We start from the raw sequence: 72,089 nt of genomic DNA, 5'->3' as shown, positions 1-72,089 counted from the left end.
TGTTCCTCAAGATATTCCTAATATTGTATCTCCATATATACATATGGAGATCCATAACATACACTTGCTGCTTCCTTCCTTTCAATACCGTTCCTTTGCTCTGGAGCTCTATTTCTTTTTTGTCTATTCCCCTGAATACATTCTGCTCTCATGAACTTTTCTAGGTATTAAAATGGATGCCACTGAAAGCTGTGGAATGATGGAAGACAAAATCACGCCCCTGCCAAGCTGGGGCACAGTTCAGAATTATACAGCCAGTTTTGCTGCTGCTTGTTCTCACATCAGATTCAAGCCCCCTATATGACTGTTCCATTTGGGATATTATTTCCCCCCAGCTGTACATTTCCAAGATGCAAGAGCTGAACCCATGTGGTATCTGCAGCATTAACACTGGGAGAAAGCCCTCTCTGAACTTGCTCATGTGCTTTCCACTCTTCCCTTTCATACCTTGCACTGTTTTGCAGCTCTTCTCTGCCGCTGACTTGAAGACATGCTACTTCGTTTCATCCATGGCAAGAAAGGGGAACAGAAGTGATTAGATCAGGGAGCTGAAGTTTCATTACTCTTAAGAACAGAGGGAAAAACACTGCTTTGTGTGAAAGGGTAGTGCTTAAGATTTGCCTCTCAGTAGGCTGGAGGGATTCAGCTGACCAAATAATGCGCTTGTCTAATCTTCTCTTAATGGCCAAGAGAGAAAAACAGGATGTTCTTCTAGCCCTAAAGCAAATATCTGAAAGAGGTAATGAAGAGCCCTGAGTATAACCAGTGCTGATATACGGAGCTAGGTGAGATAATCTCATCTCGCTGTCCTTATCAGTCTTACAGAGGGGTTGCGCCTTATAGGAAAGTGTTTTTAGGTGTAACTTCAGCAGCATTTCACCAGATCTAAATTCATTCTCTGTGTTGTCCGTCATCTAGAAGAGGTTTTTTCTTCTCCTTTCTGTGCATAAGGCTCATTTCCTTTGCCCTCACCGTGAACTTTGTCCATACCAAATCAAAGTGCTGTCTGCTTCAGACTAAACATCCACGGTTCCTCTGGGAGTGGTCAAAGTTTGCTCAAAACGTAACACTTCTGAAATTCTTATGGAAATCTCCAAACTTGTATGGGGCTCTTGCCTCTGGGATAAAACCTAAAAGCCCGTGTTATATCAGAGTCTTTCAGACAGATGCTTCCATGTAGCAATGCTTGTTGAGTAGGACATGAGAGAAGGGGAGGAGCTGAACCACAGTTTCCCCTGGTGGACAAAGAAGTGCCATTGATTTTATATGATTTCAGTGGGGCTTAACTGAATGCTGCATGCAGTAGTGTGTTCCCCAAGTGGATAAGTTAAGTCAGGTTCAACTCTCCCTTTAGATGAAGACAGTGTAGGAATAAACTGTTACTGATAGGAGGGAAAAGAAAGCACATGCAAACACTGGTTATACTTTTGCCCCAGAAGATGAAGCAAGGCACTCTGCATTTGTCCTTTCTATTTCTCAGAGTTCCCTGTAATTAATTTGCTGTCAGAAAAAATCAGTTTTTTTTTGTTGCTAGGCACAAAGAGCATCTATAGGGAGCCACTAAAGTAGCACCTGTGTTCCTGACAAAGACTGGAGCCAGCAAGAAATACATTTTGCAGCTTGTCTGCTGACTTTTTGGGCACCCGTAGGGAAATGGAGCTGAAGAGAGGTTAAGAGGGATAAAAAATCTTTGCAAAGAATTTGAGAGCTGTGTAAATGCTAATTGTTTGAAGGCTGCTGCATGACATGTGCCTTTGGCTACCTCCTGCTCTCAGCCTGGCACTGCACTGTGGATGAGTGTCTTAGTTTCAGATGGGATGGAATTGTTTTCTTCAGAGTGTCTGATTTGATGTTTTGGTTCTGGGAGAAAAGCAACTGATAACACACTGATGTTTATAGGTGCTGCTAAGAAGTGCTGCACAGAGCCAAGGGCATTCTCAGCGAAGGGACTAAGGAGCTGGGAGGGAACAGAATTAGCATAGCTGACTTAGACTGGCCAAAGGGATATTCCTTACCATTTGGCTTCATGCAGTTGGAGTTTTGAAGGGAGTGGGAGTTCATCTCTCTCTTCCACTTGCTGCGGGCCAGCTGGACACCACTTGCTATATACATTCCTATATATTTATAAATATTGCCATAACTATTATGCTTTCCTCTGCCTTAGTAAATAGTTTTAGCTCACAGAGTCCTACTTTTTATTCCTCTGATTCTCTGCACCATCCCACTGGCAAGCAGGGAGTGAGAGTGAGCAAACGACTGTGTGGTGCTGAGCCACCTTCCAGGTCAAACCACAACAGTGTTTGTGGTTGAACTAGAGACATTTGTGATATTTTTTTCTTTTGCAATCTCTCATCATGAACTCACAGTTAACAGCATGCTTCTGAGTTGCCTTTTCACTTCTGAGCACTAAAATTCTGTCCTCCTTGTATTTTTCAGGCAGGAATTTGGAGTTGTATATTTGCCCAGACTGCCACATATGTGGTTGGTCCAGACACATTCTCCTACAAACACAGGATGGCTGCACTTGTGCAAGGGAAGCAAAGGCAGCACTAAAGAGGACATCAAACATATCCACCAGGCATAAGGTGAGAGGCTGCTGGGTCTGAAGGCCCTGCCTCCTGAGGCATAGGTTCGCTGTGTATCCACAGATATCAGAGAGTAGCAGAGACACTGTGAACAGACCACTGCTGACACTGCAGATGTCATCCTCAGCTACATTACTTGAGCTGTTGTCCTCAGAAAAGGATGCACTGAAGCACCCATTCTCACCTGTAATTTGAGCATTCTTATCTCTAGAAACTACTGGATGGCAGTTAGTATTATTAACAATACTGTGCATGATCTGGAACATAGGGACACTTGCAAGGCTCACCTGTCTTGTATGGATAAGTATTTCAGTTGATGGAAATACTGTAATTCATATTTACTGTATACAGTCTTGCAAACTTTTCCTTTACAGAAAATGGTTGAAGATCTCACCGCTCCTCTCCTCCTCTCCCCTCCCTCAAACTGATAAAAGTTATAATTTCAGATTTTGGAAAATCCGAGCACTTTTAAACTTGCTTTAATTCAGAATCAAATAATAATAATAATAATAATAAAATCACTGATAAGCTTCCCACAGAATGCAAAATTTGATTCAGAACCATTTAATCGTTTCATTCTGATAACATCCAGATATTATAATAGAAAATACACAATAGTAACATAATGGAATGGTAGCTTGCATGTATTATATAGCTAAGCAAAGTGAGCCAATGCAAAGCAAACTTGATTTTAATCATATTTGAAACAATATTCTTTAACATCAAAAAGTAATGGAAAATTGAAAGGATTCAAATTAATTTATGCTTTTCCCCATCAGATTATTTTAATTGACACATTCCTTCCCCCCATTGATTCCATCCTAGTTAAATTGCCTTATTAATGTAAATTTTGACTAGTACCCTGTGGCAACAAGCTCCTTATTGACTTGCAGAATGAATTGCTGGGAAAGTCACATGACAAACATTCAGTCTCTTTCTTTGTAATCTTTTGTCATACGCTTGTATGTAAAGGCCAGTTTAAGTCATCCCTCTAGACTTATTCCTGTATACTAAGATTTATTTTCAGGGATTTTCTGAACAGAAATAATATGTATATCCAAACTTGATGATGACTCGTAATAAACAAAGATTAATGTGCATGGATATACTTATGAAACAACGCATGTCCAGCATGTCTATCCTTGCAGCAAAGCTGTACTATACCCAACTTATGTACAATCAATATAATATTTTCTGAAAATGTTGGCAGAGCCACACAGGGCTATATAGCATGCACACATCTATTTTCTATGATAAATTCTGATTTTATCATACCTTGCATGGGCTGTAGCCATCTCCAGTATTTCCAACTTGAGGCACTCATCACATCAGACATCCAGAAAGCAGAGCAGATGCCTTCACACAGGTTTTTAGGACCATTTCACATGGTCCAGCATGTATGAAACATTCATAGGGTCTGGCAGATCTTGCATAAGATACATAGGAGATTCTGTCCATCCAAGAAAACAGCTGGAGGACATATGGAATACTTCAAGATGCCTTAAATATCAAGAGACACCTACAAGTGGTGACAGAAAACATTTCCATCAAGAACACAGGTGTTTATATATATATATATGTAAACATACATGCATATATAAGTACACAAATCTGTGTATGTATTTACATCTCTATCTGTGTATTCCTATACATAGTTATAGCTGTGTATATATATATATGTATATATTATATATATATTTAAGTACCTAAGGGATTTGAATTTACTTTGTCAGAATTTCTGTGGAAAAAAATGGATAATATCTGTGGAAATGAAAACATACTGTTCTAAAGGATACGGTCTTAAATATTCTGGAAATTATGTGAGTTGTTCTTTCTATATTTTTCCCTTAGGTGACAAAATCTCAGCAGGAATAGCAGCCATCCTAGTTTCCAAAGATGTAAGATGGCAGAATTCCACTCCAGGAAATTTCCAGAGACCTGTCTACTTTTCACTGAGAAGCTCCCAAACAGTCAGACATTTTAGCACTGTATAAATACAGCTTGGCCAGGGCTTCAAATTGGACTTCAAACTAACAAAGATCCAGATACAAAAACCAAATCCTTGTACTTCATGCCATCTCTTTTAGCGATCGTGGGTATAGCATAGCAAACTAAGCTCAGGGCTAAAATGTTATATTGCTTGTTGTCTGCATACAATGAATTATTTAAAGTCCTTAATGTATTATGGAGCCTCTAAATTTGCATTGCATAAATTATTGTTTCTAACCAATGGTAGAATGTTGGATGGCTGTTGCAATAGAATACCTAGGTAGTTACCCAAATCCACTACTGATATATGTCTGAGCATTGTAATGGCTTACCTCAAAAGACAATAAATTCTCACAGCCATTTGTTGCTGGAAAAGTTAATTACTGAATCAAAACAGTAACAGATTATGTTTATAGTATGTGGGCAACTGAGAAAAGTCTGGCAGGATGTTGCATTTTATTCAGTGTTGAGGTTCTGTGTTCACACCAGCATTTTGAGTTAATGTCTTCATTGTCTAGTGAAATCCAGTGGTACAAAGGTGCTATCACACACTGTCATAAAATACCCCTGTACACTGTTATGCATTTGACTCACTCTTTGAACATCTTTAGCAGTGAATAAAATAAATAAATAAATAAAAAGGTAGCTGAAGATTTGATAGCGTTTGGCTGCTAGAAGGAACGCTGTAGAAATCCAAAATTCAGAAAGATTTCTCTAAAAATGGCTGAAAGAGAATGTTTTAAAGCATCATTACCTGCTAAACTGGTGCTTTGCCATAAGAAATGGTGACATCTTTTCAGTTGCCAAAGCAGCTTCAAGAAGTTGGAGTCTTATTGTTCATGGTGCACAGCAGTATATTGGCAGAGGTAACTTGAGACCTGTAGCAGTTATTGCTGAGAACTGCTGGAGGTTGAGGAAGGTCTCGAAAGCTCACTGACAGCACCTCTATCTTCAGAAAACATAACAACAGGACAGCTGGTTTAATCTCGTGCTTGGGGATAAGCACTAATCAGAATGTGATCTTTTTTCAAAGGCCTTGAGGAAGGTCTTTGACATAGTTATATCTTGTTCTCATAATAGTCTTATAAAGAAACTAGGAAAATCAGAATTAGCTGAAACTACTGTAAAGTTCTTCAATGGCTTGATACGTTTCATACTTCTATTAAGGTCTTAATGAAAGAAAAGCATAGAAACAAAACAAGAATGGAAGAAAAAGAGTATACTTTGCAGGTATAGCAATCATGGTGAAGTATAGAATTAAAAGTAAAAATTATCTTAACAAATTAGGGAAAGGACCCCAAAAACATATGGTGAAACTGAATGTAAAAATTACAGTTCTTCTATGACTTAAAAAAATTACCCCATATTCTGGTAGGAAAATTCATTTGAATAAATGCAACATGGAGGAACACTTTGAACTGAATAAAGTTTAGATGGGGAACACTAGTGTAGAAAATGACCAATGAAAGCAGTGACTTACACAGTGAAAGCAAGTCGTCAAAGCTTTTCAGCTATGAACAAGATTAGATAAGTATAAAAAAAGAGTACAGTCCGAGATGCAGAAGCCAGTTCTTTCTACCCAGAGGTGATCCTTAACTTAGTAACCAATACCAAATCTCAGCACTCTGCTTCAGGTAAGGCTCCTGCTTGGAGATGACTTTACTAGCTGATCTCCAGAGGTCCCTTCCAACCCCTACAAATGCAATGGCTGAAATACTTTGAACACAGAATATTCAGAGAATAGTGAAGGAATCCAGATTATTCATAAAAAGGAGAAAAATCATGAATACGACTTAAAAGCATGTGAAAAGTATTATCTAAAAATGAGGGGAATAAACTCTCAACAGCACACAGTTAAATGACAGAGTTGTGCAGAATATACATGGAAAGTCCTTTCAGCTGTAGACATGTGCTGGAATACGTTGCTGTGAAATCTCCGTCACTCGAGTTTCTCAAAAAGATATTGGACATATGTCTGAATGACAGATTTGTGATCTTGATTTTTGGAGTAGTTTTGGACCAGACTGGATGATACCTTGAGGTATTGTCATGCCCTGTATTTCTTCTGACTCCCATGAATTCCAGTTGATACCAAGTGAGGTTATTGAGGGTACACTGTGTAAATGAGCAACATAAGTGTAAATCCTTCAGGGGAAGTGTTTCTCCTTAAAGGAAAGATAAAAATGAAGGCCAATACTCAGATGATTAAAAACGTTCAGCTTGAGATGCTAGAATCTGAAGCAGAAACATTTTGTACATTATCTTCAGGCAGCAGAGCAGATTTTTTATGTGTAACATATAGACTATCTTCTCTGTCTGTTGATCTTATGGTCAAAGCTTCCAAATGATCACAGCTGTGAGAAGTCGCAGATCAGATTTTTTTTTTGCCCTGATTTGGGCAGTACTGTTAGCTGAAGGCTGGAGAACTTAGCCTGGAATCTTTGCTGGAGATGCTGAATGGTGCTCAGCTGCAGAGTTATTAGGTAAGGGAGAAATCCTCCCTTTGGGACAGGGTTTAGGACAGGTGTGATGTAGTATCTGGGTTTTTTGTAGTTGTCAGAGTGTGGGAGACCCCAGATATACCAAATATGCATGAGATTTTGATGAAATTTTCCTCATTTTGTATTGGAATGCAAAATATCACAAATAATTCTTCCTTCTTTGGTCCTGAACTGAACAGGTTGCCTAGAGAGGCTCAAGAGTCTCCTTCTCTAGAGATAATCAGGACTCACTTTAGAGATAATCAGGACTTTCCTGTGCAACCTATTGCAGGGAGACTTCTTTAGAAAAGGTTTGGAACAGATGATCTCCAAAGGTTCCTTCTAAGCCCTCTGATTCTGTGAATCTTGCAGTAAAGTGCCTGTGCAGGAGAATAAAGCCTCACTTGTACAGAGGGTTAACTCAGTGCAGTGAACATTATATTAAACAACAAATGTGTTTGTGGCCTCATCAGTGTAACCTGCCCACATGCAGTGCAGCTTTCAAGAATGTTACATCCAAGCTTTTGATGCTGCAGACTTGGAACAAGTTGGGCAGCATGCTTTGAGGGAAATACAAAACATGCACATGAAACAGCAGCAAATGTTTGAAGACAAAAGACACAATTTATTCTGGATGATACCCTGTTGGCTTCAAGGCTCATTCTGACATGTTCTGATATAGAGGAGGGAGTAGGCATGGACAGATTACAGGATGCTTTGCTGAGATAGGGACCCTCTGCTGATTGTTTACTCTTTCCTTGTGGAGTCCCTCTGAGAACACCAGCAGGTTTTTCATAGTAATAAAATGATTAAATTTTCTCTCTTTTGGTTCTCTAGTATGTTGTAACAATTTACTTGTGACAGGATGTTCAAAAGCAAGTCTTCTGTTACTGAAGCACGGGAGTCTGGGATATCATAGAATCATAGAATTCTTAGAGTTGGAAGAACCATTTGAAAGCCATCTAGTCCAGTGCTCCTGCAATGAACAGGGACATGTATAGCTAGATTAGGTTGCCCAGGGCCTGATCCAGTCTCATCTTGAAAGTCACCAGGGATGGGGCACCCACCACATCTCTGGGCAATCTGTTCCAATGTCTTACCCCACCCTCACTATAAAAAACTTTTTTTCTTGTATCTAACCAAAATCCATCCTCTTTAAACATGAAGCCATTTCCCCTTGCTCTATCAGCACAGGCCCTGCTAAAGGGTCTGTCTCCTCTTTCCTGTAGCTCCCCTTCAGATATTGAAAGGCTGCTTTTAGGTAACTTTGGAGCCTTCTCTTTTCCAGCCTGAACAGCCCCAGCTCTTTCAGGGGAGGTGTTCCATCCCTTGGATCATTTTTGTGGCCCCCCTCTGTATCTGCTCCAACAGATCCACGTCTCCCCACATCTTGACACAGTACTCCAGCTGAGGTCTCAGCAGCACAGAGTAGAGGAGCAGGATCACCTCCCTCGACCTGCTGGCCACACTTCTTTGGATGCAGCCCAGGATATGGTTGGCTTTCTGGTCTGTGAGGGCACATTGCTGGCTCATGTCAAGCTTTCCATCCACCAGTACATCCAGGTCCTTTTTGGTGGGGCTGTACTCAATTCTTTCATTCCCTAGATTGTATTGGTAGTGGATGCTGCCTCAAGCCAGATAAAAGACCATGCACTTGGCTCATGAGGTGCTCCCAGGCCCACTGCTTGAACCTGTATAGGTTCCTCTGGATGGCATCCCATCCCTCTTGGTGTCATTGGAAACTTGCTGTGGGTGTGCTCAATCCCACTGTCAATGTCATTGATGAAGATATTAAGAGTATAGGTCCCAGCAGTGACCCCTGGTGAACACCACTCATCACTAATCTCCATGTTGACACTGAGCCATTGACCACTGTTGGCATTCAGTCGAGTAAGAAACTCTCACAGTTTCTTGAATCATCAGAATAGTTCTCCTTTATTGTGTTCAACATATATATATATGTATATATTACATACCATTCACTTCAAACAAGAAATCCTTGTTCCTCTAGCAGTTCCTCTAATCAGTTAATTGGCCCCAGCTTCTCCCAAACAACAGTGATAAAGGATGAAAGGTTTCTTAAGAGTGACAAAATTAACAATGCATATAAAAAGAACCTCCTGTCTACCCTTAGACACTAGCAGACACCACTTGCTCTTTGTCTCACACTCTGGTTTCCTGGGGTTTCACAGTGATAAAGTCTATCAAAGAGTCTTATAAGCTCTTTGGTGACATCTTCCCCCACAGACCACCACTCTCTAGACGATCCCACAGCCAGTTCTTCATCCACTGAACAGTCCACCCTTCAAATCCATGTCTTTCCAATTTGGAGAGAAGAATGTTCAGGGGTACGGTGTCTAAGGCCTTACTGAAGTCTAGATAGATGACATTGGTGTCTCTTCCATTGTCCATTGATGCAGTGACAGCATCACGAAAGGCCACTGGATTGGTCAAGCAGGATTTGTCCTTAGTGAAACCGTGCTGTTTCTCCCATATCACCTCCCCCTCTTCTATGTGCCCTAGCACAGCTTCCAGGAGGATCTGCTCCATGATCTTTTCCAGCACAGAGGTGAGACTGAGACGTTAGTATACCCGGGGTCATCCTTTTTACCCTTCTTAAAAATAAGTGTGACTTTGCCTTTTTCCTGCCACCAGGGACTTCACCTGATTGCCATGATTTTTCCAATTTTATTGGGAGTGCCTCGGTGACTACATCAGCTAATTCCCTCAGGACTCTTGGATGCATCTTACTGGGACCCATAGACGTGGATATTCAGTTTCCTCAGGTTGTCACAAACCTCATCTTCATTTTCAGTGGGAGGGACACTGCTTCCCAGTCTGCTCCTACCAAACCAAACATTTGAGGACTGCGTGCTGAGCAGAGAAGAAGACAGAGGCAAAAAAGTTGTCAAGTACCTCAGCCTTCTATTTGTATGTTGTCTGTCAGCTTGCCTGTGTCATTCACTGAGGAGGTACACCCTCCTGGGTTATTATCAGAAATGTTATATTATGTTTACCTTTCCTTTTTTCTTTTAATGACTTACACATACTTCTACATTTTGTCGTTTTATTCAGAAGCACTTTGCACCTCATATAAATATGTGAAATGTTTTAGATTAGTTATGCATAAATATATAAATAATTCAAACTGTTACGCAAAATCACTGGAAAGGAGGGAAAAATATTTGTAAACCACTAATGAAAAACAAGAAAAAAAAAAAACCAAACAAGCAAAAAAACAAAAAAACCAACCTGTGCTAACTTCCCAGTGCTCTTTGATTCATATAGGCTCTAGGATCACTAGGCAAAAGAAATGGCAAAGTAAACACAAGTGCACTGTGTTAAGCTACCTCTGCTCTACCAGTGTCGCTAAGATGTCAGGTATTTCACTCAGAGTGAAGCAGAGAATTATACATTTTATGTATATGGTAGGTTCTTTGCAAGAGACTTTATGTCTCTTCTGTGTATTTTGCAATTCAATGAAGCAAACGTAGAGTCTGAAGTCTATATGAACTCAAAGAACTCACGGAATATATATATATCTAAAGAATACACAAGTGGCTGAATGCCCATAGAGATTTTCTGCCATATTAACTGTAAAGATTTCCCTTTCCATTTAATCATAACTGTCTTCCAGCAATTTCCATCTGTTGCTTGCTAGTGTCTGTATCTCACTATTCATTTCTGTTGTTAGATCTTTTCTTCTAACTGATCCTTCTGACATGAAAGTGCAATCAAGACATTTTCACTGTCTATGTGCATACCATGGACAAATTTATTGCTCTTTCTCAGCAAGAAATTATTTCCTACAGGGAGTTTGGATGCTTTAGGCTGTGTATAACTGTATACATTGCAGATCTTGTTACTTAGTCAAAAAGCATTTCTGAATATTACAATAAATATTTTATGTCTTTAAACCAGTGTCATTCATACTATAGAAGACAGTGATGAATTTTGGATGCAGTACTGTCAAAATTTTTTGCTTCAAGAGCTGAACTTGAGTCCACTGGAAAATGCAACACAAATATTTCTAGATTTGTAAAAAAAGAAATGTTATATTTTTTGCTGAGTTGTTGGGTTTTCAACTCTACTCAGCATCTCTGCCAAGACACATATACTAAAAGTAAAATATAATTCCCAAAGGAAACATGATTTCCCGAGGTCATCACAAATATTTATATCTATAAAGAGGAATGTGCAAAGACCAAAGTTTTCCACAGTGAGAATTAAATCCATAAATTTCAAACAATTTTGTGATTGTATGACATGCTCTTTCACATTAGGAGAAAGACTGTTTATTTTGGAAAACTGCCTCTGAGGACTTTGTTTCTGCGAGAGCAATGACATTACTTGGGTTGACTCAGCGTCCCATACTGGTTGAAGTGTAGAAGTAGTATCAAGTGAGTCATTTAAGATGAACTGCCATGATTTTAGATAGGAACTCTCATTACTGTTAAGAAACTATGCTTGCATCTATCATGCTTTGAAAGTAATGGCTTACTTTACATAACTATTAATGTTAATTACATTTCTGGAGTTAACATGACAAGCTATTTGTTATCCCTGCAGGTATGAAGAGGAAAGTTCAGTACATTCAGTGGTAGCACTTGTGGATGTACGTGACAAAGGCACCAATTCTTGATTTATCTTCACATTTCTGCAGATGACTTAGGTAGCATTTTGCTTCTTAGTATTTTGGCATGACCTTTGATGGTTGAAGCTTGTTCAAGTGTCAGGTAATGAACAATGAATAGAGTATCTTCATAAAAAGTCTGTAGTATGTAACTGCCTTATTCTCCCTTATTAGGTTTGATTTTCAATAAAATTTGAGTTGTTTTATTCTCACATTCAAAGACACAGTAGCTTCTGAAACTGAAAGCAAAATTCCATTAAATGATAAGGTAGATTCCACATTTTTCTCATTTTCAGCAAAGTTTTATACAGAAAAGTGCTTAGACTTTGAAGTTTTATCGTGGCTGACCTATTAGCCATGAATTTATTCCATTTTATGGAATGAAACAATGGTTCCTTTTTCTCCTCTCTCTTCTTCTTGCTAAGTGTATGTACAAATATCTGCGTGTATTGTTTAAAGACAGTCACGGTATATCTTAGAAGGACTGATGTGGAGATTGGAGATTTAGAACATATGGAAATCTTTACTGCCCTGAACTCCAGAGGCCGAATGCTCTGCACGTTAACTTTGTTTACAGTGAACAGATGGTGCTTCAGGATGCAAGGTTCTCATACGAATGTGCCAGATATAGGAAAGGGATTTGAGAGCACAATATATTACTAATGCCAGAGTGTGAGTAATATCTATGACTCTACAAAGTAATGCAGGAAATTAATCTGTTTGTAAAAAAGCTAAGGTAGTCCATAATAGTGAATGTAGTCCTAGTCAACCAACTTCTCCAGTTTTCTAAATATCAGGGTGATTCAAATTCTTCTTAAGGAGATTAATGATCTTGTGGGAAATAAAAATGGCTCTAAAGCCTGGATGCATTTCTTCATGTCAACTACTGAGATTACTGATAGAAAAGTTTCAAAGCTCTCCGATAACAGTGTTATAGGACTGCACACCTAGATCATATGAAACACATCTGATGGCAAAAAGAGTATATGACCAAAGAAAAAATTTCCAGCATCTGCAGAAGTATATTTACTTTCTCTATTCACTCAGTGGAATGTGTGTATATTTATGCATATTTATATATTAAAAAAACCCTCACATCTGAAACTTCTTTACTAAAATATCTTGGAATGAATAATGCAGTTGTGACCTCTTAATTTTAAACAATCAACCTAGGGTGGTTCAGCTGGAAAAACACACATAGCTCGTTTGATCTAAAACATAGTGAGACACCAATCACAGACTGCTTGCTGCAGTGTATGTCATCACAGTTCGTTCACTCCTGTTCTTGTAAAAAGGCTTTTTTTTTAATATTTATTTTTTATTTTTTTAACCAGAAAAGTGTCTTGCTGTGAAAATGGTTATTGGTTTTAGTGAAAACATGAAGCCTTTTCACTGAAAGTCATTTAGGAGCTGACCTGCCAAATCTGGTGGCCATTGAAAGGTCAGTACCAAAATTGGTGGCCTACTGCTGTTGCCTACCACATGTGGTGAACTGGGAAAATGCTCAGTAAGAGCTTCACACTGTATATGTCCAATTAAAAAGTAAAACCTCAAGAAGCCATGTATTCGTGGAGCAAAGCTATGTGATTTGCACTGTTTTTGAGCACTGCGAAGGGAGCTGAGTCAATGTGCAGTGTCTATTAACAGTGAAAAAGGAACATATTCCAACAAGAGTGCTATGAGAGCTACTGAAGAAAGGATCTTGCATACAGCAGCTACTGCTTTTAAAGTTTTAATTTTAATATTATTTCATGTAATGACATACGCTATTAAGTTATTTTAGAATATAGGTTGTGACTGCAACTGGCACTGTATGTCATATCACATCAGGTGGCAACATAAGGTAAATGCTTGGTTTGAGCTTTTGTTTTTCTTTTTAGCCATCAGGGATATTCAGGTAAATGGAGTGAAAAGGGTAAGAAATGAATAAACCACAAAGTGCCTATCAAAAACGTAGCAAACTCAACAGCCATTGAGGGTTAGATGCCTCCCCAGGGCCTCCTGGCAATGTCTCAGTGCTTTCACCACATTCCCTTGGAGCTCTTGGCTTTGTTCCAGTTGGGTATAATTCTAACTCTCTCCCAAAATCAAACCAATTTTTCTTTCTTCTAGGAAGCTTTTCTGGAAGCTTGGAAGCCTTGTGCTTTGGAGAAGAAAAGTCAGGTTGTGCTTTGACTGTTAAGGCCTGACCTATAGCCCTTTCTTCTCCCCCTTTCTTCTTGTGGCCCTCTGCATCCACTCCAACAACTCCATGTCCTTCTTGTGAGGGGAATGCCAGAGATGACCTAGTAACAAATACAGGTACAAAGTGGGAAGTAGATTTGGGACTCCGCTTTTGCATCTTCACAGGTCAGGTTCCCTCTTGCCTGAATACGTTGTTGCTCCTGACTTTTGCATTCCTGTCTGCACAGTTGCCTACTTCCAGTGACCGTGTGAGCAGCTACTTATCTTTTTTTGCTCTCCTTCCTGAGCCGGCACTGACAGCCTGGCTACAAAGGTACTTTTCTGGAATAATTGCTTAGGCTCAAACCATGCTTGACATAGCTTAAATTTAAAAAATAAAAATATCATTCCCTTTGTGGCCAAATGCTCTGGGCTCCATCTGGTCTTGCAGGAGTGACAAAAAACCCCACCTTCTTTATAAAAAACAGCAGCAAAGCTATTAAGCTGGTTTAATCTTTAAGAGACACAGAAACTTTTCTTCTCTCATTGGGTTTCTATACGCTTTATGAAGTGGGTCAGACTATCACTTGAGTGGCCTGAGTTATCTTCTGTAGGTCCCTACAGGCACCCAAAGCTCTTTGTCACCTTTAAAGGAAGCTAAGTATTTTTCCCCCTATACATTTTTATTTATTAAATAATCCTCTGACTGTTCTAAATGCCTAATTTGAATTCAGTAGATATATATGAGAATGTTTTGAGTGGATAGGTAGTGAAACAGTGGCAGGAAGTGAAGTATCTCTCTTTTTCCAGGTCATCAGCTGAGTAAGAAAAATCCTTGTTTCTGACTGCCTTCTCATTTTCCTGACTTGCCTTCTCTGCAGCACTTGGTGACTTGTATTAGTCAGAACATGCCATTCTTGCCTGTCTATTAGGTAACCCATGTATATTTCAGTCAACCATATAGAAGAAATGATATTCAGATAAAATGAGTGACAATTAGACTACTAATCCACCAGTCCTAGTTGAGAGACGAAACTGGAACCTCTGCAGTCCCTCAGTTTCTGCAGCCTCCTGCATTTTTGCAGTTCTGTAGTCATTATGTGCCAGACCCATCTGAAATGAGAATTGCCACACTGTTGTCCAGGCAGATGAATTTCTGATAATGCAAAATTGCTGAAGGAGAAACAGCCTCTGAGGAAGTGATCAGATCTATTAAATCTCTGAGAAAACATGCTCTGGACTTCAGCTGCAGTTAAATGTTTCTACCAAGACTCCTCAGCTCATGCACTCTTCAGTTTATGTCTCTATGCAGGTCTTTGGAGATCAGGCACAAGGTATGTCACTGACATTACCATCGATGCCATATGTGAAATGTTTTGCTTGCAGATGATGACGTGGATATGCCAATGTCTCCCCAGATAGAAGGGAAAGATCTTTTGTTTCCAAGCTGCTAGCAGTCACAGCTCTCAGTGCTGACATTTTCATTCCTGTGTATATAGGACCTATGAGTAAATTTAGGTTTGAAATTAGAAAGCAAACAGAGGCAGAGGCCCTATAACATCACTGCAGTAAGAATGATGGCAGCGAGTGAGCTAACTGCTTTTCGAATGGATCACAGCAGGGAAAGTGTTTGGTTACTGAGATCCACATTTCCTTCTAGTGCTGTTTCCTGTTCTGAGGGGAAAAGAGATTCTCTCCTGTTTCATTTTTCAAACTATTAGTGTCTCATGAGTTCTCACTGCAATGTTTAAGTTATAGACTGTCAAAATCCTCCTATCATTAGCTTTCACCTAAGTGTGCTGATGCTTCATATTTAGTTTAATCTGCCCAGTTGAGCTCAGATGATGCCACTTTCATTTATATTGGCTAAGTTGTTCTCAAGTGCAAATGGTCCACTAATGCCTTCCTATAATTTCCTCTGTGAGTCCAGAAAGACAAATGAGGTCCCAAACTGTCCTGACTGAAAGATCAGAGTAGCTCAGCATAATGTGGCATTAAGAACCACAGGAGCTGTCTACAGATCTAAAAAGATACATAAATAAACGGAGTACCAGAAAAGGTCCATTAAATTAATTGTGACTTTGTAGTGTGATTAAAATCTCTTGGACAAGGATAATCCATCTGTGCTGATGCAAGATAACTATTCCTGTGAGTTAATGGTGTGTTAAAGAACATGCACCATTTTAGTCTTCTAAGAACATAAGAACATTTCGTTCAGACAAAAGGGCTGTCTAGTTCTGTACGTTACCTTTGACAGCAACCAGCAGTGGTTACTTAGGATGGGGATAAAGAAGGATCATGGGCTTGCCTCAGGGGTAAGAACTTTAGCTGTTGTCATAGGAAGTGTGGACATCTCTGGTGAACCAGAGAGAGAAAGAGATGAGCTGAGTTCCAGTATTCAAGATAATGGGGAATGCAGATTTCCATGGGGCTGGGATTTCAAAATGAATTTTCACCCTTTGAATTTTTCACAGTGTACTTGTCGGTTTCTATTAGGTCCCAGAGAATCAAAAGATACTTATTTTTATCCTGCTAGGCTCTGTTCTCCTATTAAGAAAAGCACCGGTGCCAGCAGTGCCAAGACTGTACAGATTTATGGGCTCAGTTTGTCAGTATATAAAAACAGCCTGAAGCTATTAGTGCCATTGTGGTGCATTGACCTGCTGATCACCAACTGCCCACTGAGTTGCTCTCTCTCTACCCCTACTCAGAAGTAGAAACACTGTGAGAAACTCATGAGATGAGATAAGGGCAGACAGATGGCTCACCATCACAGAAAAAAAACAGGCTTACCATAAGGGAGATAATAAAATGTATTGTCTATTGATAACAGAATAGGGCAGTGAGAATTAAAAGTAAACAAAAACCTACTTCCTCTCTCATCTGCTTTCTTCTACCACTTCTCCGTGAGCAGCACAGGAAAATGGGCAATAGGGGCTATGGTCAGTCCATAATGCTCTGTCTTGTGTGACAGAGTGGCTTGTCCATGGCCACTCTCAGCCTCTGCTCCATATGGGTCCCTCCTATAACGCCATCCTTCCTAAACTGATCCTTTCCCACAGGCTGCAGCTCTCCCAGCACTGCCTCAACAAGGCCTAACACCTGCAGGGGTACCCATGGGCCATGCCTCCTCCAAGCCTCATCCACTGCTGCCCCATGGGCTTCTCAGTAGCCAAATCTGTATCCATTTAAACCTGATTCTTTAGTGGGTGACGTATATGTCTGGGGTTAAAATATGTATCAGTCTTTACATATCAAAATACAGTAGGCTGGTGATGGGCAGCATTCACAGGATATGGAGCAGTTTATTTATTTATTTTATTTAACAAAAATATTTTATTAATTTTATTAATAAGACGATTTGTTTTATATAATGTGTGCTCACATGATGGGCAGGCAGTCCTACCATGCTGTACCTTTTGCAGACAGTGATAGTGTTAAGTTACAGTTAAAGATGAAAAATGTATGAGTACATCTAAGAGACAGTACATCTAACTCAGCTGACAAATGGAAGGAATTCTGTAGCTCTGCAGCATAACTCATGCTGAATGAAGGAACAAAAAAAAAGGTATGTTCTGTAATTCATACTAGCATCTTCATGCCCAGTACCTGTAAGATCAATATTGCAGAAGGGTGAAATATGTACAAAGATGGCGTTGGTTTTTTCTTGTACCAGTGAATACAAACTTTGTCTTTTACCATCTGTATGCCAACATATTAGTTACTCATGTAAAAAAGAGTGACTCAGAAGCAGATTTTAGGGATTTTTTCCTGTTTCATATTTAGATAAGGGATATTTAGATGTACCAGAGAAGAAGGTGGTTCTTTTATCTAGATGTGAAAAAAGTCTTTGCTTCTATATATATATATATATTTATTTTGGCCACATTAGAGTTATTGGGGATTAATGTGGATCATGCTTTCAGACCGTGTCTTTAATAACATTACATACCAGAGAGATCTTAAAGCAAGAAAGAAGAGGATGGTTCATTATAGGTTGTTACACAAGTGTTCCTGGGGAAGGGAGATAGTAATGATTTTCCAGCACAAAGGCAGTCACAGAGCTCTCATTATAATTTCTAAAATTGTCAGGGTCTTTACAGACTTCTCACATTGCTTATAACTAGCATAAACAAGAAACAAGCTGAGGGTTGTTGTAATGTATAATGTGATAATATCTTGCTGGCTTAGATTGGGACAAATAGTAAAACAAAACCTAATCTGAAAAATAGAAGAGGAATTCTTTGTTTTGGAAAGAAGGCTTTTTTGCCTTGGTTTATCTTCCATGGATTCATAAGTACAGCTTGTTAATTTGGGAAAAACTTATTGCATTTAAATGCTTACTTGAATTTAAAAACAAGATTCTGAAATGCAACCAACTGATGCACACTGAACCATTATGAAACTAGTAAATGTTTCCAAACAAAGAGCATCAGATTAGCTCAGTGTATGCAGAATTTAAATTCTGGAATTGCCTGAACCTGAACTTCAGGCTCCAATTGTCTTGATTAGGTCTACACAGACCATAACTGGAGCTTATCTCACATTTAGAAAACATAAACCCCACTCAAAATGTTCAATGCTATCTTTCAGAACTGGACTGGGTGCTCACACACAGGTGCCAGGCATGATGTGCAGTTTGAAATACCCACATCGCGGTGTATAGGAACAGCAGCCATTCCAGAAAGGTGAAGTACTTTTAGAGGTTCTGTTCTGTATCCCTCAGGTATTGGTTCTATGGCATTAAATACCTGAATTCAGATATGTGAATTCCACTTTCTTACTCTGTGCTGATTATGCAGCTCTGGCAGCATATCTCCTTGAAGTAGATGATATTCTACAACTACTCAACACAGAATAAATATGTACCTTATATTTGGCAGCAGTTTTGTAATAAATGCCTTCTTGCTAAAGCATATCCGATTTTTCATAGCTTTTATTCTTGGTCACGAAATAATGCTTTCACTTCAAACCGGTTTCTGCCTTACTTGTTTGGTGTTTTCCTTCACTTTGTGTATGTTGTGGTTATTTGTTTTGTAACTAATAACAGAAGCACATTTTTATAACCAGTCATAAGATAAGTTCATTTTGTTTTATTTTTTTTTTTATAACCATTTATCTTTGGAATGTGTTTGGGTTTTGTGCCAATCTTATTATGGCTGTTTACTTAGCATGCTGCATTTGATTCCAGTAATAACCACTCTCTTACAAGATGAGCTAATTTTGCATAAATGAGTGTGTAATTATGGATTCTTTTCAAAAACAGTGAAAATCCCTTCACTCTTAGTAAAGTTATTAAACTATGTTGATTGCTTACATTTGATGCGTAAAATGTAATTGAGCTATGAACATTTATTATTTCAGAGCAGTGGAATGGGAAGAAAATAATTGTAATCATCCAGTAGTATAAGGCAAGATTATGGTTTCTTTTAGCCTTGGTGCAGACCTGCTTGGAAGTTTTTTGGGTAAGGATAGTGTCATTTATTTCTCAGGAACTTTTCTGAAGGACATGGAGGGAAATTTCTATCATGGCAGAATTTTATCTAGTCACTCATGATTTGAGATGTATTCCCTCAAGATGTGAGAATTAGTTATGTATCTCCTTGTTATGATTTTCATACCCATTGTTATCTTCCTTATATCTGTATGATGATTTAGGTGGCTGATGCAAGTTTTCCTGATCTGTATTTGATGGATTACCTCTCTTGTATAAAACCAGCCACTGTCACTGTTATGATCAGCTTTGTTCATTACCTGTTGATTCAGTCTTTCTAAAATGCAAACTAAGTCAGTTTTTCCATGGGACCTTGATGGCATTTTGAAGAATAGCACAACTGACAGACTGACTGCTCTGTACTGTGAGACTGCTAAACTTCAGTCACAAGATTAGTTCCCAGACAATGAGGAACAATGTCTGCTGTAGATTTGCCTCTACATAGTTTTAGTATAGAAGCTGTGCTGGTGTCAATTGTGAGCTTTCTGGAAATGCTGACGATAACAAAAGGCTGAATTTCAAGCACTGTGATATTTTCCTCCAAGTTCACAGGTCATTCAGGAACAACTTCTGTACACTGGATTCAAACTCAGTTTCTTTAGAAAGAACTTCAAGTTGAAAAGAAGATACCTCATCATTAAAAATACTGCTTCATCTTAAATGATCTAATTAGTTTTATCTGCCAGGGTCAGCATCATTGATTTCAATTAAAAGAAAAAGATCTGTCAGGTGACCTACTTCTTAATGTACGTGGTAAGATCAAGGTTGGAGCAGCAAAATATTTCAGTGAACACAATGTCTGTTTGCCGTAAGTATAGCTATGACTGATTTCATATTGATCTGAAAAAGAAAGGATGAATTAGATTAGAAGATATTTCATGTTTTGTCATTAAAAACCAACAAAACCTAGAGTGACCTGCTTTCTCCCTCTTATGTTTACTGTAGAAACATATTAGATTATTAGGGAAACAGTGATGTTCTATCTATTTAGACCACTCCTAATCCAAATTGTAGAAGTAGATGAACTTGCTGAATGATAATTAACAAAATGTCTTTATCTGCGTAATAGGAGAAGATGTACAAGGAGTCAAACTATGGCCAAGAGCAGTATTATTAATTTATGTAATCACTTCACAAGAAATATCCAAAAGCAGATTGAATGGAAATATCAGTGATCAGAAGGCAAATATCTTTTAGATCAGACTTAGTAATAAGCGAACTCTCCTCTCTTTGAAGAGAGGTAAACCACTAAATTCTTTCTGATTATGTTGTGTGATGAGCATTGCAACTTCTGAACTGTTTGTCTAAAGGTCATCCTGAAGGCCTGTTAAGCAACTGACACATTACTCAGACAGGTATTGCATTATGGATTGTTATAGTGACAGCTACATCAATGCAGTTAAATAGTGGCAGTTGAAAGAGTGACTCTGAGGACTGGATTCCTATCTGCTTTGGACCATTCCAAAGCATTCTTTCTAAGACCAAATTTCTGTGGGCACTTGCAGTGTGTCTGTGAGCTCTCCAGTGCTATTTGGTGTTGGTGGCTGCAGTTGCTCCTCAACCTTTTCTGCTTGGCAGCAATGACATGGTCAGTTTGCTTAGTTGGAGCCCAAGCTTACTAACAGAGAAAGATAATCTTCACACCAGTAGCATGTTTTTTCTTCACTGTCATAGAAGTGTCAGAGAAGGGCAATGATGACGTTTTTGAATAAGGGGCTCTAGGGCTAAACTTATAGTCTGTGTATGGAGATCAGCTCAATCATTGCTGGGAACTTTCTGATATTTCTAGTTTCATTGGCCTAAAGACTGCTTGCCTCAGTGAGTTTAGTATAATAATGTAATAGAGGAATGAGTATTACTTTATGTTGGTAATTTTCTGGCCTTTAAATGCATTGTTTTCCTATTTTTACCTTAAGCTTTGTGTAAAAATCCTCTAGAATGGTATCATTAGCCTTAAGCAGGAAGCTTGTATTGTACTGCATTGAAGGGCTCTGAAAGGCAACTACTGTATTCCCTTCTGAAGTGTACAGACAGGTTCTATTTTCCGTAATTCCTGCCTGCAAGACAAGCTGTCTATAATGACTCAAGTAATCTTATTTAGGCAGCCAAATTTGCTTTGAATGCCTGCATTGCAGGAAAAATCTAATCTGTTTCTGATGATGAATGCTAGTAAGTTTTCCACCATTTATTTGTATGTGTGTAAAGTACCTTCTTTTGTCAGGCTTTCCACTTCAGCTCTTATATGTGGCTTTGTAGGTCCCTATTGGTTTTATACCTTTTATTAAGTCTTTCCTACATCCACTTCAGATCAGCTGCAAAAATCTCAAGCAAACTTTTAATGCAATAGTTTTTCTTGTGACTTACTCAGAAACCTGTTCAGCCACTGTTTTGATTGCAGAAACTTTGCGTTTTTTGTTGCATTGCTACAGCCAGGGTTAGACCAATGACTTGGTAGTTATAAAGCTGAGTTTTTAAGGTTATACTTTGTTGGATCGGTTTGATAAGTTCACCTTCACAGAAGCAAAACAAAATGGTTGTGTCAGTGAACAAGAGAGAACTTACTTTTTTTTTTTCTTTTTTTTTTTTGCAGTTTTTACACCGATAGTGACAAACTGTAACCTACTGAAGCCTCTTGATATTACTGTTGTTGCTGTGAGCTCCAAGGACTTATGTGAATGACTGCAATGTCAGTTACAAAATAGGCTAGGCAGATACCCAGCTCTTCATTTTTCTGAGATTTGAGATCTAGTTAGGTTACTGTGCTAGCTGTCTTCTGGGAAATTAGTGCATTTTAAAGTCAGGCAGTTAGTACTGTTTGTCGGACGTCTCCAGTTTCTATTTAAATAAATGAGAAAAACAACTTAACAAAACAAAGCCTAGCATTCAAAACACATACATTCTGGTTTCTACAGTAAGACAGCAAACTTCTACAGTAACCATGGTATCCATTAGGATGGTGCTATTGCTATGCACCGATATTGCTAAACTGCTGGTGTAGTTGTCTGTATCAGGTCTTTCATAACTGAGGGCTGTTTCCTCCTTCATTTCTTGTGAAGTGCAAAATACACTATTTTCATCCTTAAAGGGACTGCAGGCATTTTGAATTTTTTGACTTGCTATTGTTCTTTGTACCGTTCTCCTGTTTACTGTTTGCCACCAACCTGTGCCAGTGTGCCAGTGTGTGACAATGAACTAACTCAAAGAAGTAGCCTTATTCTCAAATAGTGTTTAATTTTACATCTAATGTTCACATTTTAATCTGCTTCTGGGACTTAAATCTTAAAATTAACCTCTCATGAAATATTTTTAACAGTTCAGGACCCATTTATTAGCCCAATAAAAAGTCTTTATTACAACTTCATAAAATGAATACTACAATTAAAGTTCACACCGTGGCCATACGCTGTGATTTTGCTGTGACTCAAATAACAACTCCTCTTAGAACTTCAGAAGGGTCTTAAACATGTACACAAGTACACGTCAGATTGAATTAGAGACAAAGTAGTTATCACATTCTCTTAAGAAGACTCTGAACATTCCTTTCTTAATGTTAAATAGCTTCTTGATGCCCTGTATGTGAAGCTATAGGGCCACATTCTGGAACCCAAGGTGATAAATATAGTTGCCCTCCTCATGCACAGAGACAATGCAAATCAAGTGGAAAATAAACAAATAAAGAAAAAAGAGAAAAGATAACAGAGAAAGATCTCAACTTTTTTAATGCCTTTGTGTAATAAGGCACTAAAATTACTTCACATGTTTCTCCTGTCATGCTGCTACTGTTCTTGTCCTTACTGTAGAAAGCACGTAGAAAGCAGTTTGACATGTCCACAAAAATCTATTGCTATAGCATGTGCTTGCCTCAGAACATGCAGTGTTTTGGCATGAACTGTAGCAGGAAAGAGATTTCTCTCCTTTTGTTCCCTCAACAACATGAGAAATGTGAAATGCTCCAGGGGATGCTGTGCTCAGTCAAGTGTTTGGCTTTCACTTGTATATAAATCACTTTTCAGCTATCTATCACAGAATTCTGAAGTAACTTATTCAGCCCTTCCTCCAACTCTTTCACCCAGAAAATACAATAGAAAAACAACTCATAACCTTTTAACACTACAAAACAGCCCATCCGTAGCACTGTTCTACTGCCCTCCCAACAAAACAGTGTGAGGAGTTCACAAGCTTACATGGGTAAATAGATCCTATATGCTTGTAGGAAAAGGCAGTAAGGTGGTTTGTGTGAAGGGCATAGCCAAGGAACAGCACCAGTGAGAGATCTGATCCCAAATAGGAGAGAGCAGGGTGATGAGAAGCTGCATGGGCATGGGACACTGGCCTAGCTTCCCAGCAGGAGCTACTGGGGAGGGGGTATCCCCTCTTAGCCTGCATACCCGAGGTCAAGAAAGGCACATATTTAAAGAGTAAGCTGCTTTCACATGCATTAGATGTCCAAGAAAAGGTTGTTTTATTGCAATGAGTCTCCAGATGACTGACATTTTTCCTCGCTCCAAGTCTCAGTTCCTTTACGCATGTGTGGTATCTCTTGCTGGTCATCTGGTGGTCTTTCTGATGAAGGCCATCATCTTCTTTGCTGTGTACTCTTTGACCTGGGTCAAGTTGGAGGACACTTGACTTGTTCTGGCCTGTCCTCTTATCAGTGTCAACTCTATCCACTAATCTGCTGCTTCTTTGTTAATTTGTGGTTGACTCTCCTAGCCTGCTGACTTGCATTCCAGAGATAGGATAGCTAACAGTGTTATTTGGAGAAACAGGAGACTCTCTGTCTGTACTGTCTAAGTCTATAGAAAAGCATCTGTTATCAAGCAGTGAAAACCTGGCTTAGCAAGGCCAGATATGTAGCTGCTGATTCAGCACCTCATGAAGGCACTTTTAACCAAACTTATTTACCTCATTTTAGACTGTAGGCCCAAATGACCCCCAGCTGATGAATCCTGCTTGTCAGGTTTGGAATGGTTAACCTCCTATGGCCATGTCTGATTTCAAATGGCAGGAAGCCACAAACTCAGGGTGACTGTGTCAGTTAATGCTGCCCATGTGGGCAGAGAACTAGTGCTACCATTAAAGAGGTCACCAGAGAGACAGCTCAGTCTTATTCTGTACTTAGTTTTAAGAAATGTGCAGTGTACACTGTAAATGAACATTGTGGAGAACAAAGCTGATATCAAAACAGCTGGACACAGAATGGGATAAAAATAAAGCACAGATTTTTTGCTGGGTTTGGTCCTCACCTTCCCAAAACTAAGAACCACAGTGCAGAGTCGCTAGATCCTTAGAAACGACATGGTTTATTTAAGACCAGCAAAGGTCCTTTGGTTTCCCCAGTAGATTGCACTGGTCATTTTTCATCTACAGGAAAAGTGGTATCCAGCTCCTGTGGTTTTAGGGTCCTTTTGTTCCTCGCTTATCTTTCCTGCAAGTAGTGTGAGTTGACTAGAACTGAGGTCCATAACTGATTTCTAAACAATAAGATAGTTCTCAACAGTATTTGTTTCTCCTAGGTACATAGAGTAGGTCAATGGGAGAAGAGATTAATAAAATTGTCAATAAATTATTTCAACTTATGATCTTATGGTGTGATACTTGCAGCTTAATGAGTGCCAGTGGCCAGACCCATTCTTGTCAAGTCATGCCATTCAACCATCATTGGAGTTTCCAAAATTTTCACCACTTTCCTGGCACCTTTATGAGCTGGACTTCTCCATTACCTGCCAGTATTAGCATTCATTGTATTAAAATCTCATTTTACCTTTCCATAAACAACAGTAGACAGAAGTATAATTTTTATTACTGATGGTAGTTGACAATCTGCTGGAGCCCTGAAGTCACATCAGTTTTAGTTTTTACTGTCTAAATGAAGTAATGTGATTTCCTTTTTATTCTCAGCTGGAGGAGAAAGTACACCATCAAACACTGTCTTTCAACAACAAAAAATAAGAGCTCTATACATTTTAATTTCTACATTTAAAGCCTGAGAGTTTGGCAAGAGTCGGGTTCTCATATTGCCAACTACACTTTGAATCAGTCTTTTCCTGGGACAAGTTCTGGGATGTAAAAAGGGATGACATTTTTTCAGGTTCAGCTGTTTCTGGAATATCCATTTTATGACAATCCATTCTTTTTCTTGAGCACATGGAAGTTAGTTGCTTGTGACCAGATTGTAAAACAGGATGGTGAAGCACCTAAAATGCCTGCTGTGAAACCTGGTTCGTTGAAGAGTATTGCTAATCTTTTTGACCACTACAGAACATGATGAATTTCCTGAAAACTGAGGATAGAAAATAGACGGTTTCTCCATGAAGCATTCAGTAGCTCATAGACTTGCTGCTGTACAATCAGAATTTCTAATTTATAAATTATGGATTCTCAAACTCTTTACTCACTGCAGAAACTGACCATAATTTTTATTTGACTTACAAAGATGGAATGTGTTCTCCAAGCTTCTCAAATATGTCGTGTTTATCACTTTTTTAGGTGATTTGAATTTTAGCAGATAAACAACATTTGGCCATTTTTGTCTTTAAAGGTATACTGACATTTTTTTATTTTTATTTTTATTTTTATTTTTATTTTTATTTTTATTTTTATTTTTATTTTTATTTTTATTTTTATTTTTATTTTTATTTTTATTTTTATTTTTATTTTTATTTTTATTTATTTTTATTTTTATTTTTATTTTTATTTTTATTTTTATTTTTATTTTTATTTTTATTTTTATTTTTATTTTTATTTTTATTTTTATTTTTATTTTTATTTTTATTTTTATTTTTATTTTTATTTTTATTTTTATTTTTTTGCCCTCAACATGATGCTGAGTTCTTCAGGATAGAAGTTAATTACATTTTTGATAAGCATACATTTTGATAAATCTGTGATTTAGTGAAATCACACTCAGACAAGCACACTGTGAATATGGGGTTTACAAATGAAGGTTCAAATGCCTTTGTTGTCAGGAAAGTCCTTGCTTTGCTGGCTCGGCTTGCAAATGAAATCTCACATCACAAAGAAGTGCTTAGAGTGATCTCTTCTAGCATTTGTTGAGACTTTGTCAACCATTGTACATCCCTTTGAATTTCTTCTAACTTTCCATGGGAAAATGCTCAGTTTGAAAAGGAGTTGTTTAGAAATGCCAGTCACACAAGTGGGGGTAGGAAGGTAGGTGCCAGCATCAATTCCATTATTTTTGCAAATTGAATGGTATGTATGCCAGTGTCACTCGTAAGTCTATCTCATATTCAGAGATTGTACATGAGTTTGAATAGCTGAGTCAAGGAACATTGATTTCACAGTTCATGCCACCAGTTGCAGAAAGCAGCACTTCCTTTATCAACTCTACAAAATCTTGTTTTTTAATGCATGCTGACAACACAAAGTGGATACTCTTCTATTTTCTTCCAACAACTGTCTCTTATACCTCCCCAAAACTTGTGTATGGTGGAATACATTTTGTAGGTTATGAAGTCAATAGACAAGTGAGCTTGTCCGCTCCTTATAATTCTCCTTCGTCACCTAACAGAGAATGATTTTTACAAACCAGTCTTCTGTGTTTTGTTGTCAGCAGTTGTGCTGTTATTAAAAAAGTATATACGCCAGTTTTCACATCAGTAATTTGGAAGTTCATGCAGTGTGAAGTGTTAATTATAGTGCATGACATCTTCATTACCTAACGCTATACAAAGCCAAGTTAGATCTTGATTTATACTTTGGTTTCTGCCTCTTTTTATTTTTTATTTTATTTTTTATTTTTAAATCGTATTTGTGTAGACAATAGGAAGAGGAAGAATGTTAAGTCTTAATGAAAAAATAATGAAGATTTTATTTTCCTAGTGGATAGAATCACACAAGAAATCACCACTGGCAATGCCGGTGGCTTTATATATGAATATTTTTATTTATGTTCAGAAGCGTATCTTTGTATGGTGGACTTATAGCATTATTTATGTGAGGGCCTAGGCCTATCCAAGCTAGTGCTTGACAGATCCATGAGATAGCAAGAAAACTGTAGTGTGTACTTCTTATCTGGGGAATACATAGTAGTAGATGTATGTGGATGGCAAGTCTTAAGGCAAAAGTCATTATCTGACTGTTGCATGTCTCTGCTCAACATTGGTAATGAAAGAAATTCGGTTATACCCATGTGCTCCTTGCACTTGTAGAGCAGAGATGTCTGATAATGAGTGAGTGCAAAACAGTGCTGGCAGAAGGGGAGGAGTGTCTCTAACAAAGGATGAAACTCGCTGGAGGAAATTTGGAAACCAGGAATATATCTAATAGTTTTCTGGAGGGGGCTAGGATTACTTCCAGCTCATCTGAGACTCCAGCTAAGGAGATTATGGAGGCTACCTGTCTTCTACTTTCCGAGTTAATCCCTTTGAGTCAGTCCCGGTAATTTGGTTGGATGTTTACATTGCTGCTGCTTCAACCTTCCTTTGTATGTGGGAAAAGTTTCTATATCTACTCTGGATCTAACATATGAACAACAGGACTACTACAGATGATAATGTGCCCTGAGGACAGGGAGGAGCTCAGTGGATTTGTTTATGCTGATAAATAAAGGAAACAGAGACCAATCATGATGTCATAAAACGAGTCTCATTCACATGGCTTAGAGTTTGTCCATCATGAATGAAGTGGCTGTAAACATGCATACTGCAGGATTCCTTCGGGAGATGGTAAATGCATATGAGATATAATTAATATTCTGTATCTAGAGAGGTGGGTTTCAATTAAAAATGTCTGAAATAGCCTGAAGTCTGTGTTGCAGTTGGATAGAACTGTAATTTTTCAGCATGAAACTGAGGATGTGTCTGGTATGATTTAGAATATGGCATAAGCTGTGTACTGTAAGGTGTGGAACTTGTTGAAAAAATATTGGAGAAGCCCACAAATGGAAAGACTGGAAGAAGATTCAGGAGTGACAGAGATAAATGGCCCCTAATACCCTCATGTCCTCCTGTTGATTTTCCAGACCGTGATTCTCCCTTGTTATGTCCTTTTCCCTTTCCCACTGCTAGCAATGTCTTGAACTTCCAGTACACATTCACAGGTATTATTCATTTTCTTCTATAGAAGAATTCAAGCTCCATCTGAATTTTCAGCAATGCATTTATTTTTTTAAAAGCCTTTTCTCCAAAGCCCTTGCTAAAGAAGATTGCATCAAAACATTTGTCTTTCTTCCCTCAGCTTTCAAAGGCTGGGTGTGAATTGATGATATCAGGATAAGAGATAGTTGCACTGAATGCTGAACTGAGTCATATTCAACACAGTTCCTATTAAAGACCTCAAAGTCAAATGTTTGAATGACCTTTCGTCTTCACAGTATGTGTATAAAGCATGATCCCTTCCATTAGTGAGCACTGATGAGAACTGTTTTCTCTTTTCCCTCTGGGTGTTACTGACATAAAAGCCACACAATTCTAACAACAACAACAACAAAAGTTAAAATTGCTTTGGAGACAATGTGACCCCTGGGTTAATCTCAGATGCAAGCAAAACAAATGGGTAAAACTTGCCAGTTTAAAGAAAAGCATTTTGGTTTTCCCTCATATTTGTTATTTTTCTTTTTTCCTGCAGTGGTGTTTGCCAAGTTTATGGTGTTCAGATACACCCAGATCTGAAACACTGATCCTAGTCACACATTCATGTAAATTTTAAAACACTTAGATGAGGAAGGAGGGTGAGTTAAGGTGTACTTAATTCCGGTACAATTAGCACTCAGCTGTAAAATTAAGCAGGAAAGAGAGTTATTGGAAGTATATCTTACTTTTAGTATCAGTGTTGTTCTCAATCCAGGACACTTTTAAACAGATTTTAATAGATTTCTTATCAAAATTGTGACAATATTTTAATTAAGCAACATCTGTTTAATCAGTCTCTGAGTCTTTTAAACTGATAAAAGTCTTTTCAAGGAGTATTTTTTTTTCTGTCTCAGAAGATCCTTGTTGGTTTCTTTCAAGGATGCAGACCTGACCAGTATGAAGGTAAAAGGTCAGATCTCCCAGCATCTGCAGAGCTGCAGCTTCTTGGAGCTGCCTGTTACAGCCACATCTCCTATTCCTATCTCCCTCTGTCTGCTATGGTAAATTATCTCTATATATTTATGTGTTCAGTGTGCTGTCACCTTGAGTTTTATGCCCATGTAAACAAAGTCGAAGGAAGTTGCTATCATCCATGGCAGCATTAACACTTAAGACTTCTGATGTTGTGGCAGAACACCTAGTTTTATACCATTCAGAGAGATGTCTGGTGACTCTAAGAACTACTTTATAAGCAGAAGAGATCCAGCATTGCTATTCCTCCCATATACAGCCACAGATAAAAGAAATCATCCTGTTGATAACCAGCTAACCCCAGGTACTTTTTCAGTAATGTAAAGCAGTGATGGTGTTGGAATATTCACATTAAATACAGGTTTTATTCTGTTCTCTTTACTTCTCTCTTTTACGGGGAGAAGTGACATTTGATTGCAACATGGTGATATGCTTCGACTGAAATATCCTGGTTAGCGACTGCTGAAAAAGGGCTGCATGTATTATATTTATCCAGGGACTTTGCTACCCTATACACATAATTAAGAGTTGCAGTGCCAGGCCTTTGGGAGGAAAGCTGGGAGACAAGATGGGAATGCATTTAATAAAGAAGATAAGCTACCAGAAATAGGTTTTTCATCTTGCATAGTACATGAGATTTTTTCTAGAGCGGACAGTGAAGGACATCATCTCACAGCTTCCTTAGTATTTTTCCCATGTATTGCTTTATATTACACTGAAATAGATTGCATTATTTTACACTCTTTTAGGAAATGGCATGTTGGATTTCATTTGGCATGGTCCACTGAAAACTGTATCTGATGGATAGCAGATTTCACATTTTCAAAAGGCCTCGAGGTTTTAAAAGAGGACTGTTGGTATATTCAGGTTCAGAAAACAAATTTCTCTTAGTATAATTACAAAAGCATTAGGATGTCCTGGATCACTGGTTCCCTTAAATTCCTTGTTTATGCACAGTACCTTCCTGTTATCATGTTAATTTTTATATTCCTGCCATGTTTGAAATGGCTTTAAATAGATACCATACCAAGTAGGACAGTCCAAGATTTCAGCTACCTGGAGTTCTGCTTCAAAGCCTTTCTCCAGACATCATATAAATAACTGGGTTAATAAAACATATTCTCTTCAGCTGATCGTGTATTTCTTCACAACTAATCCTATGCTATTGCATAGGAGAAGGATTCTTAGTATTTTTGCAGGAAACATTAGGCAAAAGCAAATGTAGCTGTTATAAAGTTCTGAAAGAAGAGAAACACTACAGAATGATTAACACTCAAACACTTACTGTTAGTGTAACAAATCAAACCACAGAAAGCATAGGATTCTGTTCTAAGTTATCTTAAGAAGAAAGAAAGCAGAGGTATTATTTTGAGAACTCTTTCCACTGTGATAGTGTTTGGATGAATCATACAGAAAAAAAATAAAAATCACTTGTGACATCTGCATTTCTAATGTGACTTTTCAGTGGGATTTTTCAGTTCCTTTGTTGTGCCTCTAATTTCTCCAGTGATCATTCCTTAGGCTGTGAGCTGACCTAATGGATAATATAAATCACACGATTCTTCAAAGGTGAGAATGCGATGCCTTGCAGCCTGTATCAAGTTTTGACATTTGAATATTCAAAGGACCGTATCTACCTGCACATCTGACACCTGTTACCTAGATGATCTGAATCTATCTTCTCCTCATGTCTTGGTTTCTTTCTTTCATCTTTTCTAATCCTTCTGTTTCCTCTCACAGAGCAAACCCCAACTGGAACTTCCATCTTGAACACAGTTTACAAACCAGCAGCTTATAGAACAAAAGATTCACAGGATGACTATGATTATCCATCTACTTTCAGATTAGGTTAGTCTAATTCTGAAAAACTTTAAGCTTGACTTCTGAAGGAAATAAAGCCTGTATGGTTACATGCCATGTGCATATATTTACATGCCTGCTCATACCTCTATTAGCTTTTAAACAATATTTTACCAACTTCAACCAGATTGGAAAAAAAAAATTGGAAAAAGCAACGTACTGAATTACTACAAATGCCATACAGTTCTGTAATGTGTAGAAGGGTACAGACCCACCCAGTATTATTGCAGAGATAGGACTACTCATCTTTCTTTAGGCAGTAGATGCCTTTCTGCAGCTCATCCTGGAGGAAACCAGCTGGAGGAGAGTGCAGCATTTTTCTGCAACTCTTGGTTACTACATGAACAGCATGAATATGCTCTCCTTCTCTAGTCATTTCCCCTTGTTCTTTTTGTTATGTATATATATAAATATATATATATATATAAATATATATATATATATTTCTAAATGGATGTTATTGGCTCTCAGGTTAATTAATCATAAAAAAATTTCTTTGTTCAGCATAGGCTGACGGCAAATTCATTAGTATCTTCTGAGAACTGCATTCTCTAAGATATCTGCCACCTTTTCTACTCAGAGATTTTGAAACTCTCTGCATTTAACAAAAAAGGAGGAAAATGTCATATTTTAAAAATGGTAATTATCCTTTCACTTCTGAAATTGTTGTGTTGTTCATTGGTCTCAACTGAAAAAGATTCTTTGTGCTACAGGAAATAATGGGCAAAAATATATGCAGCCATAGAGGCAAATGACCACAGAAAGCTCTAATCTTAGAGAAAGGACAGGTAACCAAGGGGGTAGGAGTCTGCTCTTGCTTGAAAGCAGTCAAGTCTGTGGAAACCAGCAGAGAAGTACTAGGGAAATAACCGCTCCATGAACGGCAAATTAGTTAATGGATTGTTGTGATAAAATCCTACATCTGCTGCATTATAAGGAAGGAAGGAAATCTTGGGAGACTGTATAAAATTGTTAAAATAAGAGCGAAAAAATTTTACTGCTTCTGAACAGACTCAGTTGCCAGTAATACAGTCCTCAAAGATTCTGTTTGACTTTTTAGCGGGAAATGAGTAGTAAAACAGGTGGAAAGTAGGAGCATTCCCTTTTCTACACACATACAAAAGGGATGCAATTTTTGATATTTTTTTCTTCTCTCTCTTTGATTGGATTAGTGATTCTTTTCTTACATTAAAAGTAGCTGGCCATCCTGGGGACAGAAAGCAGACAAGTACATAAGTAGCTTTGAGACATTCTCAAAATTCAAATAAAAGCAGAACAAGTCAGGCAACTGTCTAATCCTATGCCTTTGAATTAACATTGCTCAGGTGTTACTTCTCTTAGAATCATAGAATCATAGAATTACTCAGGTTGGAAAAGACCTTGAAGATCATCAAGTCCAACCGCAGCCTAACCAGTGGCCTATCTCTTAAAAAACAACCATGAAACAACACCACAACAACAAACCTCTGCTAAATCATATCCCTGAGTACCACATCCAAACGGCTCTTAAACACATCCAGGGATGGCGATTCAACCACCTCCTTGGGGAGCCCATTCCAGTACCTAACCACCCTTTCTGTAAAGAAGTTCTTTCTAATATCCAACCTAAACTTGCCCTGGCGCAACTTGAGGCCATTTCCCCTCGTCCTGTCACTTGTCACTAGTGAGAAGAGACCTGCCCCACTCTCACTGTAAGAACCTTTCAGGTACTGGAAGATGGCAATAAGGTCTCCCCTCAGCCTCCTCTTCCTCAGACTAGACAGCCCCAGCTTCCTTAGTCTCTCCTCGTAGGACTGATTCTCCAAGCCCTTAACGAGCCTCGTTGCCCTTCTCTGGACCTGCTCCAGTACCTCTTCCCACACAAGGCATAACAAACCAAAATATGGCTCCCCCTCCCTCAGTCCCCCATTTCTAAAATGGAGAAACCTCTGTCCCTGGATGCAGGCAACCCTCATTGTTTTCAGTAAGAACTGTCTACGTATGTTTCTGGGAAGTATCTGGCTCCTAATGAGAACACAGTGAAACAGATCATGTCTGTTCTTCTCTTTGACTCAGTGGCTAAAAAACACAGAGTATTCCAGTTTGCTATGCATCTTACCACGTGATATTCTCAAAATATGAACCAGAATCTCTCAAAAATAATCTTGTCTGCTTCTGTGAGCTGCTGCAATGAATGAATGAAGGTATTTCAGTTATGTTGGGTGGAAAAGTACTTGCCATTATTTCCAAATTTGATTGGAAAATCCACAGAGCAAATTGACATACATTTTATTTTAACATATGAGTTTATCAAAGAAGAAACAGTCTGTGTGTGTTGGAAGAATGCAAACGACCATTTGCCGTGTCTGACTTTTCAAGTAATCACATCCAGTTTTACTGCTGTCTATGCTCCAGCAGTACCATCTGTCAGAGCAGCGATGAGGCATGTGTTTATATCACAACAGAGATCTCATTATAGTTTTTCTTTCATCTTAAACAAAATGGAGAGAAAAAGAATTGCTTATCATTTGGCTTATCACCATGTCTAAGCCAAATAATGGCTTATCATTTCTGTCTAACTCTCCCTTCCCTGGTGCCAGACCTTGGTTTGGGGACTCTGTCCTAAAGCATAACCATTTCTACCTGCTTCTCCAGAAATTATGGAACTCAAAGAACACTTTGTAGCTTTATTATCGTCCTCCAGAACAAGTAGGTGTCCTAAACAGTCTCTTTTTTGAGTAACCTAACTTCTGAGCTCTCCTTTATGTGATTAGAGCTAGGATCTGATGTGTGCAGTGGGACCAGTCTTCCCGGTAGCTTCTGACACTCCTTGGGATGTGGTGGGCGATCAAATTATGATATATAACACTGAAATTTCAGAGCTGTAACTAAATTAATTTCTGCATTTTTACACCCCCGTTATTCAGACTCAAGATTATGTGCCCACATGAATCACATAGAGCTTAATTTAATTATTTCTTACCAAATATATATTTACTATATCTGTCAAGATATATTCTTTTTTCTCCCTTTATCCTTTTGGAAAAAGATCATCTATGCCATAAGAAGCTGAAAAATTTTCTTCCTAAGGGTTTTCCCTGGCAGATGAGGAGTTCTAAATTAGAGCAGACTGATACAATTTGTTAAATTCATCACTAGGCTCACACTGTGGAAATAATAGAACTGCATGTTGCAGTATCTTGTTAGGATCATAAGCTTACAAAAACATTTTGTTGCCTAGCCTTCAAGACCTTTTCCATGGCTGCTTCTAGGACTAGATTGCTACAGAACAAAGGCATAGCTGCCTCTGCTCATAGGCAGAGAAATGCCTCCAGAGTAGCTGGAGGAATGCAGCATGCATAAGGGCACTGACACATGAAACAGGTAAGATACTATACAGTATTTAGGATCAGGGGGTCCTTCTGTGTCTCAGTTAGATGCATTTAAAGCTGAGGCAAGAACACTTTCTCATCTTATTATTCAGTGAAATGCTACAAAGTATTTTGGAGAATGGTAAAGCACAAATGTTTTCTGCATGGAAAAGATCATCAACAAACCATCAAATCCTTTAGTAAATCCTTTCGGCTACATTGAAACTGTTCAGTTAAAATGTTTTTAGTTCATAATGCACAATATGAAAAGCTCATCTGAGGCATGTGAGACAGCTACCCATGACATAGTGTGCCAGACACAGCATCATCTTCTCCCTGTCCCTTTGCTTCCCTCTGGTCTTTGCCTTCAGTGAGTCCAACTGACTGATGTAGAGGTAGATAAAATGGCTCTTTCCCCTAACAGTAATGGCTCACTGCAGCTGTGCCCAAGGTCACCACGGAGCTTATGGAGAGCATCCCACCCCCCCCAAGTACCTCCTGCTACCATCTGTATAATCACCATCCCCCTGCTAACAATGGAGTGTGCAGCAGGCCTCCAGTGCTCCCAGGAGGGTCACCAGTAACTGCCACACTCACATTTAGTCTCTCTCATGGGACTGTGAAATGGCACCAGTCAGCAGCCTTTTCTGTGATAATGCTGAGCACACAGGCTAATCACCCCCTCAAGACTCCCTGTCTCTGCAACTGCATCTGTTTCCCTGTAAGAACATGGCTCCTACTCACTCTAGCAGGCAACTTCCTTCTCGAGCCTTTTGAAGACATTTTATGTTTCAGTTGCACTGGTTTGTAAAAAGCATATTGGACAAGCTAACCTTTAACCACATTGTATTGACCTGTGTTCTTTCATAATTATGTAAGCCAGGCACATTCCAGCTACAGATTTTGAGTCACCTCTTAACATCATAGCGAGGAACTATTGAGATCTACAGCCCTTTAAAACTGCAGAAACATTTTGCAAAACTGTTTTCTGTGTTGACCGAGTTGTGGCTACCTTGGGAAAAATCTCTGAAACCTTGAAAAGAAACAATTTCTTGTCAGCTCAATGGGACACTATAAAAAGGCTGAGTATTAGGAAATTATTTCATTAAAAAGGTAAAGAAGACTTACTGAAACTTTGAGATGTATCAAACCCCTATTGACAAGACCTTTCACTTAGCACAAACAAGGTAAATGAAAACATCAATATCATATTAGGAAAGAAACTAAACAGAAAGAGTGAGTTTGAAGAGTCAAAGGACCCACTGGGAAAAGAAGAACATCTCCTCAATGGGCTGAAGAAATGAAGAACATTCTTCAAATGGATGCTTTATCAGAATGTTAAAAGGCCGGGCCTTTATGTTGCTGTAATTTATGGATATCTCCTGTTAGTAGGACAAAGGGAAATTGAAAAACTTAGTCATGTTTTGCTGGAGGAATAAAAGATTCAGCCTCTTGTGTGTAAAAACTCAAACTGATTTTACCTTGACTGCCTACTGAAATGTTACCAAATATGAATGAGTAGACAGAGCTGCAGAGTTTAGGTTTGGAAGCATCCTTACCAAATAGCAATAGCAGCAGGAACTCAAAAATCCCATCTAAAATTAGCGCCTTGTGTTTTTTAGCATTCTATAAAGTGGAAAACATGAAGCCAAAGTTTTCAAGATCTTCCCTCCCATGTGGGGGTCTGAAGTAATTTTAATCTGTTCTCTTCAGCTTTTCTTCCCATTCTGGTTATCAATCACATAGTTTCATCATGATTAATGAAGACATCATCATGCTCTAGAAATGTTACATTTGACAAGTGCTCCAATTAATGCATCAAACACTATGCACAGTTCAAATTCCCTAAGCCTATGAAGTTCATTTGAAAGCAAAATCCTTCTTCTGGGTAATGCTCCCAGCTTTCATAGAACTCTCATGCTTGCTTTAATGGAGAGGAGAAATAAGCACTCCACAGCTGCCATTTATGGAAACAAGAAAACATACTTCCAGATTTACTTGCAATACTGGTCTGTCTAATCTAATCCAAAACTCATTTCCCCGGCTGATATCCCAAAGAATGAATTACAACTGGACTGCTGAAAGGCCATACTCAAAATCATATTGGAGTACCAAGTTGCTGTTGGGCTGCTGTTGAGCCAGCAGTGTGCTCTCGTGGCCAAAAAGGCCAATGGCATTCTGGGGTGCATTAAAAAGAGCATGTCCAGCAGGTCGAGGGAGGTGATCCTCCCCTTCTACTCTGCCCTGGTGAGGCCTCATCTGGAGTACTGTGTCCAGTTCTGGGCTCCCCAGTACAAAAAAGACAGGGACCTCTTGGAAAGAGTCCAGAGGAGGGCTACAAAGATGGTGAAGGGACTGGAGCATCTCGCCTATGAAGAAAGACTAAGCAAACTGGGTCTGTTTAGCCTTGAGAAAAGACGACTGAGAGGGGATCTAATCCAGGTTTATAAATATCTGAGGTGTGGGGGCCATAGTGGCAAGGCCAGTCTCTTTTCAGTGGTACATGGAGACAGGACAAGGGGAAATGAACATAAGCTGGAACATAGGAAGTTCCACATGAATGTGCTCAAGAACTTCTTTACAGTGAGGCTGATGGAGCACTGGAACAGGATGCCCAGGGGGGTTGTGGAGTCTCCTTCTCTGGAGATATTCAAGGCCCGTTTGGATGCCTACCTGTGAGACCTGGTGTAGGGAACCTGCTTTGGCAGGGGGGTTGGACTCGATGATCTCTAAAAGTCCCTTCCACCCCTACAATTCTGTGATTCTGTGATTTGGAACAAGTTCAGCTTTCCCGTTGGTACTGTTTTAAATGACTCCATGTGTTGGTAATAGAAACTGTGACCAGTTTTGATTGCAAAGCACTGGTGTGAAACTTAAAGCACAAAATCTGTCATTTGCTTTATTGCTTTTTACTAGGTTTTGAAACATATAGGAAAAGATGAAGGATGAATGTGGGCATCATTAGTGCTCAGACAATATTTTTACAGTCTTTTTTCTTCTGTATTCTTATAAACGTGTGCTGATTTTGTCCTTAGCTTACTGCCAGCCACTCATACAGTTGCTCTATCACTACCTCTCTCTCTCAAAAGAACAGGGAGAAAAAAAGCCCGTGGGTCGAGGTAAGGATGAGGAGATTGATCACCAGTTACCACAAAGGGCAAAACAGCCTTAAATTGGGTACAGCCTGCTCCTCCTTGGCTGCAGGGAGCTGCTGCTCTGTGCCTGGAGCACCTCCTACACTGACCTTAGTGGCTGCAGAGATGCTTCTCTCTCATTTTTTTTTTTTCTCACTCTTTTCTCCTTCTCCCAGTTTCTGCAGAGCATGTTTCTCTTTAAGAGTTTTCCCAGTGGTACCACAGTCAATTGTCTTTTGTGGTTGGTCCCTTTTGGAGCCAGCTGTAACTGACTCTGTCAAACACAAGGGTAGCCCTGTTTCTTCTTGCAGAGGCTATTCATACAGACTCTTCTTGCTCCTCTGAAAATCTTGAATTATAAGCCCAAGACAATACATAAAATATTATACATGGGGTCTGAAAATCTTATTGGATATGCTACACTGAAAACATGATGCTGTCAATACAAGCTTTTCCTTAACATTAGTAGAACATGTGGCTAATTTTGTGTTTTGGATTGTAACTTAACCCATGCGCAACTACAATCACATCAATACTAACAGTGGGGAGCTGGAGTATGTCTCCTTCTAAGAGATACCTACAGCTAATAATGGTGATAAATGTAAGCACATTTGTGTTGGGGGTCTGTGATGATTTGTGGCCTTTTTTTTCCCAGCAGATTCTGGCCTTGCTCAGTTGTATCTGTGTATGGGAGATTGGTAATCACAGCCTGAACCTCTGATTAATCAGCTGAGGCAAGTATGGGGTCAGCTGTGGGAGCACAGGTGAGAGTGATGTAGCTGTGCTCCCGGAAGGGGTGGAGCTTGACTCCATCCCCTCTGAGACCTCATTTAAGGGCTGACTCCCACTGGAGCAGTATCTCTTGGAGATCGCTCACCAGGGAGGACTGCCTCAGCTGCTTCAGTCAAGGCACCACCGTTGGTGAGTTTTCCCTTTACTCATTCACTTATATACCTTCTGTACATTTTGTTTCCATCTGTACATTTAAAACCAATACAATCTGGATGTAGGTCAGAAAAATGTATTCCAGTTCTGATGGTTATCGAGAGTGTTTAATTCTGGAGATTCTTAAATGTTATGGGGCTCTTCAAGTCTGTGCTGGCTATCATTTGCCAAAAGGGCTCTCTCCTGACAGCATGACTATGAGCATTCCTAGCTACAAACAGGGCTTTGTAAAGGAATATGATAAGTATGCCTCAATTTTCTAGGCTTTCCCAGTGCTTGACGAATGAAAGGCCCTCTGTGAATTTGCCTATTCACTCTGTTCAGCTCACTGCTTACAAAAATGGAGGAACATTTTGCTTGTCATCTCCTTCAGAGTGGGCTTTTTTAACAGATGACATGTAAGGAAAGTAATGAATTTCTTGGCTTTACTCTGTTGAAGTGAAAAGGTTTTTCAATTCTGAAAACAAAACACTGGACAATAAAAAGAATTATTAACAGTGGTCTTCTATTTTTACTCATTCTTCAGTCAGGTGTTCTCAAGACATAATTTGCTAGTTGGTCTGAGGATAAACCTTCTTTGCATCCTGTCCATTTGTGCAAGCCTCTGAAGGTTTTTTTATTTAGTCTATGACCTTTGTTTATTTCCTTCATTCCCTTTCTGGATTTTTTCTCCTGTCCCTTCTCTCCTACCTCCATTTTTAATCAGTAGGAATACTTTTTTTTTTTTTTTTATTTTAATAAAAACTGGGGCTTGGGGAATCCATCTTTTGGCACCTAAACTCAGCCTAGCTCATTCTGAACATATAAATTCAAACACATGTACTAAAACTGTTGAGTTTGTGGATGAGTTTCAGTGATCAAGCTTTCCCATTCTCTTCTCAAACTAATGCATTTGTCGGTTTCATCATACCAGCCTTGCTATAAGCTGGTGCAATGTGTTTTTGCTGCCTGACTTGTCAGAGTCACTTCTGCTCAATCCAGGTAGCATGCTAAGCCATGTGCTAATGCAGCAAGGCTCTCTGTTGCCTAGCTGCACTAATATTACACTTTACAATCCTTTCTAAATAATATAAATAAGATGTAAAATAATTATACAGTGACATCTGTACATTGAGCTTGAGAGCTTTCTCCCGTCCTCCATATTTTCACTTAGCATACTCAACAACACAGAACAATTTGTCAGAAGGGTTGATTTCAATCCCTTCTTTTTCTGTTCTAGAAGTGGCAGGCTAGAATTTTTTGCTATTAGAGTGCAAGCCTCTGAGTAGAAATAACATTTATTTATATTCCAATTATGATCAAAGAGGCACAGCAGAGTCTCCTCCAGTGTTGCTTGTAACATAGCTGTACAGATTGTCACTAAAAACAGTATTTCATCAGTTATCAGACAAATTGCTTCACATTTCAGCAGTCTTGGCTGACTGGGGATGTCCCGGTGGATTGGAGACTGGCAAATGTGACGCCTATCTTCAAAAAGGGCCGGAAAGATGATCCTGGCAGCTACAGGCCCATCAGTCTCACCTCGGTGCCTGGGAAGGTTATGGAAAGGATAATCTCAGGTATCATCATGGACGAACTAAAGGTCAGCCATGGGATCGGGCCTAGTCAGCATGGGTTTATGAATGGTAGATCCTGCCTGACTAACCTGATTTCATTCTATGACAAGGTGACCCGCTTAGTAGATGAGGGAAAGGCTGTCGACGTGGTCTACCTGGACTTCAGTAAGGCCTTTGACACTGTCCCCCATAACATTCTGGTAGAGAAGCTGGCTGCCCGTGGTTTGGATGGGTGCACGCTCCGCTGGGTGAAGAACTGGTTGGATGGCCGGGCCCAGAGAGTTGTGGTCAATGGAGTGGAATCCAGTTGGCGGCCGGTCACAAGTGGCGTCCCCCAGGGCTCGGTGCTTGGGCCGCTTCTGTTTAACATCTTCATTGATGATTTGGATGAGGGGATTGAGTGCACCCTCAGTAAGTTCGCAGATGACACTAAGCTGGGAGGGAGTGTTGATCTGCCTGAGGGGAGAAGGGCACTACAGAGAGACCTGGATAGACTTGATCGATGGGCCAAGGTTAATGGAATGAGTTTCAACAGGGCCAAGTGTCGGGTCCTGCATTTTGGTCATAACAACCCCAGGCAATCCTACAGGCTTGGGGAGGTGTGGCTGGAAAGCTGCCTGATGGAAAGGGACCTTGGTGTGCTGATGGACAGTCGGCTGAATATGAGCCAGCAGTGTGCCCAGGTGGCCAAGAAGGCCAATGGCATCCTGGCTTGTATCAGGAATGGTGTGGTGAGCAGGACTAAGGAAGTCATCCTGCCCCTGTACTCAGCATTGGTGAGGCCTCACCTCGAGTACTGTGTCCAGTTTTGGGCACCTCAGCACAAGAAGGACATGGAGGTACTGGAGCAGGTCCAGAGAAGGGCAACGAGGCTTGTTAAGGGCTTGGAGAATCAGCCCTATGAGGAGAGACTAAGGAAGCTGGGGCTGTTTAGTCTGAGGAAGAGGAGGCTGAGGGGAGACCTTATTGCTGTCTTCCAGTACCTGAAAGGTTCTTACAGTGAGAGTGGGGCAGGTCTCTTCTCACTACTGACTTGTGACAGGACGAGGGGAAATGGCCTCAAGTTGCGCCAGGGCAAGATTAGGTTGGATATTAGAAAGAACTTCTTTACAGAAAGGGTGGTTAGGTACTGGAATGGGCTCCCCAAGGAGGTGGTTGAATCGCCATCCCTGGATGTGTTTAAGAGCCGCTTGGATGTGGTACTCAGGGATATGATTTAGCAGAGGTTTGTTGTTGTGGTATTGTTTTGTGGTTGTTTTTTAAGAGATAGGCTACTGGTTAGGCTGCGGTTGGACTTGATGATCCTCAAGGTCTTTTCCAACCTGAGTAATTCTATAATTCTATGATTCTATGACATTCTTATGAGTTTGTTTTACAAGTAAAAATTATGTGGAAATAGAATTACATATGCAGAGGACAACAGTAGACAAGATGATTTTATTGTTTGTTGTTCTGCTTGAAAATAAATTGGGTTCAGGTTTAACTTTTGTGTGTTTTCAGCAGCCATGAAGTAGTGAGGGAGAGTGGAGGTCAAGATGTTTCTGTTGCTTCTTTATCTGATGCAGGGCTCAGATTCTATAGATACTGATGGATCTTGTATCTACAATGATAAATGTAAGGGGACTTGGCCTCTCTTAGTCTCTGGGGCCAATGGCAGGGCTTGTGCCAAAATGCAGTGCCTTCACCCATATGATTTGCTAGCTACAGTGTGAATATGAGATCTTTTATGTCCTTGCTTTCCTGTGAAAAGTGCTTGGGTACTTTATCTGGGTGGGAGCTAGCTGATGCAGGCCAATTCTTTGTCAGTGCATGACTGTGCTGATAACTAAGTGCGATGCATTTTCAAGGTCCTTCTATGGGCATGGTCCTCAGGACTCGCAGTGACCCTCGCATGTTTAGTGGATATTGGCAAGGGAGGAAGGACAAGAAGCACAAACTGCTCCAATAGTAGCCTGGCAATCATGGAGGCTTTGGCCTTTGCACTGTATGTGCTGGATAAGCAGCACTAAATTAATTACTGTAGTCCTCTCTTCAATACAGGTTGATGACGATTGAAAAGCCTTACTTGTCCAACTCAATTAATTTTGAATATTCTCTTACTGGAGAGAACAATAAGAAATACAAACATTGCAGAAAACCTCAACAATTCATGCATGCACTGGCCAAGTCAGGATGTGGCAATGTGGCCTCACAGTTAGGGTGCAAAGGGTAATGAAGTAGCTGGCTATGAGAAGACAGGTTACACTTTGCCATTTAATCAGCCTTTTCCCTTCCTGCTGCTCTGAGTGGCACTGGGTTGTGGGCCTCGTTTGTTTACTCTGGGGAGATGGCTCATTTAATGCAGAGAGATCAGCAGAGCCGTTTCTCTAGCAGAGCTGTGTGAGCAAATGTTTAATTTTCTTTGTTTGGAAATATGAATTCGTATCCCCAGCCACCTTGGTGGTTAGCTTCCTCTATAATTAACAAGTGTTTATGTTTTCCCCATGGGGTACAAGTACAAGTCAATCTTGACTGCCTTTCCAGCACATGGAATATATTTTTGCCAAAGCTGAAATGCTTTCTAATGCAGTACATTCCATCTCTTTCCTAAAATCAATGTTTCAAAACACAATTAGCAGTACTGTAATAGATCACAAAATATCACAAAGGAGCTGTAAGCTAGAGGGCTCCAAGATACCACTAATAGCCTAGATAAGAATATGTCAGCTCTACTGTTGAAGAAAGAAGATGAATTCTGAGCTTTTCCTCATTCAGTCAGGTAAAGGGTCTCAAGTACTATAAAATATATGAATTATTTATGTAATTACTACTGCCATGGACCTAAGCTGCTTTTTCATGTTGTTGAAAGAAAATATATTGACCTTGAAGATATAAAATCGTTTTTCTTTCCTTTCTAGAAGGAATATTTATCTGTTTTATATGAGTACAAGTAATTTAAAATATTTCAGAAATTTAGTTCTATCTTCTAAACTTTTATGACCTTTAGTACGTAAAAGAGCCACACAAAACTATGTACTACTGATTGCAGAAAAGGTTTCTGTCATCTATCAAAATGATTCTAGCACATTTAATCTGATGACATTATAGGTTATCTGATTCCCAGCTTCTTCCATGAGCCCTATATCGCAGGTTTGGCAGTAAGTCTAATAAAACATTAGTACAATAGAGATGGCAAGGAAACTGCAAGTCTCCTCCTGTGTCATGTGGAAATGCCTATCATCTGTCACTTATTTCTTACAGAAAGGGGTGTAGAGTTTCTTAGGAGTCAGACAGTGAAGGCCCTGTCCAGATTCATGAGGTGCTGAAAGGGGGACTGGAACTCTGCAGTTTTAAATGGCAGAAGGATGTTCATGTTGTTAATGAAACAAGTCTGCCTTCTTCTGCTAATCTTTTTAGCTCCTAAATCCATACTCCTGATAGTAGGCTACCTTGACTTAAAATAAAGATTGAACAAAAAATGAAACTCCAAAATACTTAGTACCTCTCTTTTTATTTCACAGTGGCTGCAGGATATGCAGTCCTTTCACTAAAAATGTTATGCATCAGGAAAAAAATTGTGGTGTGAAAGCTTTGTGCATATTTTTTTGCTAGATTTGCTAAACACTCCTGCCAAAGTAATAAAACACCAAAATAATCCTGACAGTTCACTGAAGAGGCCAAGAGTCTAAGTCACCATTGATTTTCTCCTTTAAGTAACATTCATAAAAATATTTCTAATTTGCTGTGAGCAATGAAATGGAATCACCATACTGCATATCTCTTCTATAGCTGGATTACTGCTGAAAGCAAAAGAAGAATTGCAGCAATCCATGGATTTCAGGGAGCTGTTAGAAAAACTTGTGAACACTGTAGTAAGGTAAATTAATGCCAGATTGTTCATACATTTTCTCATCTTCCCTGCATCAACACTTTAAATGTAAGCCTCCATCCTTGCTCTGAAAAAATCATGAAGTTAACTAATTCAGGAACTCGTACATGTGCATGTAAATATTTGCAAATGCAATTTAGGAACACTGCATTTAATTTGTACATGTGTGAAAGAAAGACCACATAGAGTAATAGCTTACAGCTCAGAAGCTGAGATTTCAATAACAGCCATGGAATTAAATATATATGGCTGTCCTGCTGTGTTTGATAAACTCATATATTTTAGTCTTGTTTGATACATATGATAAGGAGTTCTGATCCTGCTAAGAAGCCCCTGTATGCTGCTGTCATCCAAGTGAATCACTGTAACTTGGCTTACATCTTCAGTCAGCCATATGAAAAGCAGGTGAGTAGTTCAAAAGTCACACATCAGTCACATCAAGTAATGATGTGAATAAAACATACTCACTTCCAACAAATGTTCCTGTAAGGTTCCCTGGATACTGCTGTAAACTTCTAAAAGATGTGTCCTTTTCCAGGCATTAACCCATTTTCCTTTTCCTGAACAATTTAAACTGCTGTGGATTTCCTCAGCACCTGAACCTTTTCAGTGCTCAGGGCTTTGTTTTGGAACTCTGCAACCATTCTTCTATACTACTGATGGCTGCCTTTCCTTTGTAGCTGTGTGAGCTGTCATACCAAGGCTGGTACAACAGTGCTTTTCCTGCTCTCTTCTTGAGCTAATATTTTTTCACCTTGGACCTGAAGACCCTGAAGTGCTATTACATGAAAGTAACTTTAACCACTGGAGGACTCTACACTCATAATCTGCTATGGACACAAACCAATCTTTAAGTCCATCATAGTATTTTTTAAGAAATACAAATTGAATCAAAACCGATATGTTCCTTCAATAACTTAGAATTAGCTGATGGAGTTTTTGGACAAAGTATTGTTTGGGTCAAGTGTTTGAAAGTCTATACAGAAGACAGATGAAAAACAATGCTGTCCACACAGCTTCAGAACAACATTTCTAAAAGAGAACATGAACATGAAATAACAATTATCAGCATAGGCTTAGACAGTGGTTTCTTTTGCTATTTTGAGGTTGGTGATGCACTGGCACAGGTTGCCCAAGGAGGTTGTGGATGTAGATCTCTGAAGGCATTCAAGGCCAGGCTGGATGTGGCTCTGGGCAGCCTGGGCTAGTGGTTGGCAACTCTGCACATAGCAGGAGAGTTGAAACTATATGATCATTACGGTCCTTTTCAACCCAGGCTATTCTATGATTCTAAGATTCTATTATTCTATGCTTTCTTATTTTTATTTATTTTTTATTTTTAATTACTGTTCACTATGGAGTTTCTCTGAAGATTTTTCTCCTGGAAAATACATGAAAGAAAATAACAAAGCATTAATTTCATAGAGAATGTTAATATAGAAAACTATAATGAGACTGAATTGTGAAATTCAAAATGGGATTAAAACTTTGAGAACACGGCTGTTTGTGTGGTCTTCATTAGACACTAATTGCATGTACCCTAATAGCAGAGGTGAATGTTCTAATAAGTAAATGAAATTGTCATTGTCTCCTGGATCCAAAGAATCTAGAAGCACTTCTACACGGAGAGTTAACTTTGCCAGTTGTCAAGAGAAAACTTCTTTAAAACAGCAATTAAAAACGCCACTTATAAACCTTTATAAGTAATGTGAGACTAATCTTAAAATCTCTGCTCTGGGAGGGCCTTTAACCTGGGCCTCACACTGATAGTCAAAGTGTTGACAGTATGATGAGAATTATAAGGTTATAATTGGATATTAAAATATCAGGGAAGGAGAGATGCTTCTCACTTTTTTTTTTTTTTTTTTTTTTACTGGACTGGGTCCTGCAATGCTGAAACTTCTTGTTATAGATTCCCTCTACAAAGTAACCCAGCTTATTTATGACATAGCCGCCTAGTTCTTTTTTGAAGAGATTAAATCTTCCATGTGGACATAGTCCTGAAAGCTTCTGTGAGTTGTGGAATGTTTTCAATTACCTATAACTTCAGTAGGACTTGACAGTACTGAACATCTCACAGGAGCTGTTCCTATTGCATCAGTTCTCAAAGCTACAGAGTGCAGAAAGTGGTAACAGAGCACCACCAAGTTCTGACAGCTGGGTTAATTATATACAAGTGTGCAATAGATTAGGCCCACTTGTTTTCACTAAACTTAAAATAGAAGAACTGGATAAAAAGCACTGCTTCTACAAAGTGACTCGTTTATTTTACAAGGACAAGTTGCCCAGCTTTGGATTAATTAATATACATTTATGTGGCATTTTGCATATCAACAGAAGTAGAATAGTTATGAGTGGTATTCTGTAAAGCTTGTGGGAATCCAGCATAAGAGATATAAACAAACAAACAAAAAAATCTATTCATGGTTGAAATATAAAAGCAATTAGATGAGCCAAATGCAAACCAAGGTTGAATTTTAAACAGAAAAGTTAGAATCCTTCACATTGCTAGGGTGAAAATAGCACAGCCAATTATTTCTGAAGAACCTAGATCTTCAGTGGTTATAATAGTTAATAAAAGGTAATTTGGCACCATCACATTGTGAAGCTTTAACAGTAATGTGGGCTTTCCAATAATAAAGGACAGCTGATAATAGGCATCGGTTTACAGCTGTGGTCTTTCATTTCTATCCAGTTCTTCTGTCTTAGTGCCTGAAGCTGCTCAGCAAGACCAAGAGACACATTAGCCTCTTTATTATTTATAACTGTTTTATTTTTTTTTCCCCTGACAACACCGCAATACTGTAAATGCTGTTTCCATGGAAACACAAACAGGAGCTAATTACCATGGGTATTTGTGATTTATACCTGTAGGAATAAAGGTATCTGAAGTTTCAACCTGTCTCTAGAAACAAGAAAATACAGAAGTGAATGATATTTTTAATTACTGGGTATCGTTGGCTAAGTTGGGGAGTATCTTGACTTGCAGTATAGTGTCCCATAATCATGCTATATAGTTGCATGTCCTGCTTCTCATTGAATTCATTTCCTCTGAAAACTGCTCTTTAAAAAATACATTTAAAAGGAGATCCTTCTTTATCTAGACCTTTGTAATGCTAAATTTGCATTACATTTATGAGCTGTAGAGTAATAGCCTTTAAGGACTCGGTAAGTAAAAATGTCTGTCAGTTCTGTAATGCAGATGGATAAACCTGAGGCTGTATGAGAAATAGAAGAAAAAATGAAGTGATGTGAGCTGTAGAGGTCATCCACAGGTTACCTAAGGCATAACTGAAAATGAAAATATTTCCTTTGAGTTAATAGCTGACTGGAAGTCTGAAGAACTTCACAGGAGTTTTGACGTCCCTTTGCATCTTTTTTAATTACTTGATCAAACCACGTGGTCTATAATTCTGTGGTCTAATAAAGAAATATAAAAAGAGCCAAAGGAACAGTTGAAGTGATACCAGAAAGTAGTAGGTAAGGACTTCTGCTCCTATTACATGCGATTTATCTGTGATGAGGTCAAAAATCTATGTATGATAGATAAAGACTGCACCACTTTAATTTTTGGGAATAAACTCTAGAAATACATATGTAATCCTCATACTGGAATTGCTCAATTAGTACTAAACAAATATGCCCAGGACTCCCCTCCAGCCCTGGGGCTAATCAATATGCAAAAATTCCTGTTCAAGCTGATGAAGGCGTTCAGTTGTCTGCAAAAGGTAGCTATATACAAAATGTTAATTGACAGTGTGTGTACAGGTGTGGGCTGTCTTTCCAGATAAAAAGAACAAAAATCTGGGGTCTCTCCCAAGCCCTTCTGCTTCCTTCCTGTATCTTTTTTATTTCTTCCTCTTTAGCTTGCAGCCAGTTGCTTTGCATACCTTTGGCATTTTTTCATGGCTTCTCAGGCATGGGGAGAGACATATGCTAAGGTCTGGGAAAGAAATAATCTGAAACTACAGCCACATTAAGGAAAACAGCCTTGAGATCTACCATTTTGCATTTAGCTGACAAGTTGTGGCACGTTATTCCATCAAGCCTTAAATTCTTCGTTTTTTAATTCTCATTTTTAATCATGTATGCTTTAATGTCATCCTGTTACCTAATCATGAGATGCATTCCACAGAATAGGGTTTCTTCCATTACCTGCTGTGAAAACATGCCATTTCAAGTCATTACTTCCTTAGTAAATGTCAACTTGGCTTCAGTTATTTCTTACAGAGGAAGGAATTTCATAAACATGAAATGTGCAATAAGCTGGATTGCATTGTTTCTGGAAAACAGAGACAGAAGACATTAATCACTTACTCATTTAATTACACTGGAAAAAAGACTAACAAAGGAGATCTCAGGCCAGCCTTATCATTTCACCTCCTTATTCCTTCATACTTACCATCTATCTCTGAATCAGCAGCCCCATGAAGGCCACATGAGTGGCAGGAAGGAGGCCATGTTGATGAGGAGCCAGGTATTGGGCCTGGATCTGGTCATGACTCTGGGCTTGGGCAGGGCCCAGGCTCAGGAAAGTGCCAGAACACATTTCTTGATGGTGGCAGAGGAATCCTGAGCTGGCTGTCCACACAGTGCTTCCCCAGCCTTTTGGCCCTAGGCAGACCACACGGTGCTCTTGGGCCTGATGTGGCCTTGGAGTGCTGTTGTCTATATGCTGCCTTCTCTGGTGCTCTCCGTCCTCTGTTCTAGGTCTCTTCACATGTTCACGTAGTGCCAAGTTCCCTTCAAAGAAGCAGCAGTATCCACAGAAACAAAAAAGAAAGAACAACTCTGACACACACACACACACAAAATATATGCATTTGTGAAAGAGCAGCTTGCCTTTACTTTCACTGGGATGCATCACGTTCTCACTCCCTACGTTATTTTTCAATACAAGTAGTGGTTTCATGTTAATGTGGTTTAAAATATCTCTGTGGAAATGATTTAAATGTTTTTTCATCTACAGAGAAGGTCAAAGAGTAGCTTCATTGCCTGAGTTTTGTTTTGTTTAGTTTCATTTTTAGGCTGCTTGGTAAAACTTCATGTTACAAAATTAAATCATACTGGAGATTATGATACCTCATTGGGTTAGCCTTCATTATTCAGATTAAATAAGATATTATGTGACTAGGGATTGCTTTGTTTTCCACAAATTGATTTTCATTTATACTGCGTATCCTCTAACTTGTTGTATTTCAGTCCTTTTGTATTTATATATGGTAAATAATGTGTTATTTCCTAAGGGAGAATAAAGTTAGAGGTGGGAAAGTAAAAACCTTTAAATAATATTTTGAGATATTCAAAGAAGTTATAATTACAGAAAAAAAATATGAGTTCTTTCTCATAACATTGCTTAAAATTTAAAATCCTCAAAACTTTACGGAATTTTGGGACAATTATGACCAATCATTTTGATATACAAATTATCATTTTCTTATTGTCATCATGTTCTCTTATTACAGACAAAATGAGACACAGGTTTCAATGAAAAAGCACCTGATGGATATAGTACACATCTTAAGAATGTTCTGTAGAGTATTAATTCATTTAGGTCACTAAATCTTTTCATAGCTTTCATAATCTTTTCAGAATCGACAGCTATAAATATTCCTGAATAGATAGCAAGGCTCTTTCAAAAAGATATAATTCAACTGGCAAATATTTAGAGAAGAATCAGAGATCTGGTCAAAATTATGGTATGTCTTCCACATAAAGACTGTCTTAGTGTTCTAGGGCTTTCTAGCATGCAAAGTAGGTTGCTGCTCTATGTTTTTAATTGCAAAACATAGAAGGCCTTAAGTCAAGGTAGGAGAAACATTGTCCAAAATAAATCAGATAAGGTGTCTCTTTGGGCAGCAGATAGACTTGGAGAACTCCTTGCTTAGGCATTCTACAATTTTGAACAGTTTGCAAAGGAAATTGATGATAAATAAATGAATGCCCTCATACATAGCTCAGGAGATGCCAGGGATGAATATATTTGGAGACTGATAGATTAGGAGGAATGTACTTGACCTGTTCTTATTCTCCCACAGCCATTTGTTACACCTACTGTAGAAAACAGTATTTAGTCAGATAAATCTTGAGTATACTCATTCTTATTTTCTCAGTTGCATATCTTATGGATTGTTCATTCCTTATTTTCTCAAGTGTCCTTGTACAGCAGTATGAATGACAGGGTTACTTTGGACACAGTATCTCAAGATCATTAAATACAGAATTCTATTGATTTCTGAACATAATTGAAAATTATGTTTTCTTTGCCCGCTCTAAATTTTGTCACACTTGTCTTTTGCCTCTGCTACTTGTACTTTTATGAAACCTGGAATTAATTTCTGAAATGCTCTCTCTATGACAAAAAAGAAGCTTTATAATCTGGGCAGCTTTACTGTCAGGGAAAAGCTGTCCTGAAATTCTTTTTCCATAATTGCCTTTCTCCTTGTTGTTTTTACACAGCTTTCCTTCCAGCTCCCCTTTATTCAGAATTCTTGAGGTGTATAAAAGTCCTTTAATAATTTGCACAGAGCGCACCCCTCTTTATTCCATCCTACTCCACTGTGAAAACCTTGAGTCTTTGAGCGTCATCCTAGCTGCCTAGCATTGAATTGTGCATGCTGTTGCAGTTGACTGTATGTTCAGTGCAAGATGATTCAGAGGCTGAGCAATGCTGCCATGGCCGTTGTATAGGTTCTAGATAGTTAGTATGCATGATGGATGGGAAGCCTTCCTGTTTCAGTGACCCCTAATACACATAGGGTAGAAATAGGCCTCATATGAGCTGTGTAAAAGGCAGTGATTTTTCCACCTGTGGTCTGTGGGTCCCTGGAGGTGAGTGAAAAACTGCAGAAGTGTAAATCCATAGCACACAGTAATACCACTTCCAGAAAAACAGGGCTACATGATTTCCAGACAAGTTGAAAATCACTGAAATGGTCGGACTGTAGCTGGAAGAGTTTCCCATAACCCTCCCAGGCAGATGCACTTCTAGGTCTCTTTTACAGAAGTTCATTGTCCTTTTATAGCCTCTGAGAACTTCTGTGCAGGGAAATGTGAAAAGGACCAGAAAAAATGAAGAAAATTATTGTACATTAAAGAAACAGCAGAAGCAGAGATCTTTGTTAAAATGTGAAACATACATCTTGTTGATTCAGATTATGTTTAATGGCATCTGGTTATTCAAAATTCAAGGGAGTAGAATTTGGAATAAAATATGTTTTATATTCATTGTCATGACATCTGTTCTCCCCTCTCTGCTTCCCCTTTGAGGCTGTATGCACTTTGTTTAATAATAGAAATTTTGATAAGTTTTCTAGGAGAGCAAAGCCACTGAGAGCACAGTTCATTCATAGCTATAACTGCTCTCTGAGTGCAGTGCTTTTTATTAATTCTTTGAAGCAGCAATCAATTATTGAGCCTTCAGACATCTTTCCTCTTTGTCAAAGGACCACTGGAAGGTAGTGTATAAAGCATCCCCTCTAACAATAAAGATATCTGAGCCACTCTGTCAGAAGGATTCTGTATCCAATTATATGCAACCTCCTTGCAGATATGATTCTGTGGCGCAAATGGAAACATACTTCACTCATTCTCTGCACTGATAGTAATTTAATAAAAATAAAAAGCAATTGATTTTTTTTTTGTTAACTGTGCTAAAAGGCCACTATAACATTGGCTTCACTCTGATGTTGGCAGAGCATACACCTAGTAGATTTCTCACTTTTCCTGGAGCACCATATATTAAATGACGTCTTAATGTGTACAGATGATTAGTTTAGCTGAAGCAGGGTAAGATTTATAATACCTTCCTGTTATTTAACTTCTCTTAGTCAATTCAGATATTAGCAGCATTTGCAGAGATTTATCTCCTGTACTTTGCAATTTTTTTTCTTCCATTTCTTAGGCCAAATGATTCCCTGATATTCCTCAGTCAGGACTTTGTGGGCAGAATCTACTTTTGATATAAAAAATAGTATCCTACTTGTTGACTGTTATTGTAGTAATCACACTGGGATGCTAATATCTATTTTAGGTGAAAAAGAAATGTCACTTAGACTATATTTTAAACCTCAGCTTGAATAAGACGTTAAATCAGTAAAGATGGATTCAGGTAAAATTATTTGATCTGTTTAAATGTGTGGTTCTGCTACCTACTAACTACTACCAGTACAGAGACATGTCTTTTATAATTATTTGAGAGATTTGGAGCTATTACTCAGGATCACAGGGTCCATCTTTATTTCCATACAAAGCTAAAATTAGGGAGGAAGTCCACGGATGATCTAGGTGTCTAGATTCTTTTCTAGTCAGTGAAAACTTAGCTGCTAAAATCAAAGGAGGGCAAATCTGAAACTGTTTACTTTAAAATAGGTTAAATTCTTCTTCAGGCTCCACTGACTAGATCTGCATGACTATATTGAAAACTTAGATACACAACTCTCTTTTGAGTAGATACAGTGTGATTCTGTTCTGCATCTAGCAACCTTTAATGCATTAGACACACCCACATGGAGATGGCAGAAAACTCAGAACATGTATTATTTATGCAGAACACAGGACCACGGAACCACTAGGATGAAAAAAACCTCCATGGTCATCCAGTCCAACTGTTCACCCACCACCAACACTGCCCACCAAACCATGTCCCCAGGCATCACATTCACCCTTTCCTTGAACACCTCTAGGGATGGTGACTCCACCACCTCCCTGAGCAGCATGTTTCAGTGCCTAGCCACTCCTTCCAAGAAGAAATTCCTCCCAGTATCCAGTCTGAACTCCCCCCGGTGCAACCTGAAACCTTTCACTCATGTTATATAGCTGTCACTTGGGAGAAGAGGCAGACCCCCACCCTGTCACAACCTTCTTTCAGGGAACTGTAGAGAGCAATAAAGTTTCCCTGTGCAGAACCCTGCACTCTGTCCCACCAAAATTCATCCCACTGGCCCCAGCCCATCAACCCAGTCCATTCAGATCCCTCAGCTGGGCATTCCACCCTCAAGAAGATTGACATTTCCCAAGCTTGGTGTCATCTGCAATTTTTCTGAGGGTACACTCAATTCCCTCATCCAAATCTTCAGTAAAGATATTAAACAGGATGGACCCCAATACTGGCTCCTTGTGGATACTACTCATGACCAGTCACCAGCTGGATTTAAGGCCTTTCACCACCACTCTGCCCTCCAGACAGTTCTTCACCCAGCAAAAAGACCATTCCAGGCCATGGTCTGACAGCTTCTCCAGGGGAATACAGTGGGACACAGTGTCAAAGGCTTTGCTGAAGTCTAGGCAGACTACATCAACAGTCTTTCCCTCATCTGCCAGGGAGGTCGCTCAATCATAGAAGGAGATGAGGTTGGTCAGGCAAGACCTGCCTTTTGTGAACCCACGATGGCTAGGCCTGATCCCCCAGATGTCCTGCACATGCCATGTGATTGCATGCAAAATGATCTGTACCACAATTTACCCCAGCACCAAGGTCATATTTACAGCCTGTAGTTCCTCCTTACAACCCTTCTCAGAGATTTGTGCCACATGAACAAGTCTCTGGTCATCTGGTACCTCTCCAACTGACCAGGACCACTGCTGGACTGTGGAAAGCAGCTTGGCAACCACCTCCACCAGCTCTTTCAGTGCCCTCAGGTGGATCCTATCTGGCCCTATCTATCGCTTTAGCCTTTCTGATTTTCTCCCTGCATATACTAGCAAATTTCTTGTACTTTACCCCAGTTTCTCATTCCTTTTTTCACAGGAGGTAAACTCTCTGTTTCTCCTGGAATCTCAGCAAAAATTCACTGTTCAGCCATGCTGTTTTTCACCCCTGGCTTGTCTCCTGGCACGTGGGGACAGCTAAAACTTCTTTCTTGAGAAGTGTCCAGCCTTCTTGGATGCCTTTGTCCTTCAAGACTGATTCCCAAAGGACCCTTCCCACCAGTGTCCTGAATAATTCTAAGTCTACCCTCTGGAAGTACGAAGTAGCAATTTTGCTGATTCCCCTCCTGACTTCACCAGTGATTAAGAACTCTGCCATTTTGTGGTCACTGTCCAAGACAACTCCAAACACATCTCCCACCAGTCCTTCTCTACTCACAAACAGCAGGTCCAATGCAGCATGTCCCCTGGTAGACTCACCAGCTGTGCCAGGAAGTTATCTTCCATGCACTCTGGGAACCTCCCACACTGCTTCCTCTGCCAGTTGCTCATAGAATGCCTCATCTGTTTCTTCATCCTGATTTGGTGATCTATATCAGATCCCCACCAGGATGTCTGCCTTGTTGGCCTTCCAACAGTTTTGTTTATATGCAGTTAGAGGACAGGTGCATGCCACAGGATACCACAAATAACAACATCTATGTTTAGTTAGGCAGCTGAGTTATACCTACATTACAACTCTTAAACTGAACAATTTGCAGGTCAGGGCTGAATCAAACTTCTGCTTGTCTTGAAAGAAAGGAATTTTTAAATGGGTATATGATTAAGTTACATAAACATAGCTGTGCACTGATATGGGGGATTGACATCCAAAGGATATTTTCAGCAGAAGGTACAGGTCTGCCAACCTGCAAGATAAGTGTCCAAGGTGGTTTTGGACATCTTAAATACCATGGCAATACTTATCTAACTGAGTAACATTCTGAATTGAGATGGATTGAAGTAGAAAAAAATATTCAAATTAGGAAATAGTTTGTTTGTGTATCTTGTGTATCTTGAGAACTACTAGTTTGTGTGGTTTTACAGGCAATGATCCAAGGTTTTCTGAGTCACTAGTGCACTAGGAATACTTGTTACTGGAGCAACACAGTAAGGCCGAATTACAATTATCTGATGCACTTTGCTGGTCCTTAGATGAATTTTGGCTGTGAAGCACTGGGGGCAAAGGTAGAGACATTTGGAGTAAACCCTTGGCCTCCAAATGCCCATCTGTTTCAGTGGAACTAGCATTTTAGCTTTTTCTGCAAGTGAAGTGGATGATATAGTCTGGTGTCTGTGTCTTAGTGTGATTCTGTCCAGGGGTTTGGTAAAATAATGCTGATATAAAAAATAAGCATAAGTGATAGTAAAACTAGATAACACCTAAAGATTAAGAGGATAACAGTCCTACTATAAATCAAGAAGTAAGGAAGATGATACAAGTATGGAACTGAATTTCTTGATACATAATACTGGGAGTAGTGACAGGTCTCAGCACTACTCTGCACAGCTACTACAGAGGTAGGGTATGTAGTTGCTTTTGCTGCTCAGAAAGTGAAGAAATAACTCTAGTTATAATAGCTGATTCACAGTTGACATTTCTATCTGTCTTCTTGCACATGTTTAAGGAAGTATATATACTAGGTTGATGGGGAACTACATTGTTCATTGAGGCAGAAAGAAGTCTCTCAACTGTAACTAAAAATGTGCCAGTAAATCCTAGAGTAGCTATAAAATTATTTTGTGTTGATATTGAAGCCAGAAGCAAATGGCAAGCCAGCAGCAAATGGCAAAGGTCACATCTACAGTGTCACATGATAGATCTGAAGCCAGACCTTCCAAATTAGGTCTACTTCTGTGAAGCCAGTGCCTTCACAGGGAAGTCTGACACATCTCATCACTCAGTGGTCCACTGAGTTTCAAGAAAAGGGAGAGGTATATCTAATGAGATTAATGTAAGGTACCAAGTCATCCCGTCATAGCCAGCAAGCATCTGGTCATCTCTTTATGGAAGCTGGCCCCACTGTTTCTCTGTCCAGCTATGGTACTAAAAAGCCTGCTGTGATAATTGCTGTGATGAGTTATGCAAATTCCTACATACTGTTAGACCTGAACTGACGCCATCAATGTGGATGTACACGTATTCCACTTTCCAGAAATGTGACATGCCCAACATCATATCATCATCAAAAACTCCATCCAGTGTTCTCTGAAAGAAGCCAAGACTATTGCAATCATAAAGAGTACCTTTGTGTCTGCATTTGGGGCATCAGCATTCACAATAGAATTTATGCACACAGAAAATGGACTACCATGTCTGTACATTTTGGAAGCTGGACATTTTTCTCCAGAAATTCATGAGCATCCATTTCCAACCACATTATTGATATCAGTGGAGCAAAGGTGTACATAAATTTCTGCCAAGGTGCGCATATCCTATGATGACTGCACCCACAACAAAAAGTTCAATAATAGCTCAGTTCCAGGCAGTTATCCATAAATACATCCCACAGTTTCACCCCTCTCACACAAGTGAGGATACTGCTACGACACATAGAAAGCAGCCCAAGGGTTGTTGCTATGAGTGTTTCTAGAGAAGAACAGCAGGATCTGAGGGACAGTCAAAAAGGTCAAATGAGATGGGAATCATTTGATCTGACTGTAAAATGATTCGAACACTATTCTCAGCGTTTCTGGAGAAAAACAAAACAAAAACAAACCACACCAGCACACCAGATGAATTTTGTACCAGAAAAAGAAATAGTGTAATATTTTGCAGATATGATGATTCAATATCAATTTATGCTCTGGCACTTTTACTGTCATATAGAATAAATATGGATCATAATTGCTATTTTGTACTTCCTCTAACATTTCCAGTTTTAAGGAAGAAAAACAGTGAAGGTTTTTATAAATAATGTACCAGTGATCAAATTATGAACTTTGTACTCACTTCAGTCAAAAACCTAGCAGCTTTTGTAAAGAGATGCATTCATCCCTAAAAGTACATTAAAAAGAAATAAGAAGTGGTTAGAAACCTTTCCATAGGCATTTTAAATAGAAAGTAGATTTTTCTTTAACTCACTTAATTCTGCTGGCTGTTTTCTTCATTGAGATATGGTACAGTTTTTATGAATGACATATAAACAAGTGCCCATGATCACTACTGATCTGTAGCAATGGTATGACAGCCTTTTTTTTTTTTTTTTTTTTTTTTTTTTTTTTTTTTTTTTTTTTTTTTTGCCTTCTTACTGTGAGGGAAGCTGTGAGAACCATTGCACTGATAATGAATGATATACTTTCCAGCAGCCTGTAACTGTGAAAAGAAAGCCTTTCCAATTACTGCTCAAATTCACTGCTTTCCTTGGCTTTAACTTAATTTTCTTATTACTCTGGTCCTTCTTGTTTCACAGTGTATTTTTATAGCCCATCCCTAGCTGGGAGAAAGTGTTTGTGTCTTACCCTGACCTTCTTTATTGTTCAGTGTTTTGCTCAGCAATTTTCTTTTGATTGCATCCAGTAATCTGCCAGCAGCACCCTGCTTTGGTCTATTCTCCTTTCATTGCATACAGCTATTCTGTAGCCAAAGGGCTTTTAAAATAAAACAGTTAGTTATTGTTCAAACTTTGTTCAAGTTCTACTTAATAGCTCTTAGCTGTAAGTAGGATAGATCACCTCTGCAACATTTCTGACCCAAACGTAAATCCTTCATTTTAATAACCAGTCACTGAAGGCAAATCATATACCTTTAAAGAATGTATTAAGAATGTTTGCATTGCCTCATTTGATCTCATTTTTATTTAAAAATATCACAGAATCACAGAATCACAGAATTATAGGGGTTGGAAGGGACCTCTAGAGATCATCGAGTCCAACCCCCCTGCCAAAGCAGGCTCCCTACACCACGTCGCACAGGTAGGCGTCCAGGCGGGTCTTGAATATCTCCAGAGAAGGAGACTCCACCACCTCCCTGGGCAGCCTGTTCCAGTGCTCCGTCACCCTCACTGTAAAGAAGTTCTTGCGCACATTCGTGCGGAACTTCCTATGCTGGAGTTTCAGCCCGTTGCCCCTAGTCCTGTCCCCACGCACTACTGAAAAGAGACCAGCCTCGCCACTATAGCTCCCACACCTCAGGTATTTATAAACCTGGATCAAGTCCCCTCTCAGCCTTCTTTTCTCAAGGCTAAACAGACCCAGTTCCCTAAGTCTCTCCTCGTAGGGGAGATGGTCCAGGCCCTTCACCATCTTTGTGGCCCTCCGCTGGACTCTTTCCAAGAGATCCCTGTCTTTTTTGTACTGGGGAGCCCAGAACTGGACACAGTATTCCAGATGAGGCCTCACCAGGGCAGAGAAGAGGGGGAGGATCACCTCCCTCGACCTGCTGGCCATGCTCTTTTTAATGCACCCCAGTATGCCATTGGCCTTTTTGGCTACAAGGGCACACTGCTGACTCATGGCCAACCTGTCGTCCACCAGGACGCCCAGGTCCCTCTCAGCAGAGCTCCTCTCCAGCAGGTCTTCCCCCAACCTGTACTGGTGTATGCAATTATTTCTACCGAGATGCAAGACTCTACACTTGCTTATGTTAAACCTCATCCGGTTTCTTACTGCCCAGCTCTCCAGCCTGTCCAGGTCTCTCTGAATGGCCGCACAGCCTTCAGGCGTGTCAGCCAATCCTCCCAGCTTCGTGTCATCAGCAAACTTGCTGAGGGTGGCCACTATCCCCTCATCAAGGTCGTTGATGAAGATGTTGAACAAGACTGGACCCAGCACAGACCCCTGGGGGACACCACTAGTCACAGGCCTCCAGCCAGACACCGCACCGCCAACGACAACCCTCTGCACTCTGCCAGTCAGCCAATTCTCGATCCACTTCACCGTCCACTCATCTATCCCATACTTCCTCAGCTTTGTTATAAGGATGTCATGGGGGACCGTATCAAAAGCCTTACTGAAATCAAGGTAGACTACATCTACCGCTCTCCCCCTGTCCACCCAGCTAGTGACATCTTCATAAAAGGCCACCAGGTTGGTCGAGCACGACCTCCCCTTGGTGAACCCATGCTGAGATATATGGAAACATAGAATGGCCTTGGTTGAAAAGGTCCACAATGATCATCTAGTTTCAACCCCCTGCTATGTGCAGGGTTGCCAGCCTCTGGACCAGGCTGCCCAGATCCACATCCAGCCTGGCCTTGAATGCCTCCAGGGATGGGGCATCCACAACCTCCTTGGACAACCTGTTCCAGTGTGTCACAGCCCTCTGTGTGAAAAACTTCCTCCTAATATCTAACCTAAACCTCCCCTGTCTCAGTTTAAAACCACTGTCCCTTGTCCTATCACTAACTAAGTATCATCAAATATCATCTGGTGAACATTATTTTTTCACTGTCAATGAAACAACTTATGCTACTTTCACACCCTTCTTCCCAGAATGAGAAGGCAGCAGTACAGGCACATCTGACAAGATTCAGCTCACCTAACTATACTTCAGAAATGTAGTTAACTAAATCAAAGGTATCCCCTCAACATCTCCCATCAAACTGTATGGTGAGAATGGGGCATGACTCATATGACTTATTTTAGACTTCTGTTTTGGTGAATCACTTACTTAGATTCAGACACTTATGGTGATCTGCTCAGTCAAATCCCATCTTGCTGTCCACGCTGAGCTTTATGGGTGATCGGCATGATTACAGCTTACCACGAACTCAACAACTGAACTTGTCATGTTACAGCCAGTGTCCAAACTGGTAGAGTGGAGGAAAGTTTAGCTTTATGTTTTTGTTTCTGAATACACAGACAAGACAATTAGGCTAATTATGTCTTAAAATATAACTTATATGTCCTTTTAGATGCATTAGGCAGCTATACATCCTTCAGAAATCATAGAGAAGTGCAAACGATCATTAGTTTTGATGATAGGGACACATATTTGTAGATCTAAATGTCAGAGTAGTAAATGAACTAAACGCTGCATCTTAAAAATTGTAAAAAGATTTTTCATAGGCAATGAAGGAAAAAAAAAAAAAAGAATATTTTGAGGGTGCTTGATAACGATAGAAAAATAAATAAATAAATAATTTTCTTCTTGGAACCCCTACAATTCTGTGATTCTGTGAACAGTCCTGAATTGTTTTGCACCTAGAAAGACAATATTGTGAAAATAGAGTCAAAGTTCTGAAACATATTTTTCCCCAGTGAAATTTAGTGGCTGTTGAACTTCAAGAAAGGAAATGGATAGAAAATTCCTGCACTGTTGCTGGGGACGCAAGACTTAATTAAGTATTTTTTAGTATGAGCACTATGAGAAACTTTTACCTGCCTTTGGAGCTGAAAGAAACATATAATCTGCCCTTCTGTGAAGTAAAATATTTGTGTGCAGTTGCAGAGTCTCTCTATTTATTAATTTGTTTATTTTTAAAAAATAAATCATGAACAGAAGGAGAAGCTCCCAAATCATATGTCATTACTGTTTATTCAGAGATCATTTCAGTGATCTCCTAGAAATACTAAGAACATGACAGAGAACTTCACAGTGCAGAGGACATACCAGTGATCAAGGTGTCACATAAATATTTCTCAGAATGTACGAAGAATCTTTGAACAGAGCAGTAGCAAATCTGAAAGGTTTATTATGCAATATTCAAGCCCTAGGAGCTGACACGCTGTCCAGTTTATTCAGAAACTCATTTCTAAACATAGGCAGGTTATAGACATGAACAGTTCATTTGGGATTGTGTCAGTGAAAGTGCCTGCAGTTGTCACACACAGGCAAAATTTGTTCAGTAGTTGCCTTGCTCAGTGGCCATTGTAAGAAATGGCAACACTTAATGTGAAGCTAATTTCTGCTTCACTTAGTCAACTGTGTTTCTTTTGTGGATAGTTAAAGACTCGTCTCTTTAGTGTGACTGTTTTGCTTCCATATTGGTTCTCCTGCTTCCATGTCCCTCTCCATACAGGTTTTTAGTGGTCTTTTTGAGGAGAAGTCTGGATGAAGAACTGTCTGCAGGATTGAGTCCAGATGGCTCAACGTCTGGATAGAGGTCAGTGACAAGTGGTATCACTGTGCCATTGCTGGGGCCAATATTCTTTAATATCTTCATCAGTGACATTGACAGTGGAGTTGAGTACACCCACAACAAGTCTGTGGATGACACCAAGCTGTGGGGTTTGGTCACACACCAGAGGGATGGAATGCCACCCAAATGGACCTTCACAAACTTGAACACTGGGCCAGGGATAATGTCATGTGCTTCAACAAAGCCAAGTGCAAGGTCTTGCACCTGGGTTGAGGCAACATCCACTACCAAAAAAGCTGGTGAATAAAAGGATTGAGTACAGCCCTGCTGAAAAAGACCTGGGAATACTGGTGGATGGGAAACTAAACATGAATCAACCCAGAAAGCCAACCGTATGCTGGGCTGAATCAAAAGTAGTGTGGCCATCGGGGTGAGGGAGGTGATCTGCCCCTCCACTCTGCGCTGGTGATACCCTACCAGGAATACTGCATCTAGATGTGTAGTCTTCAGTACAGGAGAGACATTGACCTGTTGGAGTGTATTCAGAAGAAGGCCACAGAAATGATCCAAGGGGTGAAACACCTCTCCTACTAGGACAGGCTGAAAGATCTGGGGCTGCTCAGCCTGGAGGAGGGAAGGCTCTGAGGTGACCTGATAGTGGTATTTCACTATCTAAATGGGACCTATAGTAACAAAAGGAATAAACTCTTTAGCAGGGTCTATTGTGTGATAGGACAAGGGGAAATGGTTTCAAGCTTAAGATTTAGGTTAGATATAAGGAAAAAGTTTTTTACAGTGAAGGTGGTAAGGCACTGGAATAGATTGCCCAGAGATGTGGTGGATGCCCTGTCCCTGGTGACATTCAAGGTGAGGCACTGGATCAAGCCCTGGGGAACCTGATATAGATGTAGATGTCTCTGTTCATTGCAGGGGAGTTGGGCTAGATGACTTCTAAAGGTCTGTTCCAACTCTAAGGATTCTATGTTTCTATGATAAAAGACACTATACTCACTGTCTGGGTTTTGATTTCTGTCTCTTGCCATTAATCCATCCTTTCCTCCTGTCACTAATATAAACATCTCATTTGCTTTTCTCTATTTGGTTTCCATGTAATCTTCTAGTGCCTTTGGATACCTTTCTTGCATTCAGTGTCTGTTTCCTACACAGTGGAAGCCCTCCCATGACCCCTCTACCGCCCTACACTTCTAACTTCTATCCAGGCATTCCTTTCTCACCATTCCTAAACTTATTGGTATTCTAAACTCTCCTCTGATTTCATCATGGCTACAATCCATCCTTGACATATCTCTAAAATTTCTCACATATCTCACTAAAGCCTTTGATGACTGCAGCTGAATCTCAGATCCACATCAGTAGGATTATCTTTTTCAAATTATCAGACACCTGCTGCACATTTATCCAGGCGTTTCTTACTGAATTCTTGCCCTTCCTTAGGGAATCTATCCTCTCTGAGCTTCTCTCATTATTCTCTAACAATTGTTTTTATTTTTTTTTTTAATTTTTTTTTTATTTTTTTATTTTATTTTTATTTTTTTTTTTGGGTGGGGGGCAGGGAGTGGGGTAGGAGCAAGACAATTCCTTTAACTTCCTTTGGGTTTAGGATAAATGTTTTATATCTCTATCCATATGCATTGTCTTTGGATAATTTTGTCAGAAAACGAAGTCAGCTCCAGATTCTAAGACATAGACAGATTAAAACTTGTTTTTCTCTCTTTGATGCTCCCTTCCAAATATTCAGCAACCCATTCTATTTAGCTGTGACTAAAGGTAAACTCATTTTCTCTTGGCCACCTGGCAGCTTTATGTGCTGCTTGTTCAGTCCTTAGTCACTGAGGTTATGGCCTGCAACTAGAGTGCTGCAGCAGTATGACAACTAGAATAACTGATAATCATACAGTTGAGTTAGATAGAAACAAGTCAGTTTTAAAATGAATGTCACATTACCTTGAAGAACACTTACATGAAGTTTTATTGCCATTAAAAACTGTTTGACTCAATTGCTCAGCATTTGCAGGCTGCATGGCCTGAATTCAGTGCTCTACAGAAGTTTATGTTGTTGGGCATAAAAGAAGTCTGGATCCTGTTCTTTGCTACCTTAGTAACTCTTGGTTCTGCTGTTGTGCCTTTTTTATGCCTGGGGCTGGCTCTCCATCTAGCTGAGACATCATCTTTAACACTTAAACAAACAAGCTTAAGGAAAAAAGGTTTTGGTGACGTGACATGAAAATTAAAGGAACAAATATAGGCCAGTGGAAACAGAAGATGTACATGATAGGTGTTGAATTTAGTTTGGAAGCCAAACCACAGACAACAAGTCTTATTTTATTTGGTTAATTTTTGCTAATCTCCTGGAGAATCAGAAAGCCTGTAGATGTAAACTAGAGATACATCACAGGGATATTCAATCAAGGTGATGCAACATGTATCTAATTGTTTTTCCATAATTAAAACAATTAATAGATATTAACATGATAATGACTCTCTTCCGAGCTTAATGTATGTTAACACTAAATTTGAAAATGGCATACTAATAAATAGGGCTTGTAAAGGAGGTGTGTTGATAAAATCATGCTTCTATCTACTTGTTTTTCATTGTAATATCAATACACTGAAAGCATTTGCACAGGGTCAAGTAATTGTGAGTGGAGAAAACAGCATGTGAGGTTGCAATTACCACGTTAGGTAAAACATAGCATTATCAGTCTTCATTGTTGTTTTTCTTTCCTTCCAATTACTTGATAGTCCAGGAAATTTTTCACAGCTGAGCCATTGTATTTTCTTCAGAACTTAGAAATAAGATTGGCAGATTTATGTCTGTATTCAGCCATGCAGCAAAGTACTGGAAGAAGAATTGCATTATTCCATCCTACTTTTTTGTGAGTTTCTATTATTTACCATGTAAGAACAGCTTCTTTGTAATGTCTCCCCTGTAGAAAAAATGACATGTTTATCTTCACTGCCAGCCCTTGATTTCCAGTGTATGTTTGAAACAGTTGATGGGTGAAGGAATGCTGGCTGGTTTTATGCTAAGAAAAAATGCCACCAAAAAATTCATATCTAATAAATTACACTTTTTTTCTTTTTTTTTTCTTTTTTTTTTTTTTTTTTTTTTTTTGGTAGATGGTCTGTTGGTTTTTCAGGTCTTCTTATGTAACATGAGGGAACACTTTGTTGTTTGAATTTCTGTAACTGCCTATTTTCTGTGTTCAAAGGAAGAGATTCCCTTCATATGGGGTATTTTTAACTGGATAATGTAACTTGGTGTAATAGCATATAAAAACAATCTTCTGTGTTGGTTGTTTGAAATAAAGTTATTTATTCATTATAATGTAATAATCCTATTTGGTAATTATTTCTTCGTCTGAGTAAAAAAGAAAATAGCACTAATGTTTAATTGCTTGTTTTAAACAAGTTTGAATAAAGTACACATCTTTTTAGATAGCCTTCAAAAATGTATGTTATTATCCTGGATGTCCTTGTTTTTCTGGTTCAAAGCACGTGAAAAATCTTTATCTGGAAGAATGTAACAACTGAGATTTTTTATTTGTATATGATAACACATTAAATTCTATCGCCTTTAATTAACTTGATGCCATAATTCACTGCTGCAGATCTTAAAATAAAGATTGCTTGGGCAATGCTTTCAGGGCCAAAACTTCAGCTAGACTGTTATGTGTTTTGAAGGAATTATGCAGATACTTACTATTTGAGGGTCTAGCTTTAAGCTGTCATCTTATGAAGTCATTGCTTTCTGTGGGTTTCCTGGCATCACAAGAGCTGGTGAGGGATAAAAGCATTTGGCTGATCTCATATCTGCACATCTTGCAGTAGAGTTTAATCTCCATATTAAGTATAAACTTCATTCTAACACCGTAAAATAGTTTAATTTATAATGATTAAAATGAAAAATATGTCAACTTTTACATACCCTTGGAAGATCATAGAATGGCTTAGATTGGAAGGCACCTCAAAGCCCACCCAGCCCCAACCCCTGCTATGGGCAGGGCTGCTCCCCACCAGCTCAGCTGCCCAGGGCCCCATCCAACCTGGCCTTGAGTGCCTCCAGGGGTAGGGCACCACAGCTTCTCTGGGCAGCTGTGACAATGCCTCACCAACCTTTGGTGGCCCTTGGTCACCTTTCCTCCTAACATCTAACCTAAATTTTCTCTTTTTTACTTTTTTTTTTTTTTTTTTTTTTAATTATTATTATTATTTTAAATTGACTTCTCCTGTCCTGTTACTAACAGACTGTGTAAAAACTTGTAAGCTCTCTTCAGGTATTGGAGGGCTCTTCTCCGAGCTAAACAAGCCCAGCTCCCTCAGCCTTTCTTCACAGGAAATGTGCTCCAGCCCTCTGATCATCTCCATAGGCACCTCTGGATCTGTTTCAGCAGCTCCACATCCTTATTTTACTGGGAGCCCAAGGCCTGGATGCAGTACTTCAGATAAGGCCTCATGAGAGCAGTGTAAAGGGGAGCAATACCCTCCCTCTTCTTCCTGGACACCCCTCTTTTGATGCAACCCAGAATGCAGTTGGCCATCTGGGCTGCAAGTGCAAGCTGTTTGGTCATGTCCAGCTTTTGGTCCATCAAGATCCCCAAGTCTTTCTTTGAAGGACTGCTGTCTGAATTCTTCACCCAGTTTGTAGTTGTATCTCAGATTGCCTTGACCCACATGCATGGCATTCCTTGTTGTACCTCATTAGATTCTCATGGTCTGCTTTTTGGGCATATCCATGTCCTTCTGGACAGCATCCTTCTCTTCTACAATACCAACTACACCACTCAGCTTGATGTCATGAGAAAACCTACTGAGGGTACTTGATCCCACTGTCTATGATAAAGATGTTGAAGAGCACTAAACCCAGTATGGACCCCTGGGGGATGCCACTTGATCTTTAGATGATGTTGCTCGCATTATCCTCACTAATGTTAAAGAACTGTGTACTGTCTGAAGAGGTGAATAATATTAAAGATGTGTAAAACACCAACCAACCAAACAACAACAACAACAACAACAACAACAACAACAAAACCACAATAAAAACAAATCTGCTACAAACAGCAATTTTGAGCATCAACGTTTTTGTGTTCCAATCAGTTTTTTAGAGAGAGCAATATAACAACACAAAGCTGCAAAGCATAGAGGAAATGTTCTTGCAGTGTTTTTCTGTTGACTTATACCACCCATTAGCTCCTGCCGTTTTAATCTAGAATATATATATATATATATATTTAATTCATCCAAGAAACAGGTAGAATCAGGTAGTATCAGCAGACCTGATGTGTTTTGTTTTTTTTTTTTTTCTTTTCTTTTTTTTTTTCCTCTCGTTTTTAATCTGGTAGAGATATTTTGAAGAGCTCGTAGCCATGGCAACCAAAGTTGTTTTAAAGGCTGCAAAAGGTTCAGCTGTCTGTAGAACTGACAAAATGGCACATTGCAGACAACGGCAAAATGAATTGTGTGCCTTTTGGGACTGCTATATGGAAGGACAGACTGTTTTTGTTTGAGCCACTTTTGAGTATGAATATGGAAATATTTTTATCTTCCAGATGTGAGTATGAAATAAAGCATCTCTAATAGTAAAAATAAATAACTGCTGCTGCAAATGTTGTAGACAGTATTGTGAGCCTTAGTTTTGTGTTACTGCAATCTTTGCTGTGGTTGTGTTTGAGCCGTGAGCCCAAAAAGGGTGCAGAGGGCATCCTGAAGAGAGCTTGCATTTCTACTAACAACACTGCAGTTGAGTCTGAAAGGTTGTACAGATAACTTCAGTCCATGAATGCACACAGTGCTCCTTGCACTCACTGTTTGGCTGCTACTGGAGGAACTGGGTACAGTATATATTGTCTTTCTTTTTGTTCCACTTACAACATATTTAGATATGTTATGAATGTAAGTGATCAGTAAGCCCCAGATTCTTGAGTGATTGTGATCGTGAGATTTTCTGGTCTGTAAATTTCTATGATTGTTTTTTTTCTACTTGAATGGGAGTATTTCAGGTCCAGAAGAAGTCTAGTTAGGCTTCTTTCCCTTTTCCTGGCTAATACGTATATTTTTTTCTAATCTCCTAACTAAAATCAAGTATTTCCACCATATTTTTCCTTTCCTTTATGATGTTGGATCCTTCTTTCTGATTCTAGTTCACCAATGAAAATTGTTCTGAAAGCACAGAGGAGGTTTTAAGTGCTGGGCCACTGAGTCCACTTTGTTTCCAGAGAAATAGCATGTGGTAAGTGTAGTGCTGCAATCAAAAGATGCTTAATAAATATCTGTTTGATCCATTGCTTTCATGCCCATGGTGAATCTCATCCACATTTTATTTTATTTTATTTTATTTTATTTTATTTTATTTTATTTTATTTTATTTTATTTTATTTTATTTTATTTTATTATTTTATTTTATTTTGTTTTGTTTTGTTTTGTTTTGTTTTGTTTTATCTTGGGATAAAGATCAAATCCAAGTCCACTCTTACCCCCAAGTAACAATATGTATAAGGCAATATGTTCTCAAGTGTAAGATGTTGAGTATCCCACCAGGTTTGTGTTCATATGCTATATGTAGATGGGACTTGTAAGGGTTGAACATGCAGCAGTTTGGGTTCCCAGCAGACATTCTGAGCTCAGCCCTTCTCTAGGCTGTGAGGGTTGCAGTGATGCAGTAACCCAAGTTCAGGTTGGATAAAACACAGCATCCTGGCAAAGAAGTGCCCAGGCCATGAAAGCAGCATGCTTACCATGTATTTCTGAAGCTGTAATTTGGTTTTTATGGTACACAGAACTAAGATTTTCCAGCACATATTCACTGCAGTTGGGAATTATCTGGGGCAAGCACAAAGGTCTGGCAAACTGTAGCATTGTGGAACAAAGAGAAATCCTGCAGAAGAACAACTTGAAAGCAGAAGCATCTAAGCAAAGAACTAATGCCTTAATTATACTTTTCTATCATTTGTTTTCTTGAAAACAAGAAGGAAGAATGAAAGTCATTGAAATATCACTAAGAATTTCTGTTCTAAAAGTAAGGTAGAGAAGGAGTCTATTAACACTTATGTTTAGAGGAATGTGAAATCCTAATCTATTTTTCTTGAGTTCTTATATTCAGGTTTATTTAAATAAGAGATTGACATAATCTCTGTGTTTGTGCTTGTGTGTTCGTGGCGGTATATTTGGAAATGCTCAGATAGTAGAAAATGGTGGGCCAGTAAACCAATCACTCTATTACAGCAAGAAAGAATTTAAAACATCCCTATAATATTATCAGTCCCATCAAGTATTCATTTCTATATATGCATCTATGTGTATATGTACATAAATATAGAGATAGTTGCAGATACTTTTGTCTCAGTTCAGGATCAAGGACTCTATGTCCATAAGGCTTCCAAAAGTTTAGACAAGTGCTTCCTTCCCTCCCTGGCACGTCACTGCCTGCTCTTCCTCAGGTGCGCAGCACCACTCCACACTCACAACAGGAGCATACACTCATGGACTTGGTGCTCATCTAAAAAAACTTGTAGACTGGAATATTGACTTAAGATGCAAGCTAAAGTAACATAATAAGTATAGCAAATACAGTCTGTGCAAATACATTCCTGCTGTATTTTCAGAACTGTTAGTCTTTCATTCTTGTCTACTTTTGCTTCAATCCTGTCTGCAATGGCTTTGTACCAGCTATTTGCCATTCAGCTGGCTTCTTGCAAAACACCCTAGTGTACTGATTGCACTGATGAAATTAAGGCTGTTCTCAGAAGATAGATCAATTGCCTGCCTCCTATTCATAATTAGTTCTTGGGGCCACAGCAACTGCCTGCAAGCATAAGGAGAGCACAAGTGGACATTAAAAGAAGTGGATTTTAACGACCACAGACAGAGCAATACATTTCACTGGTCTGGTGTCAACAGATGGATCATTCGTTACAAGCTGAAGAAAATCCTGTGAAACTGTGTGGAGCAAACTGAGGGCACAACAAAGTAAATGAATACATCAGTACCAGCTGGATGTATGTGTTTCTTAAAATTTCCATCTTTTTATAAAATAATATAGATGGCTATACTTACCTTGTCCTTAGTACACTTCAAATACTTTGATTCCAACCTGTTATGACTTCCTTGTCAGTACCAACTGGGAGTACAAATCACCTCACTTAACTTTAAACCCATAACAGTTAGGTATGAAGTTTAAGCTGGCTGAAGATCACTTTTGGCTGCTATGGGCACTCTAAGTGCATCTACAGATGAAGCTGTATCTTTCTCATCCCAGATAGCTATCTTAAAAAGGGATGGATTGCTATCCTTAATCACTCCTTTCTCTTTGCTGAATATATAGAGAATCTAAGTTTTAGATTCCTGATTCTAAAGAACAGAAATTCTATTTTCAGGAGGCACACAAGTCCTTTCATGCAGTACTATTCTCAGAGATAGCTTGTAGTTAACAGAATGTAGCTCTTGTAGGCCTGGGATGTAGTTATCTTATGAATTTTTAGGAAGATAATAATTTAACTGCTCTGTCCCATACTCTTGGTGTATCTGGTGCTGGGTGAGTACTGGTCCATTCGGATCCCAGTGTGAAAGTCACTCAGAGTCTATAAGATATTATTTGAAATGCTGTTTATTAGATCCTCTGGTACAGTGAGGCAGCTGAGTTCATCCTATGGCCAAGGATTTGTGCAGAACAACAGACACTGAAAGCCAGGTGGGATATACAGTGCAGGAATGTCCTATGCAGGTTAACTGTTGAGTGGATCACTAACTGCTCATGCATAATGATCTTCCAGTCGGGATTGTGACTGCATCTTCAGAGCATTTTCTTTGAACAGGTTCTCCCATCTGAGTTTTGTGGAAGCTTTGCAAAGTTCATTAGCTACAAACATGCATTATTCAAGAGCGCTTCTGTTCAAGTTCCTCATTCCTCTGCTGTATGTCCTAGGCTCCTTACTTAACAGCTGCTTTTCTGCAACAAGTTAGTGCATGCTAAACTGAGGCATTACAGAAGCTCCACACATGAAATTTTTGTGAAGGAAACTTAAAACATTGCAGTACTGAATCAGCAGGTGAGAGTGATGCATAGAGCAGAGATCCACAACAGTTCCAGCCTAGCACAGGAAAGTTATGTTCACTTGTAACCTTTAACGTCAGGAAAGGAGTTCAGCACTGAGCTGTGCATGTTGTGTTTTTCTGAGAGTCTCAGTGTGACGTATTGAGTCAAACTGACATCTCTTCCTGGAAGGCAGGTTCCATTTAAGATGCTTTTGTGGCTCACACTCTCCAGATTACACACATGCACATTTATAGGTTGTGAATGAATGGCTTTGGGTCTTTTGAAATTCTACTTTCCTACCTGTCTACTTCAACAAGTAAATAGTTTTGTGTCAAGTGAAAGATCAGATTGCATTATTCTACATGATGGTATTTGTGGCTTCGGGACAATCATTATGGCAGATTTCCTGCTCTGAAGAGTACTTTTGTGGCATTGAGCTAGGAAACAGAAATTCTATTGAAAAGACAGGCCTCTTCTGTTACTGAGGCTTATCGTCTAGAAGTGTTTTTTTGGGAGAGCAATTTGAAGGAAATCATCCTGAGGGCTTGAGACATTTCTAACTGTAGACAGAGCTCTGTGGATCTGTTTCCAAGCACCACAGAGTCATCAAGAAAGCTACTCCAAAACCTCTGAAGGGGTCTTATGTGACTGATGATGGGGCAAGGCCAGGGGCCTACTCCTGTTACTTATCCCTCTGTCAAGGAAGAAGCGTTGCTGCTTTTGTGCTTTCCAGAAGAGGGGAGAGGCTTTGGCAGTGTGATATCTGGGATGCCAGCAAGGAAGTCAGGCTGTCCCTAAATAAAAGTGAAAATAACCACCTGAATGTAAATATTTCCTTCATAATCTGCAGTTCCCTTTTTGCATCTGTTTGCAGAGGGACTAGGCTTCTTCTTGGTGATGGAGTGACAAATTAGTGAAGAAGATTCAGGATGGGTCAGATAGATAGAATTGGAGCTGAAGGTTTCAGCAGCAGTATGAGAGACATAAACAGTGTCATCCTATGAACTCAGAAGGCTCAGAGTACATTACAGTCATACATGAATTCATGGAGTTCTGTAAAAGGCTCACAGCAGGGGTTGCATAGTCAAGGCATTTGGCTTTTGATTTCATATGTACTACATTTAACACACTATTCAAACTGATGGTTTGGGGTCAGAGCAATGGAAATCTGTGCCCTAATATGCAATTAAGTCATATTATGGGCCTTGCAAACAAATTTAATTTAAACAGAAAGATCAGAATTTCTCATCTCCTGTTAGAAGCTTTTAGTAGAAAAGAAAACAAGGCTTAAAATAATACTTTTTTTTCTTTGTTATTACTTGGAAGAGAATATCAGCATACATCATGGCAAACACAGCTGAATGAAACGATTTTCATTTGTTATTGGCTTGAAGCTTATTTCTCTTCTGCTAGGATCTCCTCTATCAAGATTTAATAGTAATCAGAGGGCTGAGGAGCTGAAGAGGCTGCCCATGCTCTTTAGTTGCAGTAGCATGTGCAGTGTCTATTTACTAGCTCTGCATGTGAAATCTATGCCCTGTAACTCAAATTCCTGCCTTTAAACTGCATTTCTAGCTTTTCATCTGATATTCCTAACCTTGGTTACAGATTCTTGATTTTAATTTGGTAATCTGTTTTGGCTTGAAACATTATTCTGAACTTGAACATTATTCTGTGAACTTGTTGTGGAACAAGGTCAACCGGGAGTCAGGCCAGAGCAATTGCATAAGAACTGCTAGATAACAACAGCCAAAGCAGTTGAAGTGGAACCACAGAATGGGGATGTGATAAAGCACCTTGCTGAGTGCTCCGTGATGACGTGATTTATGCAAGAGAAGACTCTGGGAGTGGGAAGGGGCATGTGCGCGTGGGGTTTCATTATTGGATGTATGGGATGAACCTGCATGGAAGCCAGTACTGTAGTATAAAAAGGGTGATGCAGCAGTAGATCGAGAGTAGACTCCATGATATCTATGATTGCGTCTCTCTCCAGACAGGGTCCATTCCAGATGGGGTCTGGCCTTAGGTCATTTGTTGATAACGACAGAACTTTGATCTTACTAGGCTAACAAGAAAGAAAGAATGATTTTAAGGTTGCTCAAAGAAAGCTTGGCAGTGATTATGTGAGGACATTTTAGAACTCAAAATTTTAGTTTCATTTGATTTTGGCTTTTGTATCATTTGGCATCTCTATCTTCATGTTT

Source organism: Excalfactoria chinensis, chromosome 1 (assembly GCF_039878825.1).
Source record: "Excalfactoria chinensis isolate bCotChi1 chromosome 1, bCotChi1.hap2, whole genome shotgun sequence".
In the NCBI taxonomy this organism is placed as follows: domain Eukaryota; kingdom Metazoa; phylum Chordata; class Aves; order Galliformes; family Phasianidae; genus Excalfactoria; species Excalfactoria chinensis.
Note: the sequence above shows the minus strand (reverse complement) of the source record.